The 72,089-nt window shown below is 36.7% G+C and overlaps 1 protein-coding gene, 1 long non-coding RNA gene and 1 other non-coding gene across 3 annotated transcripts; 2 read left to right on the forward strand and 1 right to left on the reverse strand.

Moving 5' to 3' along the window:
• Window positions 1-26,705: 26,705 nt before the first annotated feature.
• Window positions 26,706-30,325, forward strand: LOC127130478 (uncharacterized). The gene is made up of 6 exons (XM_051059484.1): window positions 26,706-26,841; window positions 26,962-27,051; window positions 27,629-27,835; window positions 28,017-28,297; window positions 28,607-28,850; window positions 29,439-30,325. The coding sequence occupies exons 1-6, from the start codon at window positions 26,706-26,708 to the stop codon at window positions 29,915-29,917; spliced, it is 1,437 nt and encodes a 478-aa protein (XP_050915441.1). The 3' UTR covers window positions 29,918-30,325.
• A 5,934-nt stretch (window positions 30,326-36,259) lies between these two features.
• On the reverse strand, window positions 36,260-37,515 carry LOC127126382 (uncharacterized). The gene is made up of 2 exons (XR_007804965.1): window positions 37,239-37,515; window positions 36,260-36,836 (listed from the first exon to the last, which is right to left on the reverse strand). It is a non-coding gene; the product is annotated as an uncharacterized LOC127126382 (long non-coding RNA).
• On the forward strand, window positions 37,234-37,456 carry LOC127134280 (small nucleolar RNA U3). The gene has a single exon (XR_007808031.1). It is a non-coding gene; the product is annotated as a small nucleolar RNA U3 (small nucleolar RNA).
• Window positions 37,516-72,089: the final 34,574 nt, after the last annotated feature.

The following is a 72,089-nucleotide window of genomic DNA, read 5'->3' on the forward strand; positions in this document are numbered from 1 at the left end:
AGGGGCCTCCCATGAGGAAGAGTGGAGTGGTTGTGAAGGCGTTTGATGGATCTCGCAAAACCATGATCGGCGAATTAGAACTTCCGATCAAGATTGGACCTAGTGATTTCCAAATCACTTTCCAGGTCATGGATATTCATCCATCTTACAGTTGTTTTTTTGGCAGACCATGGATTCACGAGGCAGGCGCCGTGACATCCACCCTGCACCAAAAGTTGAAGTTCATGAAGAACAAGAAGTTGGTGGTGATATGGGGAGAGAAGGCTCTCTTGGTCAGTCATTTATCTTCCTTCTCATATATTGATGTTGAGGATGAGGTTGGGACTCCATTCCAAGTCTTATCTATTGTTGAACCTTCAAGGAAAGGACTTTCTTCATTTGTCTCCTATAATGATGCGAAGTTGGCCATTGAGTATGGTGCAACTACTGGTTTGGGGAAAATGATCAAGCGGGAAGATAACAAGTCCCGAGCCGGCATAGGGTTTTCTTCTGGTGTTTCCACTGATCGTGGGTTGTTTCAGAGTGGAGGTTTCATCCACACCGTTGAAGATCAAGAAGTTGCTGCCATCGTTGAAGAGGAAGACCTTGGCAACTTTGTCATACCCAGAGGAATCTGCAATAATTGGGTCGCTGTTAATGTTCCAACAGTTATCCATAAGTCAACGTAATATGTTCATTTTGTTCAAAAACCCTTCTCCCATGCCAAAAGGAGAAGTGATGACATTGTTGGCATAATTTGATTAATACAATGATATTCATTCTATAATCACATGTTAAATGTTTGTTTTCCAAAATTATTTTTCCTTTTTTGTTTTTGCATAAAATTGGTGATCACCATAAAACCCTAAAAAGAGAATAAAATCAATCTTTTCATCTGCATAATGATTTTCCTTGTTTGAATTCTGAAATCTCTTTTATACTCAAAATCATTATGCAGGTTAATCAAACCCATTGAACATAATGATCCAACACCATCTCCCAACTTTGAGTTCCCTATATTTAAGGCAGAAGAAGATGATGTTGAAGAGATTCCTGATGAGATTACCCGTCTGCTTGAGCACGAGGAGAAGATCATTCAACCACATCTTGAGAATCTGATAACAGTCAACTTGGGGTCTGAAGACTGCATTCGTGAAGTGAAGATTTGGGCACTCCTTGAAGAGTCTGTTAAGAAGGGGTTGATTGGGTTGCTACGAGAATATGTCGACGTCTTTGCCTGGTCGTATGAAGACATGCCTAGTCTAGATACTGATGTCGTGCAACATTTTTTGCCGTTGAAGCCTGAGTGTGTACCTGTGAAGCAGAAGCTTAGAAGAACTCATCCTGAGATGGCAGTAAAGATTAAAGAAGGAGTTTAGAAGCAAATTGATGTGGGGTTTCTTGTGACTTCTACATATCCTCAATGGGTTGCTAATATTGTGCCTGTGCCTAAGAAAGATGGAAAAGCCCGAATGTGTGTGGATTACCGTGACTTGAATAAAGCAAGTCCGAAAGATGATTTTCCTCTACCACACATTGATATGTTGGTGGACAATACAGCTAAATTCAATGTCTTCTCATTTATGGACAGATTTTCCGGCTACAACCAGATTAAAATGGCACCCGAGGATATGGAGAAGACAACATTCATCACACCTTGGGGAACATTCTGTTATCGAGTGATGTCCTTTGGTTTGAAGAACGCTTGAGCCACGTATCAACGAGCTATGACTACATTGTTTCATGATATGATGCACAAGGAGATTAAGGTATATGTTGATGATATGATTGCAAAGTAGAAAACGGAAGTTGAACATGTAGAGCACTTGTTGAAGCTTTTCCAGCATTTGAGGAAGTACAAGCTCCGCTTGAATCCGAACAAGTGTACATTTGGGGTCCGTTCTGGCAAGTTATTAGGCTTTATTGTCAGCGAGAGATGTATTGAAGTTGATCCTGCCAAGGTTAAAGCAATACAAGAGATGCCTGCGCCCAAAACTGAGAAGCAAGTCCGAGGTTTTCTTGGCCGCTTGAATTACATTTCGAGATTTATATCCCACATGACTGCCACATGTGCGCTTATATTTAAGCTCCTCCGGAAAGATCAGCGTAATGATTGGACCGAGGATTGCCAAAAAGCCTTTGACAGTATTAAAGAGTATCCGTCCGAGCCTCCGATTCTGTTTCCGCCTGTTGAAGGGAGACCACTGATTATGTACTTGACCGTGCTTGATGATTCCATGGGTTGTGTACTGGGTCAGCAAGATGAATCAGGAAAGAAAGAATATGCAATATACTATGTCGCATTACGCGAAAAACCGGCGGGAAACGAAGACAACAGAGCCGCCACCGTGCGTTATTTATCCCAAAAGAGGGAAAGGAAACGCTCGAAGTAAACCTGGAAAAAGCATGGTCTCGCGACCAAAGAGAGATGGGATCGGGAGTCGGTTATGCGAAGGGAAGGTATTAGCACCCCTACGCATCCGTCGTACTCGACGGGATCCACGCACAAAAGGAAGGAATATGGTTGCTAAACGCTGCTCAAATAAACACACACTGGCTGAAAGAGACACAGGAAAACAAAAGAAACTGACTCGGCAGGATATCGCATCCTGGGCCTACGTAGTCTGTCAGGCACAGACATCAGAGTCGACGTAGTTCGGACAGGGGGAAACGTGCTCGCTAGGATGTCGCATCCTATGCATACGTATCTTCTCTGATTGGAGAAGAATCAGAGCACTCGTAGCTCGGCTAACGCACGCCAAACAAAACCACACAGGAAACCGACTGCCAATCGCTGGACTTATGTCAGACTCCACACAAACAAGCAAACATGGAGGTCGAATGCCAATCGCTGGACTTACATCAGACTCCGAACCAAACAAACACACACAAAGGAAACCGACTGCCAATCGCTGGACTTACGTCAGACTCCAACCAAAGAAGGAGAAACAACTCACACAAACAAAACAAAAAGGGCGCCCGGAGAGATCAGCTCATCTCCTGCCTACGTACCTCATCTAGTATGAGGATCAGGGCGACGTAGTTCCCCTATGCAGGGACAAAGGACTAGCCTAACCAGATAACAAAGGGAGACACAACTAGGGAGACTACGACTCGAGCCTAGATGTTATCATGCATAATCATCCCTAAGTTAAGGTTGCTATCTAACTTGCACAGGGAGCAAGCTAAACCTAAGCAGCACAACGGTCAAAGCAAACAATCACAAATAGCACACACTATATACAAACAAAGTGGGCTCACACAAGGGTTAGGCTTTAGTCAAGGGGTCATGTCAACCTCGACAAACAAGCCACTGTATCAGGGTGATGTTAGCTCTTAACCTAACATTGAGAGTTAGGGTGAAGCAGATGAAATAGGAAGTGAGGGGTGAGGGGTGTGCCTCACAGCTCTTATCCCTGGCCCGGGAGAGCTTCAGACAAATGAAGTGTGGGTTCAGAAAGCTGGAACCCTTCTACACTTATGACCGACTCAACATAGATCTTGGGGTTAATGTCCACAAGGCATCAACATGTGATGTGAGCCAAGGGACGACGCACTGAATAGCAGGAGATGGACTACACATCTATTGTGTCTGCCAATGCCTCTTCACTTAGGAGGTCTTTGATATGTACAGGGGCAAATATAAACAAGCACAAGCATTGCCTCTTAAGGAGGACTTCAGACAGGTGCCTGGCCAAGTAACAGGCCAGGTCTTCCAGACTACATGCAGTTAGAAAGTTATACCTCAGTGCTCAAGCTAGCAAGCAAAGCAAAAGCAAGTTCACAATGGAACTATAGCAACTAAGGTACCTGAAAACAATCCAACATAATCAGTACACAACTCAAACAAAAGTCAAACAGACAGTTACAAGTCAACAGACAACTGTACATAAACAGACAAACAAGCATCAATGCACAAAGGTGCAAGCCATAAAGCCTAAGCTCAAGTCTCAAAGCCTACAAAACAAACTCAAGTTTAGTCATAAACAAGCAAAAAACCAACTCCACTTGAGTGCACATCATCAAGTATAAGCAATTGTGCTCTTTGACCTGAAACCAAGCTCAAATGTGAGAAGCAAACCTCTAGGACAAGGTCTAGGGTCAAAATGAGAGAAATAATTCACAACAGAACATGAAAATTGGTAAGAATCAAGTTTAATCCAATACGAAACAAATCCAAGTGGTCTCATATTCATATCATCAACCAATTTCATTTCATAAGGCAAAGAAGGCAAAGCATGCATATTCAAAGCTCATAGAACCAAACAGAAAGATTCAATTCAAACCAACTCAAATATATTTCAATAAATCCCCAGAAAAATCATGGCTAAACAGCATTCATCAAAGGATCATCACACCAAATTTCAAGTCATTTGGACAAAGGGAGGCATGTCAATTAAAATCCATAAGGCAAAGCATGCTCAAACAAGCTCATACAAGGCACCAAATCATACATCAACTTCAAGCAAGCATAAAACAGAATCCAAACATGATATGGACATAAAACCAAAGCCATGGAAAACTTCAAGGTGTCTAGAATACATGTGCAAAATTTCAGGTCCATCCAATAAACATCAAGAATTTCACAAATCATATAAGATCATGACTCACAAAAGGTCCACAATTGGTCAAACAGAAGAGAAATTCTCAAATAAATTGGAAAAGCACTCAAAAATTCTACAAAACTTCACAAGCAATACTAACATCCAGAAGTATCATCATGCAAAAATTCAGAGCATTTGGCATTCAATAGGCATGGTAAATAAAATAAGAAAATTGGACAAGAAATGGTGTGACACAAATTGTCACACCTCCATTCAACAGAGCATATCTCATCAACCAAAAATGATAAAATCACAAAGTCTATACCAAAAAATCTCTAAAGGTGTCTATATTAAGCATGCAAATTTTCAGCTCCATTGAATTAAGCATCATCATTTCACAAGCAAAATGGTAAGCAAGGTACATGAAAGAACACATGTGAACATTCCCTAGCCAAAATAAGAAACCACACGTGCACAATTTCTGGAAAAATCACCATAAAATAGTAGACATTACAAGGAACATTGCACAAAAAATCTCATCTCAATTGGACAATTATTTTAGGAGTTATGATTTTTCATATGTGGAAAAAAAAATAAAAAAAACATGTGAAACCAAGCATGAACATGTGAAGCATATGGTGGAAAAAAACAAAAGGCCAAATGGAAAGTGCCATGGACCAGGATCGAACCATGTTGGTTTTTGAATCAGCGCGCCACACTAAACTGCGTTTCATTTAAATGAAACGCTAGCCAACCAAAACATAACACTTGGCCCAATACATGTGCAATAACAAGATTTCGCATGCAAACATGGCCTAGGCAGATCAACCACGGGTTCTGGAATTGAAATATTAGGGTTCTTCATTGTTCTTCATAAAATTTCCAGCATATGAATATTTTTCACAGAAATCAACAAACGATACATCAATAGCTTCGTCTTAGCATGCACATCAACAATCTCAAATCCATTTCACCTAATTCTTACTATTAAACATGGATCGAGCAGAATAAGATTTGAACATCAAAATTGCAATCCACATAACTTCCTCGTTTCTTGATGAAATTCAATTCTACAAAGTTCAGACTACTCTACAATCCAAGATCTACCAAACACATAGCACAATTTCATGAATCTTGATCATCGAAAACTGACCTTAATTGAAGAGCAGTAATGGAATCGTGGTTTTCTGGCTTTGGAATGTTGAAACAGATGATCCTCAAAGCTCCAGCAGATGAATGAGTGAAGAATCGAAGCTCAATGATGCTGGATGTAGCTCAAATTCGCATTTTCCATTGATGAAGCTTACTTTGACAACTCTTGAAACAACACGAAAATGGATGATTCTTGCTTCAATCTTCTTCAGCAATGCGTGTGAATGGTGAATCAATGAAGAATCAGGCAAGGTTTTTGGAGAATTTGGCTGAAAAGTTGAGAGAAAAAGTTTTGGAGATTTTTCACTTTGATCTAGATCTGAGCAAGAATGAATGTTAATTGTGTTTTCTGTTATGATTAGCAATATATATGGTTTGCTAATGAGGTTTGTTAAGCATGATTAGCCAAAACCAAAGTGATTAGGGAAAATGCAAGTGTAATGCAAAATTTGGTCAAAACACCCTCATGCATGAAATGTTTCTACATTACACGAATTGTTAATCAAACACACTCCAAATATCATGTAGACACCAAATGCCATGCTTGGAAGTGTGGGAAATGCTTGTTTTCAAAATTGATATTTTCCCTCCAATTTCCAAATTCAAATCAAGTGGAAAATCCAATTTTTTTATGATGAGATTTGATGAATGGTAATGCATGATTATGATAGAGCATGTTAAGACAAGATTGTAGCAAAAAAACCCACTCCATTTGGCCTTGTGGTGTGAAAGTTATCCAAGCTTGAAGTTCAAAATCCATTGACAATGATTTGATCATAATTTCTTAACCACACATGGGAAATTCATGTTCTTGGACTTTTTGAAAATGTGAGAGCAAGATATTCAACTTTCATGTTGGACAAAATTTCATTTGAAGCTTGCTTGGACATGTAAATTTGAGGAGAAGACCTTTCCATTTTTGGCAGTTTGAAATTACAGGTCACTTACTATTTTTGGAAACTTTCCATCTGACCTCAAATTCTTCAATTTTGATCTTTGACATGACAAATGAGACTTGTATGGACATGAATGAGGCCTCTCAAACCATCTCTCACCTTCAAATCCATGATTTCATGCACAGTTGACCATAGTTGACTTTCTAGGGTTTCAAATGAAATCCAGCTTGACTGTTGACTTCTGAGCATCTAACCTTTGGCCAAACCACTTCAAAATGATCCCTAGGTCATATGAACTTGATGAACCAACCCTAGGGCTTTGCTTCAATAGGAAATGCACTTGCTTGCTTGCTTGACTGGATCTCCTGACCAGTCTTGACTGATGACTTGCACTTGGGCAAAGGACAATGCAATGCTATGCAGTGGACTATGTAATGTTAATGACCTAATCATGGAAATGTATGTACAAAAAGGGAGGTGCAAATTTGAGGTGCTACATACTACTAAAGTAAGAAGTTTACTGATTGTGAGTCTCGGTACTCAATGCTTGAGAAGACATGATGTGCTTTGGCTTGGGCTGCTAAGGGCTTACGCCAGTATATGTTGAATCATACGACTTGGTTGATATCCAAAATGGATTCGATCAAGTATATCTTTGAGAAGCCTGCTTTAACTGGGAGGATTGCCCGTTGGCAGATGTTATTATCCGAGTATGATATTGAGTATCGAGCTCAAAAAGCTATTAAAGGTAGTATCTTGGCTGACCACTTGCCACATCAACCAATTGAAGATTACCAATCTATGCAGTACGACTTCCCTGATGAGGAGATTTTGTATTTAAAGATGAAAGATTGTGATGAGCCTACGCTCGATGAAGGGCCAGAGCCTGGTTCTCGATGCGGTATGGTGTTCGATGGCGCTGTTAATCAGTATGGAAATGGTATTTAGGAAGTGATTATTACTCCTCAAGGCACACATTTTCCTTTTACAACAAGGCTAACTTTCAAATGCACGAATAATATGGCAGAGTATGAGGCTTGTACTATGGGTTTGGAAGAATGTATTGATCTTAGGATCAAACATCTTGATGTTTATGGTGATTCGGCCCTTGTTGTTAATCAGATTAAAGGTGAATGAGAGACGAATCAACCTGGCCTCATCCCATATAGAGATTATGCAAGGAGGATTTCAACTTTCTTTACTGAGGTTGACTTCCATCATACTCCTCGAGATGAGAATCGGATGGCAGATGCTCTTGCTACGCTTGCTTCAATGATTATAGTGAAATATTGGAATGAAGTCCCCAATATTACCGTGCACGCTTGGATAGACTAGCTCATGTGTTTGCAGTTGAAGAAGTAAAAGATGATAAGCCATGGTATTTTGATATCAAGTGTCTTCTTCAGAGTCAGATTTACCCGCCTGGGGCATCGGTTAAAGACAAGAAGACTTTGAGGAGATTATCTGGCAGTTTCTACCTAAACGGTGATGTGTTTTATAAGAGGAATTTTGACATGGTTCTGCTCAGATGCGTGGATAGACACGAAGCAGACCTGTTGATGACTGAAGTCCATGAGGGTTCATTTGGTACTCATTCCAATAGACATGTCATGGCAAAGAAGATGTTGAAAGCAGGCTACTATTGGTTGACAATGGAGTTTAACTGCTGCAAATATGTGAAGAAATGCCACAAGTGTTAGATTTATGAGGATAAGATTCATGTTCCCCCAACACTTCTGAATGTTATCTCCTCACCATGGCCTTTCGCCATGTGGGGAATTGACATGATTGGCATGATTTAACCTAAGGCGTCGAACGGTCGCTGTTTTATTCTCGTAGCTATTGATTACTTCACCAAGTGGGTTGAAGCGGCATCGTATGAAAATGTGGCCAGGCAGGTGGTCGTGAAGTTTATCAAGAATCAACTCATATGTCGATATGGTGTGCCAGATAAGATCATTACTGATAATGGATCTAACTTGAACAATAAAATGATGAAAGAGATGTGTAGCGAGTTCAAGATCGCACATCATAATTCCTCTCCCTATAGACCCAAGATGAATGGGGTTGTTGAAGCTGCAAACAAGAACATCAAGAAGATTATTCAGAAGATGGTTGTTACATACAAAGATTGGCATGAGATGTTGCCATTTACTTTGCATGGTTATCGTACATCTGTCTGCACTTCAACAGGGGCAACCCATTTCTCTCTTGTATATGGCATGGAGGTTCTGCTCCCCGTGGAGGTTGAGATCCCATCAATGAGAGTAATGATGGAAGCCAAGTTGACTGAGGCTGAATGGGTTCAGAGTCGTTATGACCAACTGAATTTCATTGAAGAGAAGAGATTAATTGTCATGTGTCGTGGTCAATTGTATCAGCAAAGGGTGAATAAAGCCTTTGATAAAAAGGTCAATCCTCGTCTGTTCCGAGAAGGTGACCTTATGCTCAAGAAAGTTTTGTCTTTCGCGCCCGATTCCAGGGGCAAGTGGACTCCAAACTATGAAGGTCTGTATGTTGTCAAGAGAGCCTTTTCAGGCGGTGCTTTGTTGCTTACAACTATGGATGGTGAGGATTTCACTCATCATGTGAATTCAAATGCAGTCAAGAAATACTTCGCCTAAAAAATGAAAAAACAGAATAGCTCGCCAAGTTGAAAACCCGAAAGGGCGGCTTAGGCAAAAATGAGCGTCTCGGTGGATCGAAAACCCGAAAGGGCGATCCAGGAAAAACTTAGAGACATAAAAAAAATACATATCCCGCTAGATGGAGTACCTCCTCCCGGGGCAATCTAGGCAAAAATTAGGGATTTGGCAAGTAACTGCATCCTGACAAGACTTTGCTCTACAGCTGTCATCTGTCAAAGATTCTCGCTCAGTCGTCGTCAACCGAAGCATCAAATATAGTGAATTCAGAGTTGGTGGAGAAATGGTCATTATGTTCAATGTATCCCTTTTTCCATGTATATCACCAATTTCAAATTTGTAAAGATCCATGGAGTCTCGCCATTTGCGGACCACCATTCTATCAAATAAATTTGAGCCTTTATCCAATTCTTGGCACTCTTATTTGTTTCTGTTTAACAAATGTTTGCATGTTGTTAACTGATGAATATCATTACTTTAAACGAATAAAGTTTTTATAAACTGTTTTTTTTTAAACAAAGTGAACATTCACAATGACTAATAGGATAGATGGAATGTCCTTAGTGCTTTCCCAAGGATAGTACGATTTCCAAAAGGTAAGATTCTGGCATGTTTATATCCTCTTCATCAGCTTTCAGTTGTTTCCTCAGCAAGGAGTTATCTAGAGCAGTCGGTGAAGGGCTTGTTTCCCTTTTCATCCCCAGCATGACACGTGTTGACGAAGGATTTGTTTTCGATCCCCTCAGTCAAGGCAGTTTCCTTCGAGGGTTGCCTACAGTTCATCCCCTGCAGGTTTGCTTGACCCGAGTTTGATAATTTGTATCCCCTCCGTGTTTGAAGATTTCTTCTGAGTAGTGAGAAATGATGAGGAAGATGTGTTGTTTCCTTCCCTAACGGAGAAAATTGTTCTTTCTCCCCTTAGCAGAGTTGGTCTCTCCAGTAATTAAAAAGATTTGTTTTGATGGATGGGTATCCATTTGGCGTTGGTTCTCCAGTAGAGTTTTCTTCTACGACAGATCTTATTGATATTCGGATACCTGTTCTCGAGATCTGATGAGAAGTCCCGGGCGGTTGGCAACTGTGACTTTGCTCATCCCCAGTTGTGATCGGTGTCTTCCAGCGTTTGATGCATCCTCACCGGAACTGAATTCTCTTGTAGGCCTTGCCCTACTTTTTGAGATGTTGCGTCGGATGCCCGTTCGTGGCTCTTAAGCCTGTTTGTGTTAGATATGTCTGTCTGTCAGCATTAACCATACATAAATCATGCATATACATGCATAATCCTAGCCTCCAGATATTCATGATTGCATTCTTTGCTATATATCTTTGTTTGTTATTTTCTGCTGTTGGTGAAATGTTCTTCCCCAAACAGATGCTCGTGTCTGATCTCTCCATATAGAGTCGGCCCCGTAAGCAGAAAGTGTATATCTTTATTCTTCCTTCCCCACTGAGTTATGTCCTCGTGGATGATTATTGTTTCAGTTTATTCCCCAATTGTGTATTGGGATGGAATTACTCCCCTGAGTTATATCCTCATCGGGTCGAGTCTTGTTTAATTGTGTCTTTCTAGTTTGTTCCTAGACTGACTCCTTTCTTGTTATACCCTGCAGTTCCCTGTGGTTCAGTTGTTCAATTGCTCAGTAACCAGTAATTGGTTACCTTCTTCCCTAGCATATTTTTGTGGTTTTCTACCCAGTAACCGGTAGATGTAATCCCATCTTTGTTGGTTATCTTTACCCAGTAGCCGGTATTGATATTCCTTTTGTTTGAGTATACCACCCAGTAACTGGTGATATATCTCCTGGATGATTGCTTTTGTCAGGCAATTTATCCCTTGCGAGTCATCTTTCATTTACTCTTGTTTGGTAATGATTGTTTCTCCTTCTGATTGGTCATCATTATATACCTAGTAACCGCTATCCCGATGTCCTTTCTTTTCGGTCGATTTATCCTTCATTAACCCAGTAACCGGTTGTGGATAATCTTCCATGTGAGTATGTTATCTATGTTATGACGGTAATAGATAATATATCTCATGCGTTGTTCAGTCGAAGTCTTCTTCTTCCCTAGTTGAGTAAGATTCGTATATCTTTTGTGGAATCTAATGCCCATCCTGTAAGTCGAGTTTGCTTTTTCAGCCCTCCTTTCGGATGATGAGTGTCTTGGATATGTTCCTAATTCACGCCTAGTTGGTCGCCTATTATATGCCCAGTAACCGGTATCCCTGGTGTTCCTTCCTTCTGCTCCCTATTATGACTTTTGTCCCCTGTGGAGTCAGATTCTCCTAAGTTGAGATGCGCCTTTTGGGTCCTCTTCAAATGTTTCGGATGATTGATATCTCTCACCCTTATACCGGTCTTAGATACTCTTTATCCCTAAGCATGTTGTTCTCTCACCCAGTAACCGATGCTTTGACAATATGTTTCCCTTTGAGTTTATTACCCGGTAGCCGGTAATATCTCATAGTTTCGTCTTCAGCTGAGTCCTTTATGGACATCCCTGTCTAAGTCCGGATCTTTATCTGATATGTCCTTTATGGATAATTTTGATGTATTGGCATATTCCCCAAAACACGTATTTTTGTGTCAGCTCGAGTCTTTCCATCGATTTATTTTCGTGGAATCCCTTCGTGTCTCCTAGCAAGTTTTCCAAGTCGTGACCTGCTCACGCATTTTTTCTTGTTTCCCCATAGAGTCTCTGTTTCCCTAGTGAGTGTGTTACTCCTATGGATTTTTCAGTCTCTTCTGATTTCTTTTCCTTTGTGGAAATCATTCACCATTAAGATTTTATTTTGCATGCAAACATTTGCATCATGAGGTCTCTTAGGGACCAAAATTCATCTCTTTGTCATTATTTAAGCCCATTCTACTACGTCGAGACGAAGATTTTAACCTTCATATCTCCGGCTAGAATGACCTTAAATAGGGGCATCTATAAGACCCTAATTTTGACCCTAAGATCCTTCATGGCATCATATCATTGCTCAATGCATTGCCTCAAGGATCATAGCATGTTTGGCTCCTTAACCCTAGGATTGGGATTTGTGTGAGTGGTTTGAGACCACCAAGCATGCTTGTATTGTATATTATTGCTTTTATTATTTTGATTACTAACCAAAAGCACAAAAATATGTCACTAACTCTTTTTGTTTTGAAGCTCAAGTGCCATGTGCTCCCATGCTCCTAGGAGGCTCCTAAGCTCAATGAAGTGGCTAGATGAAGATGAGAAAAAACATGACAATGGTCCACAAAGCTCCAAATCATCATATATGTCTCCCAAGTATCTCAATTTGCCAATTTGATCAAGATAACCCAAAGGGCTTGAGGATTGTTTCCCAAGGAAACCCTAATTCAACAGTGCTTTGACTGTGCCTTGCTCATGAAGCAACCTCAACGTATGATCAAATTTAATCAATGGAAGTTCTTTCATTCATTATTTTATGCATATATGATCCTATTTGAGGATCCTCAATCATTCATTCATCAAGATTGGAAGTCTGGCCTTGAAAAGTTGACCAGTCAAGTCATCTGACTAAACTGAGAATCACTGAGATACAACTTGTGATGTGTTTGTTAAATGAAGATTAACCTAAGATAGAAAATGTTCTTAAGAACCATATGAACAACTTTTATGTTCATCAAAAATCCATTTGAAACTTGGAAGGTCATCATTCATTTCAAAACATTATAGGTCATTTTGATTGAAACCCTAATTTTGGGTCAACTTCCCAAGGACCTAACTTCCTTAATTTTTATGATTTTGAGGTGAGACAAAATGCATTGTAAATATTAAGATATCTACTTCAAATGTTATGTTGGACAAAATTTCATAGTCCTAAAATAAATACATGTGATAATACAAAACATTATAGGTCACTTTGGACCTAAGTCATTGAATTTGAAAAAGTGCCCAACTTCAAATGCCCATAAATTTTTCATGAAAAATCCAAATGATGCAAAATTTGAGTCTAAATTGATTATCTTTAAAATATTAACAACTTTGATGTTGGAGATTTTTCCATTTGAAGCTTACATCATGGAAACAGAGGGGCTTGAAGAGGCTTGCTTTTGGTGAAAATTTTCAAAGGGGAACTTAAACATGTTTTGTGCCCAAACTTTCACAGCCAGTTTTCACTAATTTCCAAATGCCAACTGAATTTTTGCCCAACATGACTTTTGTTCCTTATTTCAAGGGCTTTCCAACCATTACTCACATTACTTTTTTGGACTTTCCATGTGTGAGTTTCGAAGAGCTTTCTATTTATGTTCATTTTTGCATTTCATGTTGAAACTTCATGTGCAAGCTAATTCCACTCAATTACGCGTCTAATTCATTTCCAGTTAATCTCAGCATGGTGTATCACCCATCATTGGGCCTTACATGCGCCTGTACAGGCCCATGCAAGGAGAATTCAAATCCCATGCACACGAGGGAACCATGCTCTACAACCCTCTTCAGTTATAAATAGAGATGCATTCTCATTCATTTCACAACCAAGTGGAGACCTGAAGTGCTGCAGAATTGAAATCTCAACCCTCACTAAAGGAATTTTCAGTTTTCTTTCTCTTTTTCAAGCTTGAAATTCAACATCATTAGTTGATTTTCAAAGCTCAATTCCTTAACCTATCATCTCCATCACACTTCCAGAGCAAAAGCAGATCAAGATCTTGAAGAATTCATGGCATTTGAAGCTTCATTTCAGAGGTAGAACCTCAAACTTTTTTGATCTAGATCTTACAATTCAATGTGATTTTCTTTGGTTTATGAGGTTTTCTGAAGTCCTCTCACTTGAGGCAGGCCAATGGTGGTCTTAATTGTTCAAATCGTGCCATTCTAGTTGACATACCATGATCTTCCATCTCACAATTCTCTCTAAATAGGAAGAGTGAGAATGATCCATGGTTACAGTGGTGATGTACATCACCTGAGCTTCATTTTGACGTCTTTACATTTCATTTTCATTACAAACTTTTTCCCTGCGCGTGGTGGCCGGAACTTGTTGGATCGCCGGAGAAGATGGTGGTTTCCACCACCATCCCCACGTGTTTGCTGTACAACCATTGGATCGTGTCTAAATGTTATAATCTTTACCATCCAATGTGATTACTTGTTTTAATGTCATGTGCTACGCGCTTGACTTGAGTTCACCATGCATCCGCGCCTCTGAGTCTTTGATCTCTTGCCACGTCAATAAATGAATTGATTTGATGGTTTCGTATTTTCCTATTATTCTTATTTTCTTTTAATTTCTGTTAATTCCTTTTATTTTCAAAAATTCATAAATATTTTATTTGAAGTCACAAAAATATGAGACCAATGCCAAAAAAATTCTTGAAAAATCTAGTTTCATATTTTGATTTTTAGTTATTTTTGTGACTTCATTTAATATTTTTTGTGAATTATTTGGTTTTTAATAGTTTTAATTCATTTTTAATTACTTTCTGATATTTGAAAAATCCAAAAATATTTTCCTAACACCTATGGATAATGATAAGTCAATGAAAAATAGTCTCATCAATTTCTTATTTGATTTGAGATTTATTTGAGATTTTAATTCATATTGTGTTATTTTTAATTGTTTTTAAATAGTTTTTGATTTCCAAAATTGTTGAGAAAATTTGTCAAAGTTTGTTTGACCATGTTAGACCTATGAGAATTTAATTGGACTTGTTGAAGTTGATTTGAATTAAATTTGAGGTTTAACCATATTTTGATTATTTTATTTTTGCATTTTATTTTAATTCAAAAAATACCAAAAAAAATATGGTTGACTTGTTGACTTGTGATCTTCATTTCTTTTCTGTTTGGCATTAATTGATGATGATTTGGTTCATATTTGATCAATTGAGTTTGATGCTTGAATTCTCTTTTCATCCATTTCATCTTCATCCCTTTATTTTCATAATTTGACCAATGAATTAATGTCTTATGGTTGGTCTTGACAAATGAGAGGCTTAACCTTCTTTGATCTAAACCAAACTCAACTTGATCCAAGATCAAGTGAGTTGTTTTGTGTCCAAGATAGGTTGCTTCTTGGTCAAGCAAAAAATCTAAAGTCCATACAAGGCCCTTCCCCTTTTGTTTTGGCATGGCAAGTTTGTGGAGCTTGGCTTACTAGTCATGATCTATAACTTGTGTTTATTTGCCTATAGTTTTATTGACCGACCTCAAATAGGTGTGACTACTACATTAGTGCACTTATGATTGCTTAACATAGCGCTAAATTGTCTTATGACAAACTAACATAACCATACTAATTACTAACTTTAATTTGAGCATTTAATTTCTTGCAATTTACTTTTAATGCCATTTATTTCTTGCTCATTTATTCATATTGCTTTTCATTTTGCTCACTTGAGCACATATTTTATGTTTATGTCATTTTTCTTTTGCTCATTTGAGCCCATTATTGTATATAAATATATTGTTATCTTGTGTTTGCTTTGTCTTTGTTTTGTGTGAACCAAATGCAAAAAGGAGAAAGGACTTAGAACTAGGACATACCCATGCTTAAAGGAGTTCAAGAGCAACTAGGCATCATGCCTTTAGAATGCTAAACTTGTTGAAGAGCAACTAGGCCTCATGCCTTTAGAATGCTAAATTTCAAAGTTGATCTTAAAGGACTTCTCATCTAAACTTATTCTTTGTCCATTCCCCTTATTGTGTTTTGAACTTTTTGATGTTTGCTCTTGTGTGATAGGGATTCCATCTTGAGATAGTAAAGAGGACCATTGTCATGAGTAGCCAAGATAAGAGAGACAAGTTAAATGGAGATCATAGGAGCTTGAATCTAAATTGTTTGATTGCTTGATTGTGTGCTAAGTCCGAAGGAAAGGAGCATCTTGAATCATCTCTATGATTTCAAGAAAAGGAACTCCAAGGGTTTTATCTTTCTCCTCTTATCTTTGTTTGCTTTAGGAATAGCCCTTCTCTTCTTCTCCTCACTCTAACCCAAGCTAAAATCTTTTCTTGCAAACTTTGACTTTGTTTCAAACTAGAAACCTAGGCCTTATGCCTTTGACTTTTCAAACTCTTTTATAAATACTTATTGTGAATAAATCTTAATCTACTTTGACTTCATTTTGTAAATAAAATCTAATTTGTAAATATAACTCACTTCAAGTTGTTTTTGTGGTTCCAATGGCCACCTTTGTTAAACCTTTTCATAAACATTAGTCATAGGTTTGAGTTATTATAGTGGTTGATGTAAATCTCACTTCATCCTTAGTGATAGGATTATAAGTCTTCCATACTTATTATAGGGTTAACCCCTCACTAGTATGTTGAAGCCTTCCTCACATGGTGGATTGTTGGTTTAGGTTGAGTTTTCTCCCTTTGATAACAAAAGACCTTCAAGATTTTGATCAAATCATTTCACCAATCTTTGTGATTTTTACCCTGAACTATGAGGCTTTGATCCTCCTTTGTATTGGTACGCAGGCAATGGGTTCATCCATTCAAACAACAAACTTGTAAATATAATCTATTCTTTTCTCATCCCTCCAATCTTTTGCACATATTTTCACAAATACTAACCTACAACACATATTTGCAAAAGGGTTCCCTTAGAGTACTAAGGATGTTTTGGGTGCGTAAAACCTTCCCATTTCATAACCAACCCCCTTACCCAGATCTCTGACATTTTTATTAGTTTTTGATTTGATAAAACTTCTTACCTTGGCTTTTGTTCGCTTTTTAGCCTTTCCTTTGGACAAATAAAAGTGCGGTGGAGACTCGAATTATATGTTTACTTTTGGTTTAGTCAATAAACCTAAAGGTAACGAAAACCCCGCTACAGAGCCTTGTACCTTTCAATTGACCCATTTGAATTATACTTCACAATAAACACCCATTTGTATCCAACCATCTTACAGTGATGTAACACTCCAAGTTTTGTTTTTTTCAAGAGCTTCCATCTCCTCAAGTACAACTTCCCTCCACTTTGGAATTTCTAGAGCAACCTGTACATTTTTGGGAATTTCTACACTAGACAATTTTGAGGTGAAGACAAACATAAATGAAGATAAATTTGAATATGATATAGAGTTGGACATGGGATGTTTAATGCAAGATTTGACAGGTTTTCTAATGGCAACAGAATCATCTACATCAGGATACAAAATATGACTCTCAGAAATAGAGACAAACTTACCTTTACTTTTGTTAGGAAGTTGATCATTCCCCGGTTCAGATTCCTGGCAGTGTTGAGATGTGGATTGGTCATTTCCTTTATGGTGTTTTTTCACAAAAACCTTTCCTTTCCAAGTCTTATTTCCTAATTCAAATTTGTTTTCTTGAAGTGACTCATTATTTTATGGCATTTCAATTAGATCATCATTATCATCGTTTTCAGGATTCTAATTGTTTTCTACAAGAGAAAATGTAGGCTCAAATTCACAAGGTTCCTTACTCATGATAGGAGTAGGATCATATAGAGAATCATGGCCAATTTTTGTTGGTGCAGGTGTAAAAGTCTCAGAGTTTTATGATATTGGAAAAGATAAGTTATTTAAAAAATTCATGTCCTCAATTTGAAATGAGTCTTCGTTTATCTCCCCCCCTTGAAGATGAATGTCATCAAAAAAAGGTTTATTTTCAAAGAATAACTTCCATAGTGACAAACATTTTCTTATTTTTTGGATCAAAACATTTATATCCTTTTTGGGTTAGGGAGTACACATTTTATAGCATGTGGTTCAAGTTTTCCAACATTTTTATGTTCATGAACAAAGGTTGTGCAACCAAATATCTTTAAAGTCAAATTAGTTAAAACATGAGTACAAGGAAAACATTCTTTGAAGACTGTCGCACCTTGAAAAATGGGGATACGACCTTAAGCGAAGCGCAATCGCACGCTCGCAATGATGGACTGAACAGAGTCGCCACCGAACTTTATTTATTCCTAAAAAGGAAAGGGGAAATATCGATAAAACCCAAGACAAAACAACAATGATTATGGTCATCACAACCAATATCAGGGTTCGGGAGTCGGTTACGCAAAGGGAAGGTATTAGCACCCATCACGTCCGTTGTATTCAACGGGAACCGTTTAGTTAGTTTCGTTTTGAATGTTAGCTTATGTTAGTCTTCTCAAGTTATAATGAGGGAGAGAAAGAATAGAAGAGGGAAGAAATGTTTTTGGATTTTTTAACCAAGAACTAAACCTAAGTTTTTTATTAGTGGGCCTGACAAGATTTACAAATCCTGCTCCTACGTATCTCAAAAGAGAAATCAAGGCTTACGTAGTTCTGGGTAGAAAATGTTTGTTTGTTGGTCGATTTTAGCGAAAGTTATACTATATTAAACGACGAAAACATTGTTTTACCCAAAATAGATGAGGAGTGGACGCATACCACACATCGAACGGATTTATAAATCTACATTCGGAAAAGCGTCACTTATCTCGACTCAACAATCGTGGCCGAAACATTGTTTTGCATCGCCTTAAGACAATATATCTTTCATTTATGAAAAGGGTTCTTTGATTAGTCGTACGGCGGCGAAAAAGAGTTTGATTGGTTGGATGTATTTTGAGTAATGGCAAGAACTTGGGTGAGCGAGATATCCATCTCGAATCCTAGTCTCAGGAGTGCACGGTATACACCATGGTCCATTTCCATCTTTATTGGCAAAAGTGTTTAATAAAGATTAAGTATTTTTAGGTTTGATTGAGAAAGGGTTTGAAGAAACCGCATTGACAATTTTAGTCGATGGCGAGAGCTAAGATAGGCAAGGCATCCACCTTGAATCTTAATCTCAGGAGTGCACGGTATACACCATGTTCCACTTCCATCTTTATTGAAAAAGTGTTAAGGTAGGAATTAAGTATTTTTGAAAGACGAATATTTGATGAGTGAGGCATAAGCCCTAAGATCAAAAATTCAGGGGTCCACTAGAATGCTAGATTCCAATGGTCCTTTTTCATTTGAATTATTTAAGAAAATTATTTGGACAACGAACACTTGATGAGAATCAACTATTCAAAGGGTTACACCAGAATGCTTGATCCCAACGGTCCTTTTCTTTGTCCAAGTTAATTATTGAGTGTTTTAAGAACGCAAGAAAAGAACGAACGGTTGATTCAAAACGTGAGACTCGGGACGGATTATTCGAGGGTTCCCACTGGAATGCAAGATTCGAATGGTCCTCTTCTTTCGTTGTTTTTTTTTTAAATAAAATTGTCATAGGGATAAAATTAATTTTACCATTTTATATGTATATCGAATTAATTATATATATATATATATATATATATATATAATCGAGTTCATTTTATATTTATAATTGAGTTAATTTTATATTTATAATCGAGTTCATTTTATATTTATAATCGAGTTCATTTTATATTTATAATCGAGTTCATTTTATATTTATAATCGAGTTAATTTTATATTTATAATCGAGTTCATTTTATGTTTATAATCGAGTTCCTACGAGAATGATAGATTCTAATGGGAGGAAATTGACTTAAATGTCGAAACTATGGAAAGTTAGTGGAATTTAAAATCGGAAGTTTAGTGAATTGAATATAATTATTTATGTGGGTAAAGGTATGAACCTAGATGTTAATAACCTAATTAAATTTATTAACGCATGGAAATCAATTAACCTTACCAAATCCCATATCAAATAAAAGTCAACAGTTAAAAAATCTAAAAAAACTAACATTTAAAATCTAACAACTAATTAACAATTAAATTAAATTAATCAAATAGAAATATAAAAGTAAAATAAATAGTGGAAGTTATAAAAAATCTAAATGAAATAGCAAGCGTAAAAATATGAAAGATATGTTACTCCTAAGTATCGAACCCCTCCCACTAAAGAAAATGAAACCGCTTTCTCTCCACTAGGCCACTTATGGTTATTTATTACTTTAATAACAACCTGAATATATAAACCAGAATAGATTCAAATTAAAAATAAAAATAAAACTAAAATAAGATAGTCTGTTGGACTACCAATTAACGATGGAGGAATCCAAAAAATAAACCCTAGTCGCCTGGATGTTGGGTTTCCAAAGGATTATGGATTGGGAACCCTAAACAACATTAACAAACACTAATTAATAAAATGTGCAAGGGAATACTAAATGTGTTAAGTTCTTAAAGTGGCTTAAATACTTGTTTTTAAAAAAATAAATAAACGAGTACTGGGAATGCGAGAGAAATGCATAGTGAAACCCAGAAACTCATCCTCTACCTCACGAAGAGTCTCTCGCTCCCTCACTCTCACTCGTCACCTCTCAAACGCTCTCACTATCAAAACCCTCTCTCTCAATCGCTCACCTCTCTTTCTCAACCGCCATCTCTCTATCTCTCGCGCTCATTCCATCTCTCAATCTCGACCTCATCCACAAACTTTCACTCTACATGCCAAAAAAACAAATGCTTTAAAGAGATTCAAGCAGTAAAGCTCACCTTTGGCGGTGGTCCGGCGGTAATGATGATGCTTGAAACTTCCCCCCGTCGACGCTCAACTCTTCTAGCTCTAGGGTTTTTCGCCTTTTTAGGATTAGGGTTTTCTGCTGTTTTCGAATTAGGGTTTCGTGGTGGTCGCCCCTTCATCACAGCACCCGTTTCGCTCCTATTTATCCCCACAACTTAGGGTTTCAGATTGGTATACGAAGATCAAAAAAGGGTTTCTGTGAAATCCCTTTAGGGTTGTCAGATTTTGGTCGCCCTATTTGATGCTTGGATTCGGAGAAGGTAACACAAAACTAACTTTCTTCTTTGAATTTTGTCTCAACTCTCTTTTGGGATATTTTTTGAAATCTTACCGCTGCCAATTACTTTGTTTACTGCAGTGAAAACTTAGTGAAAGCATGAGTAACTTCGGTTTGTACACGGCCTTGGTGGAATGGGTATTTTCTAGCCTATTGGTTTTGCTGCAACATGTGATGGTGAGCTCTTGGTTATTGCTGTAAGTTTACATGGTTCTATAGGCAATGCTTCACACTGTGATTAATTGGCACAACCCTGACCATGATATGTGAATGTGCTTTGCTTCTAACTGCTCAATTGGACTTTGTATTACCACGTTGTTTGTTGTCTTAATTGGTTCGTGTGGCCTGAATTAACTGCAGGATTTTGCTCATTGCAGGTCTGGTTTGGGCATTGTGATCGGGTTTGTGTTATGTTGAGCTAGTGCAGGATGTGGGTTAGCTCGGTTGCATGGACCTGTTGCTCGAAGCTCATGTTGGTTTGATGGTTTAGGTGATGGTTTTCCTAATTACTCGTAGCAGGTTTGTATTATGTGTGTTGCTGCCTGTTTGGTTTTAATGGTGTCTAGTTAAGTTGGAAGTAACTGAAGTGTTATGGACTGTTGTAGGTTGTTGCTTTTTGGATGCCGGTTCCGTTGCGGCTTTCGATACATTGTTGTGGAAATTGGAGAAACCAAAACTAGTTTAAGAGGTTAAGGTGAGTTTTTTTCTGAATCCTGTTATGTTCTTTTCAATTTTAGTTATGGCTTTTGTAACCGAAATATGGACTGCTGTGATGTGCTGGAAAACAAAACAGGGTTGTAATAAAATGGCTATTTTTGTATGTATTATGCAGGTTCATTTTGGATGTTTGGATTGTGTATTGGAGACAGAAGGTGGATTCTGCGTTTGCTTTGAAGTGTCGCAGAAGCCTGTTAGTTATTTTGTGAACTTGTTCAGTTGTATTGCATGATTTGCTGCTAGTGCAAGTTGATTTATGCAGGTTGTTGGAAAACGGTCATGTATTGCTTGATGTTTTTCCATGAACTGTTTCATTTCCTTGGTTAGAATGCATTGGTTCTGTCTTGTTTTCATAACTGAGTTTGTCACATATGTTGCATAACATGTAACACGATTACTTGTAAATGGTATGTCACAAGATCATGTTGGATGAATGGTTCGATGAACACTTATGCTAGAGCAGTAATAGGTTTCTAAGTTCATTGTGAATTAACTTGTTTGAACATGTGACTTACTTCTGCTTGAACCTCATGGTAATATGCTAATGCGTGGTCGTGACTTGGTTGGTTTTGTAGGTTTGGCGGACATGACCTTGAACATGGGCAATGTTGCCCGCAAATGAAGAAACGCGGTAAAAGCAAACCAACATGACTCTTGGATGATGAACCAAGGAAAGTTGGATGGGATTTATGCGAAACATGGTTATATATTGGTCGTGATTTTGGATGAAATTTGGGAATTGGTTAAAAATGTGTTGAAGTTAGTTGTAGGTTGAAGGTTCTGTTAGGAGGAGGAAAATCACTTGGTGGTTTTTGTAAAATGGTTAGATTAGTTGTGAGGAGTTTGAAATGAAGGTTTACTGTTATGAATTATTGTGTTTACAACGATTCTTTTTCTGTTTGGAAATATGCAGGGCTTGCTTGGAATCTTGGATGATAAAATGCAATGGAGCTGTTTCGGACTTTGTCGTATTGGCTCATGTTGTGTAATAGTAGAAGTGTATGAGATTATTGAATTTGAAGTGTGATGAAACGGTTGTAATGGTTAAGTAGTTTATGAGATGTACGTGGTAATGTTACCTTGTAACCTCGGATTAGAAATTGTAGTGGTTGTATAGTGGTATTGGTTTAGAAATAAACATGTAATTAGGTTTTGGATACTGATTGTGTAATAGGATTGTATATAGATGGAATTAGAAACGATTGTAATTTTGAACATATTTGCTTCAGGAATGAATAGAAAGTTTGAAGGTTATTGATATATTGAATGAAAGTTTGATGGTTTGAATGTGATGAATGATATAATTTGAAATTATTATGGAAAGTTTATTTATGAATGTTTGAATATTAAGATTTAGAATTTGAATGAAATTGAAATTGAATAGTTATGGAAAATTTCTATTGAGATTTGCATTATGATTGGAATTACTGGTTTGAACCAAAATTGGGAACTAACTGTGATTGAAAAATTATTGGACATTATTGTTAAATATGAATTTAAACATGAATGTGGATTGATGAAAAGTTAAGATTTTAAATGTCATACATTGACTTAAAGTCTAGAAATGGTGTAGTGGATTTTGATGGATATGGTTGTTAAAAGGGTTAATGGATAAACGGATATTTGGTTATAAAAATGGATATGGATTTTAGAAATAATCCAAGACTACTCTAAATGTCAATTTAAAATCAAAAACCAATAAAACTAATAAAAATCAAATTAATCTATAATTTGTTAAAATCAATTTGATATCAATTCTAACATTTATTGAAAATTAAAATCAATTAGAGTTTGAATCATTAGTAAAAAAAACAATTAAGATTAAATTGAAATTTGAAATTAGACTTAATTTGAAATTAAAATCAAATTGAAAATTAAAAAGTCAAATAACTTAAATTAGACTCCATTTGGTAATTAAAAGCACCATGATCGAAAAGGCCTATATAATGACCAATGTTTATCAAAATCGAGACAATATGGATTTGGGAATGGACGGTTGACTTTGGTCAACTAATTGACCAGAAAGTCAACGATTGACCTCAGACGAGAATTAGGGTTTATATTAAAATGAATGCATGATGCATAGTGGATGAATGCAGATGGATCTAAAATCGGGGTATGACAAAGACATTAATTGGAGTTTGAAAATTGAGAATTTTAGAGGGTATTCTGTTAATTAAATACGCAGTTGTTAAAACAACTTCGCCCCACAAATAATTTGGTATTTTATTCGAAAAAAGTAGAGCTCTAGCAACCTCTAGTAAATGTATATTTTTCATTTCGACCACTCTATTTTGTTGAGGAGTATTAGCACATAAAATTAGATGTGCAATCCCATTTTTTAGAAAAAAATCATCCAGGATAGTGTTAAAATATTCTTTGCCATTATCATTTCTAAAGACTTGGATATTTGTTTGAAATTGGTTCCACACCATTGAAAAAAAATCTTTACAGCCTGACAAACATCTGATATTCCCTTTAACAAGTACACCCAACATACTCTTATATGATCATCTATAAAGGTTATAAACCATTTTTTGAGAGAGAGCGTACTTGTACGGTTAGGGTCCCAAATATCAATGTGAATAATAGAAAAAGGTTTTGATGGTTTATAAGGCTGTATTGAAAATTGGGAACGATGATGCTTTGCAAACTCACATGTTTCACATTTAAACGAAGAAAAATTCTTATTGTAAAATATCTTAGAAAAAAAGTGTTTTAAGTAACAAAAATTAGGATAATCTAATCTTAAATGTCATACCATAATGTTGTCATCTTTATTATTCAAAACAGAAAAAGACTCAAAGCAAGAATTTATTATTTTTGAAGGTAGTTATGATGCAGATCCAATGTCAAGATAGTAGAGTCCTCCATTCTCCTTAGCATTGCCAATCATCTTCCCCGAGTTCAAATCCTGAAAGATACAGTGAGATCGGAAAAAATTAGTTTGACAATTTATATCTTGGGCTAATTTACTGACGAACATTAAATTACAAGATAAATTTGGAACATGAAGGACATTTTTAAGAGTTAACATTGGAGACAACACAACTGACCCTTTACCTGCAATGGCTGAAAAAGAGCCATCTGCGATTTTTATTTTTTGATTACCTGCACATAGACTATATGAAGAGAACAAAGTAGATTCACCTGTCATGTTATCGGAGGCACTTGAATCTACTATCCAAGTATGACTGAGACTGACACTAAGAAATGCAGAATTACCTTTTGTTGCTATATAGCAAGAAGGGGTTGGAGACTCGAGGAGTTTGTATAGTTTATCTAGTTGCACCGTAGTGAGTGGAGACTGAGACTGAGGGGGTTGCTGCTCTTGATCAGAAATACTAGCATGAAATGCACAACCACTTTTCTTCTTCCAATTAGGAGGTTTGCCTTTGAGCTTCCAACAAGTTTCACGTGTATGTCATTCGTGCTTGCAGTGATCACACCAAAGAACTTTGTCTGACCTTCTTCCCTCGTCAAGGTTCCTAGTAGCCAGAGCTGAGTCTTAAGATTTAGAGCTTCGTGGTGTCTTGCCCATCATAATTCCTTGTCGTGCCTCCTCCCTTCTTATTTTTGCAAAAGTTTCACGAAGAGTTGGAAATAGTATTTTTTCTAAAACTCTACCTCTTACCTCATCAAGGTCTTTATTGAGCCCAACAAGAAACATGAATACACGATCATTTTCTTGCCTCTTGAGAAACAAAAAACTGTCTTTTGTACACCTCCAATTGTCATCATAACAAAGATCTAACTCTTGCCACAGTGTCAACAACTCATTGTAATAAGCAGTTACATTCATGTCACCTTGTTTCGCATGCAATAACTTTGATTTTAAACCAAAAATTTGAGAGGAGTTTTGAATATCAGAGTATGTTTCCTTAACAGCTTCCCACACATCCTTTGCAGAAGGTAAAAACATGTAAGACTTACCTATTCCAGTTTCCATAGAGCTTACCAGCCACACAATAATCAAGGAGTTTTTCGACTTCCATTGATTGTAATGTGGGTCTCCTGTTGTCGGTTCACCTACTGCTTCTATTAAGAAACCAAGTTTCCCTTTGTTATCCAATACCAACTGTTGTCAGTTCATTCATTATAGTTATTCTCATTCATTTTAGGGATATTGATCTTGAGGGAGTATGAAGAACCCTCTTGATCATTACCGCTTATGTTGGAATAACTGTCACAAAAAACAATGTTGTTCTTGTTTCCATTGTTGTCGTCCTTACTGCCGTTGTTTATGAACATCAGCGGTTCCTCTCGTACGTCATTATTGCCGTCATTACTGCCATTGTGTATGACCACCGATGGTTCCTCTCGTACACCGTTTCCGCGACCAACGACTGACTCAGGTCACAGTTGTTCTCCATGGTTGGATCCGATGTAGACTTGTGATGGGGAATGGTACTTGTTGTTGTTATTCGCCATAAGAGGCTAAACGTGTATGTGAATCGGATAAGGTAAGAAGGTTGGTTGAACAAAAATAGATTGATGAAAGTTTTCCAGTAACCTCTAATCCAATGCTATTGATACCTTATTAGAAAAAATAAATAAAAACATTAATATTTTATTCCTTAGCTATAAACGTAAAGATATAATTATTACGATTTGAAAAATAAAAAAACAATAAAAATAATATTAAAGACAATAATAAAATCAAAAATAATATATTTTCTAACCTACTCCCCCATATATTGAATTGAAAGAGAGACCGAAAGCTTCGATCATATCCAAAGCCCAACTCGAAATTACAAAAAGGAGTGCCATTCTTAGAGAAAAAAAGAAAGCCCGGGCGAAAAGAAGAAAAGAAAAGAATCATTCATGCACTTGCAGTCAAAGGAAAACTTCACAAAATCAGGTTTTAAATTCTGCCGATGTTAACTTAGTAGGGAGTGAGATGGATAGGGTCAATTGGAGAATACTTTTTGGGGATGCTAAAGAAATAGCAAAAAATGTGTGGGATCTATGCAAAATTTTGGCTTAATTCGTAAAGGGGAGGAAGGGGAAATTGTTCAAGAATGGAGCTTGGAGTGAATAGGGGGAAATGGAACAATTTAGACGTGTAGGGTTTGCAGTGGTTAGGGGAGCCTTAGCTAGAATCGTGATTATGAAGCTGATCAGTTACAATATTAGAGGTTTAGGAGGGCTGGCTAAGAAGAAGGAAATGTTAAATTTAATTCGTAAACAGAAACCTAATCTCATTTGTATCCAAGAAACAAAGATGGAGTTTATTAATAGAGCTTTGTGTTACTTGATGTGGGGTTCTAACGACTTCGATTTCGCTTTCAAACTATCATAAGGTAGATCTGGAGGGCTATTGGTTATTTGGGATAGTAATACTTTTTCAATTCGGAGAAAGCAGTTGATGGAACACGTCTTATGGCTGGAAGGTGAGTGGGGGGAGGACAAAACAAAAGTCAACCTTGTTAATGTTTACGCTCCCTGTGACGGCAGAAGAAAAGCAACCATGTGGAGGGAATTAACGTTTAGAATGAAAGGGGAGAAAGGTGAAAGTGTTTGCTTAATGGGGTACTTCAATGCTATAAGAGATAAGTCATAAAGAAAAGGGGGTAGTGAATCGGATAGAAGGGGCGAGATAGAAGAATTTTATGAGTTCATAGTAGAGGCAGAGCTGGTAGATCTTCCATTACACGGCAGAAGGTTCACGTGGTCGAGAACTGGGGGTTCAGTGATGAGCAGATTGATAGATTCCTTTTCTCCGACAAGTGGATGACAACATGGCCACATTGTATCCAGTGGTGTCTAGATAAGGAATTATCTGATCACCGTCCCATTATGCTTTGCGACTCAGTTCAAGATTGGGGACCAAAATCTTTTCGCATGCTGAAATGTTGGAAGGATGTGCAAGGTTACCATAATTATGTTTGTCTGTGAATGGAAGAAGTATAACGGAGGCGAAGGAGATTAAAAATGTGATCTTTGAGCACTTTAAACATCATTATTCAGCTTGTGGAGTAAAAGTGTTTCTGGAGAATATAAAATTTAAAATTATTGGCGCAGAGCATAATGAAGAACTGGTGCGAGAATCTACTGAATCAGAAGTTCGAAGAGCTGTATGGGAGTGTGATAGCGACAAAAGTCTAGGTCCGGAAGGAGTGAAGTTTTGCTTTGTGAAAGAATTTTGGGACGAAATGAAACAGGACTTCATTGAGGGTTATGGCAGAATTTCATGAAAATGAAAGAATAGTAAAGGGTGCCAACAGTTCCTTAGTAGTGTTGATTCCTAAGAAGAGAAATCCGGTGCAAATCTCGGATTACAGGCCAATCTCGCTGATAGGGTGCATTTATAAGGTGATTTCTGAAGTTCTTACTAACAGAATTAAAAAATTCATAGGTATGGTGATATCGGAGCCTCAGTCTGCCTTCATATCTGATAGACAGATTCTGGACGGGATTTTAATCGCAAATGAAATTGTGGATGAAGCTAGGAGCAGGAAAAAAGAAGTGATAATGTTTAAAGTAGATTTTGAGAAAGCCTACGACTCGGTGGACTGGAACTTCCTCGACTTTGTGATGTTAAAGATGGGATTTCACGATAAATGGAGAAGGTGGATTATAGAATGCCTCAAAACTTCTTATGTATCAGTGCTTGTTAATGGCAGCCCGACCAAGGAAGTGAGAATGGAGCGAGGTTTACGACAAGGAGACCCTATTTCACCATTTTTATTTCTCATTGTTGCTGAAGGTTTTAATATGCTAATGAAAAAAGCGGTGGATAACGGTAAATTCAATGGGTACAAATTCGAGAACGGTTAAGATCAGTTTTCTCACCTGCAATCTGCGGATGACACGCTAATAATAGGGGCAAAAAATTGGTCTAATATCCGATTGATAAAGGCAAACGTACTGCTTTTCGAAGTTATGTCAGGACTTAAGGTGAATTTTAACAAGAGCCTTGTGGGGGTAAATATTCAACAAAGGTAGATTGAAGTAGCAGCAAACTTATTGAATTGCAAGACGGGCTCAACTCCTTTCAAATACCTTGGACTCCCAATCGGAGTCAATTCTAAGAGATTAGTAACATGGAATCCTGTGATAGAAGCTGTTAAATTAAGATTTTCAAGATGGAGGAATCAACATCTATCAAGTGGTGGTCGAGTGGTGATCCTTAAATCTGTCCTTTATGCTCTTCCGGCTTACTTTCTCTTGTTCTTCAAAGCTCCGACAGGTGTTATCTCTAAGCTTGACTCGATTTTTCAAACATTTTTTGTGGGGTGGGAGTGAGAATGAGAGGAAAACTAACTAGGTTCAATGGGAGAAAGTGTGTAGGCCTATAGATGAAGGGGGGTTGGGGGTTAGAAATTTGAAAATTTTCAAGATGGTTCTTTTAGGTAAATGGAAGTGGAAAATTAAAACGGAAAGGAGTGGTTTGTGGTATAATGCTTTGATCAACAAATATGGTAGACTAAAGGACCTTATTGGAATTGATAGTAGAAGAGGCTTAAAGTGGTGGAATGACGTTCTAGGAATAGACTTAGGAGAGTGGGAAAATGCTAGTTTTTATTCTGTTAATGATATAGGGATTTGCTGTCTACTGTTACCGACAATACTAATCCCTTACGGTCTAAGGCTTGGCACAAATCGATCCCGTTGAAGATGGCTTGCCTTGTTTGGAGGCTATTCCAGAATAGGATTTCTACTAAGGATAACCTGTTCGGTAGGGGTATAATTGGGTGTGGTGCCCTCAATTGTGTCGGAGAATGCGGAAGTGTAGAAACAGCCTCTCATCTGTTTTTTGAGTGTACGTTTTTTGCAGGTTTGTGGCATAACGTTTGCAAATGGCTTAGGATCAACACGACCCTGCACAGAGAAAGATTGGCTCACTTATCTCAATTTGAAGGGTTGGCTGGAGGTGGAAGGGCTTCGTTTTCAAACTTAGGCGTGATTTGGTTCGCATGTGTGTGGAGTATATGGAAAGCCAGGAACGACAAGCTGTTTGGTAACAAGGAGGTGGTTGTCCACAAATCTAATCAACTTGAAGCTAAATTTAGCTCAATGTCATGTAGATCCAAGGGCCTGCATAGGCATTACAAAATCATAATTTCAGCTTTTTGTGTTAGTCGCTTTGTGCTTTCTGCTCAGGTGGGTGTCGTCGCTCGGGTGTTTGTTGTAGTCGCTGCAGTGTTGTCCTCGAGCTATTTCTGCTGGTTCTGGTGTTGTTTCTGTTGTATGTTCATGTTATGTTTCAGTCCCGACGCGTGTCAGATTCGTTGCGTTGGCGTGTATTTCGGTTAGGCTGGTCTGGTTAGAGTGTGCTTTGTTCGGGAATTGTTTCTGCTCCTTTTTTTGGTGGTGTGCTTCAACCTCAGTCGGCTTAATATTGTTCTGTTGGAGCTGTGTGGTGTGGTCGGCTTGTAATTGGCTTAGTCTTTTTCTGTTGGAGCTGTGGTGCTTAGCAGTGCAGTGTGGTTTCAAATTTTCAGGTTTGGTGGCTGTCAAGTTGTGCATTTTAGCTTTGGTCTTCTCATGCTATTTTTGGTGGTGTGGAGTATCTTGGATTTGGGGAGTTTATTGTTTTGGCCTAGTTTAGGAGTGTCTCTTTATTTTCACTTGTTCTGGTTTTTCTTTGCTACTCTGTAGTTCTGCTTGTATTTACTTTTGTGTGGATTTTCCTTAATAAAAAATTTCTTTTCAAAAAAAACATATTAACACTCATATTTAATTTAAATATTTTGTTTACAACATCAATTTTTTTGCCCGTGGACCCCATATTGCAGCAAAGTAATAAACATTAAAACAAATAAGGCATAAGACATTTTAAATACCCTGAGACCAAAATAGCAGCAAAATTATAGACCAAATACAACATTAAAACCACAACATCTCACAAAAATAAGTCTATATTCACCACAAAATTGACACCTTATTCTTAAATGTATAAATTCTCTGATCGAGTGTGTTATAATCAATTACTAAATTTATAATTAATTGCTTTTGCATTTTATTACTTATTTTAAAAGATAGAGACATTGGATACATAAATATTACTTTTAATTTATATTTGAATATAATTGTACCGTATAAAATAATTTAAACTCGTGTAGAGTATGATAAATTTTTTCACAAAAACTTAAAAATAATAATTAAAGAATAATTTTACCATTAACTAATGATCATCATTTTTAAAAACCCATTCAAGATCTGGGTTGTTCTAGAAACCTGTCAATACATTCGGTTTAATAATCAAACATTCCAATTTGATCAATCCTCAACAAAAACCTTCAAAACCAAACACGATTTCAGAATTTTCAATCACACTTTCTCTCTCCAATTTGTAGACATGACTTTGAATCCTCAACGCTTTTCAAACAGAATGTCAATTCCTTTCGTCAGCGAGATGTTTGTATTGGCAAGAGATGGCGTCGAATATTAGGTCAACAATATTCATGGCGCTGGGTATTGTTTCAGTTTTTCTAATTTTCCCTTTATGATTCAATTTTAGAAATTAGGTTAATTTCCCCTTTTTACTTGATTTTTTTTACTTGATTTGTGAATATATTTTTGTTGAGAATCGACATTACGTGAAAGTTTTGTATTTTAGCAACTTCAATAGGTATATTTTTGTTGAAAATCCACCACAACCTATGAAAAATTTCAATCAATCTTGATGAACAAGATTGTTATCAACCACACAATGACAATGAAAAGAACGATTGAGAAATAAAGAAAAGAACGTTGGAGAAAAAGAATATTTTCTATAGAGTTTCTCTCTGCCCACAACCTGTGAAAAACTTCTTTATTCACATTGCAACTACAAAATTCTGTGAATACAATGTTATGAGTTCTTTATTCTCTTTTTTTCCCCAAGAATAAGAGTTACTCCCTCTATTTATAGATTTAGGTTAGCTTGCTCCCTAAGCCAAAGCCCAAAACTATAAAAGGCAAAAACAGTTAACACTACTAAAAAAATAGGCCTAAGTCGAAATCATGTCTGAAACAACATGCTTCGATACTTTGACACACTAATACAACTCAACACATTAGGTGATTCGACACTTCCTTGTTCTGTTGATCAACCTGCTTCGACACAAGGAATTACAATTCAACACACCACCTAATTCATTGTGTCTAAGCTATCTACATTCATCATAACTCTTAGTCTTCTGAGCACTTCGACCTGTACTCCCTTCGTTATGATGTTTGCAATCTAATTCTTAGTTATGCAGTGTTCCACATTCATCTTCCCATCTGCTACATACTCTCAAAGATAATGGAACCTTATTTCGATGTGCTTGCTTCGACCATGTTCTATCGGATTCTTCGCCCGATTAATAGCTGGCATGTTGTCGATCTTCATGGTAATTACTCCATAACTCTTCGTTGTTATCTCTTCGACCAAATTCACTATCCACGTTGTTTGACATGCATAAAGGGAAGCAACCATGTATTCTGCTTCGCACGATGATAATGCCACTACTGGCTCCTTTCTCAAACTTCAAGCAACTGATGCACCACCTAGCATAAACACATAACCAGTTATGAATTTTCGATCCCCAACATCACTACACCAACTTGAGTTGGTGTATCCCACTAGTTTGCATTCTTTTCCTTCATCAGTTGCAGGAAACAAAATGCCATAGTCGAGTGTTCCTTTCAGATACCTTAGTATCCTCTTCGCCGCTGCTAGATGTGATACCTTTGGCTTATGCATGAATCTACTCGTCATACCTACACTATATGCTAAGTCAGGCCTTGTGTGACAAATGTACCAAAGTGACCCAATAAGTCTTCTATATTGGGTTGGATCGACATCATCTGAATCTGAATCTTTCGACAGTTGTAATTTGGGCTCATTTGAAGTCGAAGTTGGGTTGCAATCTTGCATCTCAAATCTCTTAAGTATTTTGTCTGCATACCTTCTTTGATGCATCATCAAACCTCCACCACTCTTGTAGAATTCGATGCCAAGGAAATATGAAATGTCACCCAAATCTGACATTTCGAATTCCTTGTTGAGATCACCTTTGAAGTCTTCGATCTCCTTCTTGCAGCTACCTGTTATCAACAAGTCATCGACATAGAGACATAGTATAAGCAATTCACTCTTGCTTCTTCTTACATATACTCTATGTTCAGTTGTGTACTTCACAAATTCCTTCTCCCTTAGAAAGCCATCTATCTTCTTGTTCCAAGCTCTTGGAGCTTGTTTAAATCCGTACAGGGCTTTATGCAGCCTGTACACCTTTCTTTCTTCGCCTTGTTTCATAAACCCAGTTGGTTGTGCAACATATGTGATACTCTATGTTCAATTGTGCACTCCACAAATTTCTTAAGTGATGCAAAACTAGAATTAGATGGTTAATTAGACAAGTCACATCTCAATAATTATAAAATGAATTTGGATTAAAATAATCATATTTCAAGTCATGATTTTCAGAAGTCAAATCAAAACATTTAAACTATGTTGTTTGAATCGGCCTATAAGATGACTCGAATCATCTTGTTGGAAAAGTTAATTAAAATCATTTAAGTAAACTCAGCCTCTAGATGTCTTTTAGAGGATGTGATTTGGATTAGATTTAAGGTGATTTAAATCATCTAGTTGAATTTGATTTTGAAACATTAAGGCGATTTAAATCAAAATGTAGGTATGATTATTTGATTCATTTTGTTGTAAACGTTCATTCAAATAATCACTTATGTGATTCAAATTATGCACCCTTTTAAAAAAATTAATGCATCAAAACTTTAACCACTTTTTCAGAGGTTTAACATTCATTTTTTCTAAATTACTTTCTCCCATGAAAGTTGAAAACTCTTCTTGATTCAAAATATTAAGGGATTATTGCGGAGGGACTTAAATAGATTTATTTGAAGATGAATGTTTCAATAATATAAATTACGGACTTCTCAATCTTATTTTAAGATGAAAGGGAAAATATAATCTTTTTATCTTGATTGAAATTTCTCGATTTTTTGAATATCTGTTCATGTTGTGAGAGTCAATTTAATAAATGTTTTGAAAGTTCAAGGTGAATGCTTAGAGATTGGATTTAGACAAGGTGAAAATCAAAGATTAAATTTGGAAGGATTTCAAAATTTGGGGTTTTCAAGATTTTTTTACTATTGATGGTTAAAATATCAATAATCGTTTTATTTTCATTATACTAGTTCCTCACGTTAGAGGACTCAATATATCAAATAAAATAAACATATAAAAATTGTTTTATTTTTCACTATACTAGTTTGTCACGTTAGAGGACTCAAACTTGAAAATAGCGCTATAATAGACACAAAATTGTTTTATTTTTGGTATGCTACTTAGCCACGAGGACTCAAACTACTATCAAATAAAATAGAGATATAATAAACATACAGAATCTTTGTCGGAGGTCTCGCCTCAACTTCTCAACATTTTCATTGCATTGCATCTCTAAACATTTATCAATGTTTGAGGGACTAAGGATTGATATACCTCTCCTTTAACCACAACAACTTTATAAGTTTAAAACTTAAAAAATTGTGAATCATCATATTATAATCCAAATCGATTAAATACAAACAGTTTTGGCTCCTTCGCATTTATAACTTTGAAGTTTAAAGAACTAAAAATCATCATATTATAATCCAAATCCATTAAATATAGATAATTTTGCCTCATTTGCCCTTGCCCCCATCTCGTAAATGAGACAGAGAATACTAAAAAGAAGTTGGACGAGGTCGAACACATGTCATAATCAAATACTCTATAAGTCTCATTGATTTTCTAATAATGTTTCCAATATTGAAGGGATAGGTCATCCATCAAGAGAAATGAGTGAGAGTAGGGGAAACCAAAAAGAAGATAAATCTATGTCTAAGTTCAAGCCTAAAGGGTTCAATAAGTCAAGGTACCAATGTTTCATTTGTCATAAAATCGACCATGTTTTCAAAGAAATGATCACTATGAGACTTCAAATAAAAAAAGAAGGCGAGATCATTCAACTTAGTAATAATAAGACTTGAAAGACTTATAACGTTGATGTAGTTCAGTCCAAGATAGATGTTTGACAACTAAAACTTTATATTCCCAAGTTTAAGTTGGTAGATGTGTGGATCCGGTAAAAAAAATTCTATATTTGAAAAGATAGACTTTTAACCTTCCAAAATAGACCCTTACCTATCTACTATTTTTTCTTCCAGGATTAAATTTGTAAATAGAGTAGTGTTAGTTGCACTCTGCGGATAGGTGTTTGAAAATCACACTCTCACCCCATGTTTGCATTAGGAAAGAATCCTACAATACATCAACTTGAATTATGGTGAAGCCTACAATGGGCTTTAACCTTCCAAAACCCTCAATCCAAAATATACCCTAAACTATCTATGATTATTTTCTATACTCAATTTATTAGTACATTATAAACATGACGTGCCTTATCAATAAAAGAAGGCAATGTTACTTCATATGCAGCTTAGTGCTTAACAATCATAATACATCAACCTGAACTATGGTGTAGCCAATATCAAAGTTGTCTCTAGATGATTGTGTAGGTTGGAATGTTTGTATTCTAAACTTCTTTTAACAACCTCAATGGGATCCACTACTTTCTGGCGGAACACAACATTATTTTGGTGTTCCTCACAGCTGCCATACCCTGACTACAGTATCTTCACATTCCATCAATTTAAAAATCCAGATTAGCTTATTCATTTGACAATGCATGAACGAATAATCCAACAGTGGCCTTAGCAAACATAATACACAAGCACATGTATTAAAGGTTATTTTAACTCTATTTCTTGTTTTTAACAGAAACCTTTCACCAAGGAAATAGTACAAAACAAAAAGTATCAGTTTCTTCATGAAATTATAAAACAAGTAATTGTCCACAACAGGATTTAGTGCCGGTTGGTTGAATTAGAATCATGAACTCAGAAAAAAAATGATCACACCTTAGTTCCAAATAGTATAATTTGACATAAAAAATTGATAGTTATGAATCATGATGCTACCTAACTACTATTCCTGAATAAATATAGTAGAATTAGAAACTAACAGCTGGGGTAAAAAGAAGATATAACTATTGTTGTTTACCAAGGATGCCTTTTAGAGACTAACCAAACTCCATGGTGTATGTTACATGTCCTCTAAGCTATCTCCTCTGAACTGCCTCGGTCCTCACCAAAACTGTTAATGTGACTCCCGGTACTATCCTTCCAAATCATGTTGTCATGATGTGCTGGTGTGTGGAAACTAACAAGTACTCCTCACGAGTCGCCTAGGTAAGGCACGTGGACAAAACGGATCTTGTAGGGAACCAAGAGCCATTATGAGAGTGGCCATGGTAGCCATGTGGCTGGGACATATGGAAAGTGTGGCCACCGCAGGAGCTTAATTGGTTGATTCTACCCAAGTAAAGTAATGCTCAACATCACATGGCATCAACTGGTTTATCAACAATATAGTTTTGCAACGTATTAGTATCCTAGAGGCTTAGTAAGCAAGTGACTTCAGTATGGCCCATAGTCTTTCATGCAATGCAAGGAATCTAAAAGACAAACAAACATGTTCGCCATCTCTATCTCGCCGATGACTTAGTATACATTCAAACTGCCAAGTTAACTACATGTGGTAGGTAATAGGCAAATAGCTCATGGACAAAAACAACATTCTTTTATAACAAATATATGGGAGTACTAAAAGCAATGGCCACTGAGATGACAATGACAGTCTGAAGCGAGCAATTCACAAAGGAATACCAACTTTTGATAAACAAATCAGTGTGGTGGTATTTGATGCACAACGCATAAATGGGTGGTTAAAATACACAAAACTGATTTTTTCTCTCACTATGCTAATTACTCACATTTTCACTGCCTCTCCAAACATTTTGCAATGCTAAGCGAAAGACCCTTCTGGTGGTGCCTCACGTCCGTCATTGTAGAAGGAAGGGAAAACATAACGACCGCATTGAATTTGAGATTGGAGGATTGTAAGTAGCCCATCCAAGCACCACCATGAAGAAGAGTATTTGGGAGAGAGTGCGCAGTCGGTGCAATAACTTGTCTTCTCTAAATTTTCCAGTGCTTGAAAACAGTTAAGCAGCTTCCTTCCTTAAAAGGCTGCTGTGTACCAGTGGTGGTGATGGGTGAATTTGTTGTGAGTTTCCTCTCCTCTAAAACAGAAGAAACTTTCACTACGGAAAATCACTCACTCGCATAAAGAAAGAACCTGCATAAAGAAAGAGCAAATGTTTATCTATGTTTGTTTAGAATGACAGAATTGGTTGAACTTTGAACTACATGATATATAAATCAAGAGTTATACAGAAAATGAAGGATATTGGAATTGCAGAGATTAAAGCATGAATAACTTGAATAACTATTCCAACCGTTCTCCTATGGATGTATGTTGTTAAGAAATGAGAGGGGTTACAATTTGACAGAAAGGGGTTATTGAGTATAAAAGGAACTTGCGGTAAGTAATACATACTTAGTTATAAAGCTTGAATCCAAATCTGAAAGCAAAACTCACATTATAAAAGAAAAAAAATGAAGACTTTAGTCCCACACCGCTAAAGCTCATAGAAAATCTACTGTTTATATAAGCGAGAAGAAGAGCACAAGTCACGACCTTACTTGAACAGGATCTGTTCTATAGGCTCGTACTACTGTGTCCTTGATTTCTAAGGAGACAGGAACATAAATCTGGTGGATGAAGCATTACCGTGCGATCAGAGCGTGATTAACGGCCTTGATGATCCTCAGTTTGAGTTATCATTCTAAGCTGTGGGTGATCGTTCTCGGAAGTGTTCGCACTCTCGGGGTGGTCGCTCGGTGTTCTGACAGATTCAAAATATTTTTTGCCTCGCGTTTGGTTTAGAATGGTAAAGCACCTTGAGTTGCCACGTAATGGAATTGTGACACGTTTTTTAACTATATGGGACTTTCTCATCATCTTTCTATATATATTTCAAATAAAATTGATTATTTGACCGATCAAAAATAATTATTATTTGATTTTTTTAACTTTTTGTTCAAACTTATTCTTCCATACATTTGAAAAACTTTCATATTAGTATTATAGTAAATAATTGTTTTATTTTAGTGGATTTTTTTAAAAATTAAATATGTTTAAATAATAACGCCATCGAGTATCTTTCTAACTATCATTTTTTTATATTTTTATATTTGTTTCGAATAGAATCTAAGAGTCAAAAGAATATCTAAAAATTAAATTTTAACTATTCTATAAATATTTTATTTTGCACCAATATAGATATCATTGTTAACACTCTCGGGATGGTCGCGGTGTTATGATAGAGATTAAAACATACTCACTTTTAACTGCTCATCCATTCATCCGTACAGACAAATTCACTTGCCTGTCACCTTGGGATAATGACGGTGCACACCTGCTTCTTCGTGATCCCAAGAGAAAATGCGTATAACACCATCTTAGGACGATCGTTCCTAACAGCGCTAGACGCAGTCGCGTCTCCAGTGCATTTTAAGTTAAAATACCACGACAAATTCGATAGATCCGTCGTGATCAAAAAGAAATACCTCAGACCAACCCTGGATGTCAATTTTGAAACCAACCAATTGGTTAATAACCCTTTGAGAATCGTGAAGGTAGGAGTCAACCTGCCTGCAGTAATCAGAGAAGGCCTAATGAATTGTTTAAGATCCAAAGTCGACCTTTTCGATGTTTCTCCCCACGAGATGCCCCAAATAGATTCCAACTTGGCATGTAACCAGCTGAACATGGATCCCGATAACTGATACATATCACAGAGACGACGGAGCGGTTATCCGAGAAGGCAGAGGCAACTGTGAAGATGATACAAGGGTTACAAGACTCTAATTTCATCTCCAAACTCAAGTATACTAAGTGGCTGTCGGATACAAACTTATGCCCTTCATGGACGCATACTCTGGTTATAACTAGATACCGATGTATGAGCCGAACAGAGGAAAAACTTCCTTTATGATCAAACAAGAAAACTACCAATATTGTGTCATGTCATTCGGCCTGAAGAATGTTGGGGTCACGCATCAAAGAATGATGAACACAACCTTTAAATATTAGATAGGCGAAACACTAGAAGTGTATATGGACGACATGATTGTCAAGTCAAGTCACGAAGAATTTCATGACCAACATCTCATCGACGTCTTCCGAACAATCCGATAGTATAATATGAGGCTAAATCCTAAAAGAGGCACATTTCGGGTGAGAGTCAGGAAGTTCATGAGCTTCTAGATATAGACAGGGTGTATAAGCAAACCCAGACAAGTGTGAAGCAATGATGTGGATGAACGTAGCTACGTTAAATAAAAAAGTGATGAAGTTGAGTAATATGCTAACAAATATGTACAAATTCATTTCAAAGTTGGCAAAACATGCCCTCCCATTCTATAAACTGTTGAAGAAAGAGGCCCAATTTGAATGGACGCCAAAATGTCAACAAGCATTCACTTCCTTGAAAGTAGCTTTATTCACCCCCACCAGTCTTAACTAGGCCATTTCCAGGAGAATCCTTGTTTCTCTACTTAGTTGTCTCCGAAGAAGTGGTGAGTACCATTCGAAGAAGCGGTTAGTACCATCCTCTTGCACCTACACTTATTCATTTTTGTTTGTTGATTGAGCTCGATTTAATTGTTTCATTATCATGAATCCTTATTCGATAAAATGTACCCCCATTCCCATGACATGTAACAATTTTACCACCTTTATTTTTTTGTTTGCTTGCTTGCTTAGCTAGTTCTATACAAGAATAAAATCAATCCTTTCTTAAAAAAGATCAAAAATAAAAACTCGATCCAACATCGGGTATTTTCTCAATAACCAAATCAATTCATTTCAAACTTAATCCCTTTCTTTCTATTCCACCTTTCTGTAAACCATTTCATTCAAATTCTTTCTCAATCGATCATCAAATGTTTGATCGAACGTCAAGCCATTTTCACAATAAAAATCAAAACACTTAACAACTATTCAACACTTTTTCAATAAGAGAGATGAAAGGAACGTGGTGTAGTTAACGAGCTCCTGAGAGTTAGATTCGAGATGTAGTTCTCATCAATCCAAACTCTCATCATCCTCAAATCAATCCCACAACGCTTAATAAACCTCGACTAGCTTTGAGTGTGCTTTCTCAAGCAAACTTCAAAACCACATAAAAATATCAAAAACCTTTTAAAAATAAGATGAAAAAGGAGCGGGATGTAGTCCACGAATTCCTGAGAGTTAGGAACCAAGATGTAGTTCTCGTCACTCCGAACTCTCTCATCATCCAAAAATACTTCAAACCAATTTTCTCGCAGCCACGCGATTGATCCTTAAACCCTTTTCTCAAACAAAAGGTATTTTATTTCAAGACGATGCAAAATAATATTTCATCCACTTGAACATGTGAGTAAGCTTACGACGTTGCCCACGAATGTTGATTTATAAATCCATTCACTTGTGATGCAAATGTCCCCTTCTCCACTTGTTGGATTTTTGCTTGGTTTCTTTGATTTGTTTTCATGGTTAAGCATCAGACTTTGATATATGGATTCGACACTTCGTATATCGTTATTCCACCGATTATTTTATCAATATATTGATGGTATTTCTCTATGTTTTGACTCGTTGCGTACAATATTTTCATTGTTGTCAATATGCACAAACTGACTTTGAGCACATTACCTAGGGTTTTGCTTGCACCTCTCAATTTCATTTTTCCTTGCACGTTCTTGCATTATGTGACTTTGATTCACATCCTGATTTCAATCCGTGCATGCTTCGATTTTATTTCTTTCGATTTAATTTTTGAATGTGTTGTAAATATAACTTGTTTGTTGTTATTTTCTTCACATGGCTTACACTTGGACCTTATTACAATGAGACCATCCTCTTGCACCTACACTTATTCATTTTTGTTTTTTGATTGAGCTTGATTTAATTGTTTCATTATCATGAATCCTCATTCGATAAAATGTACCCCCATTCCCATGACATGTAACAATTTTACCGCCTTTATTTCTTTGTTTGCTTGCTTGTTTAGCTAGTTCTAACACAAGAATAAAATCAACCATTTCTTAAAAAATATCAAAAATAAAAACTCGATCCAACGTCGATATTTTCTCAATAACCAAATAAATCCATTTCAAACTCAATCCCTTTCTTTCTATTCCACCTTCTTGCAAACCATTTCATTCAAATTCTTTCTCAATCGATCATCAAATGTTTGATCCAACGTCAAGCCATTTTCACAATAAAAATCAAAACACTTAACAACTATTCAACACTTTTTCAATAAGCGAGATGAAAGGAACATGGTGTAGTTAACGAGCTTCTGAGAGTTAGATCTGAGATGTAGTTCTCGTCAATCCAAACTCTCATCATCCTCAAATCAATCCCACAACGCTTAATAAACCTCGACTAACTTTAAGTGTGCTTTCTCAAGCAAACTTCAAAAGCACATAAAAATATCAAAAACCTTTTAAAAATAAGATGAAAAAGGAGCGGTGTGTAATCCACGAATTCCTGAGCGTTAGTAACCAAGATGTAGTTCTCGTCACTCTGGACTCTCTCATCATCCAAAAATACTTCAACCAATCGAAGTCTTTTCTCCCCGCCACGTGATTGATCCTTAAACCCTTTTCTCAAATAAAAGGTATTTTATTTCAAGACGATGCAAAACAATAATTCATCCACTTGAACGTGTGAGTAAGCTTGCGACGTTACCCACGAATATTGATTTATAAATCCATTCACTTGTGATACAAATGTACCCTTCTCCGCTTGTTTTGGGTAGTACAACAATGTTTTCGTCGATTGACACAAAGTAGATTTCGTTAAAATCGACCAACAAAGAAACATTTTCTACCTAGAACTACGTAAGCCTTGAGTTCTCCATTGTACCTGGAGATACGTAGGAGTAGGATTTGTAAATCTTGTCGGGCTCATTAATAAAAAAATTAGGTTTAGTCCTCTTTGTTGCAAAATCCAAAAATATTTTCTCTTTTCTTATGATCCTATTATTTCTTTAACTTTTAATAACTTGATAAGCCTAACATTTCTAAGCTAACACTAACACACACAACTAACCTAATGGTTCCCATTGAGTACATTGGACATGAGGGGTGTTAATACATTCCCCTAACGTAATCTACTCCCGAATCCTGATTTGGTTGCGACGACCAATATCGTTTTCGTTCTTTCTTGGGTTTTATAGATATTTATCCTTTCCTTTTTAGGAATAAATAAAGTTCAATGGCGACTATGTTAAATCCATCATACGAGTGTGCGATTGCGCTTCGCTAGTTCGTGTTCTCATTTTTTTAGGAACGACAGATGGCGAATCTGCTGGGGAAAGGTTCCCTAAGTGAGTCAAGCCCAGTTAGGTCGTTCGTGTGACTTTGTTTGTTTACTTGTGTATCTTTTCTTTATTTATTACTTATGTTATCTTTATTGTCATATTGATATATCTGCTATGTTGGTTCCATTATGTCGTTGGTACTTGGATACTCTGATTACAGACCTTGTGGGAAAGACTATGTACCCGAGTCTAGAGTGAAAACATAAGATAGGACGAGGTTGAGTAGTGTGGGTCCCGAGATGTAGTTCTCGTAAGGGTCGACACGAGAACCTCACTTAGAGAAGATTCTTTGAAAATGTTGTCGCCTGGCATGTAGTTACCGTTAGCTTCGATATTTTTGTGAGGATCCATGACTTTAAGGACCTTTGTAGAACATTGAACCCTTTGGCCAACTAAGATGATGGTCGTGTAGTTCGGGTCCCCGAGATGTAGTTCTCGTACGGGTCGGTGAAGACCTCGCTCAGAAGAGATTCTCTTGATGGAGTTGACACCCGACATGCAGTTGTTATAAGCGGTAAACATTCTAGAAAATTCATGACTCTGAGAACCATGTCTAAAACCAAAGTCGATGGCCGTGTAGTGCGCCCCCCCGAGACGTAGTTCTCGCCAGGGTCAATACGAAGACCTCATACATAATAAATTCCCTTGATGGAGTTGACGATCGACATGTAGTTGCCTTAAGTGGCAAACATTCTTGTGGATTTATAACTTTAGGGTTTCCATTTACAAACCTTAGATCATACCTAGTGAGAACCTTGTTTTGGACAGTAATCAGATTCATCTGTTACCTCAAACCTTTGAACCCATGTGCCAAAAATAAATAAATAAATACATGGCATCACATTGCATTCATTCACAAACCATTGCATTTGTATTCATCAACATACATTGTGTGTAAAAGAAACCCATATGTCCTTTGTCTATAACCCGCAACTGATTTCCTGACACCCATATCGGACTAGAAGCAGTTCTTGGAAGATCATGGACCCTGGACAACAAAACCAATTTACATTGAGAGAAGATGTTGATTTGATGAAAAACCAGTTGGACCAACTCGTAAAGGCTATGATATCTTTGGAAAATAGAGAGGACAACATTCAACAGGCTGACATAATTGAGAATTGTTAGACGGTGTGGCTAGTGATCGAGAGGGGGGTGAATAGATCACCTCTTTTAATATAAACGGATTTAAAATTTTATCAGAGCTATTGATACTTAGCGGAAAATTTCAGTCCCGAATCGACTTCCGTCTATTCTGAACCGCTGCTAGAAAACCGGACACGCGAATTTATTGCTGGATTTTGAATTAGAATGACAAAAAATATTAACACTAGAATCTTATCAAATTGAATGCACTTATCACTGAATCCTATTTCCAATGAATAAAATTCAGCTAACAGTTTTGTCAAACAGTTGGTGTGTATGTGATCAATAATGAACAACAGTGGACTTTAGTTAAAGAAGTTTTCTTGCCACTATTGTATCGCAAAAAGTGCAGCCACAACACACTATCTGAAATTGCGAAACTGTTAAAAACGTAAAGAGAGATAAGGAAAGAATACGATATGCAGAGATTTGGTAAGGAAGTTCCCCACGTCGTCCTCGTGTGTGGGTACGTCTCCCTCTCAATTTCAAATGAAATTGAGAACTGTAATTATCAATAATGCCGAATTCGTTGATACAAGGTTTCAATACACAGACAGAATTCTAAATCCCAAGATCTTCTTCTTGTATAAAACCTTCACTTGGTCTGAGCTCGATCAAGAATTTCTTGCAAGAAATTGCAAACAATTCACCGGTTCCACGACCTGTTTGTGAAATCCCCCGATTTCCAAACGCAACGCTGCGGCTGAATCTGTTCTGCAAACGTGACTAACAAACCCGCAAGAACACTCCAGTTCTTGAAGGACAAACCAGTAGGTTTTTCCTCGAAACCCCCTTCAATCTTCAACTCAGCTAGATCCTCGATCGTTCCACTGAAAACCTCAGCTAGATCCTTGATCGTACCACTGAACGTAATCTCGTTGATCCTTTAATCCAAAGAACAAGAATGATTATGTGTTGATGTTCTTGAAGAAAAGAGATTGAGAAGATGGAGAAGATGAAGTCTCTTTCAGGTTTCTAATTGCTCAAACAATTGCTGCTACACACTCCTTTGATTGGTGTCTCAACTGTTTTTCCCTCTTAGAATTCGTTTTTTTTTCACTGCTGTCACAACATTTCTTTTATATGCAAAACAGAAACTGTTAGAACATAAAACAGACTTATGTATTGATACATGAGGTTATGCATCGATACATACTGTAAGATTAATGAGTTTTTGGGGAAATTAAGTAAGCATGGATCGATGCATAATTCGTATGTATTGATACACAGGACTTTTCAACTAACATGGATCGATGCATAATTCGTATGTATTGATACATAGGACATTTCAACTAACATGGATCGATGCAAGGCTCGTATGGATCGATCCATAGAGCATTTTGCATGTCCATGTATCGATACATGACTCGTATGGATCGATACATACTGAAATTGGTGTGGCTAGTGATAGCAAGCCTTACTTTAGCATCCAAAATTGGTGCGGAAAGCATTAAGTTAAAGAAATAATCTCATCTAGTGGTGTCACATATCAAAGGAGACGTTCATACGAAATAACTAGCGCTATAACGCTACGTCCGGTTGGATAGAGAGAACCTAACAAGGTTCAAGATGTCTGAGATAGAGCATATCCAAAGAGAAGAGAACAACAAAGCATATGTCTTATCCAAAGTAGCTAATGTTTGGTCATCAGGTGTAAACCATTTGTTTATCCAAGAGACCTTGAAGAATCCCAACATATAAGCCATAGAGATCACGACAGTAGTATAAATGACAATGGAACATCTTGGATGAAACCTATAGTGATATGCATAAAGAAATTGAGACCTCCCTCCAACATTCACAGAACGAGTTAACTCTTCACCATCCATAGTTGTAATAATCAAAGCACCGCTTGAAAAGGATCTCTTCACAACATATGGGCCTTCATAATTAGGAGTCCACTTGCCCCTAGCATTAGGTTTGAAAGATATAATATATTTTAGCACAAGGTCACCTTCTCTAAACACACGACACCTGACATTCTTATCAAATGCCTTCTTCATTCTCTGCTGGTATAACTGACCATGGCACATGGCAATCAACCTCTTCTCTTCAATCAAATTCAGTTGCCATATCTGGTCTGACACCATTCAGCTTTTGTCAACTTGGCTTCCATCAAGACACACAATGATGGGATCTCAACCTCCACGGGGAGCATAACCTCCATACCATAAACAAGAGAGAAAGGGGTTGCCCCTGTTGAAGTGCGGACGGATGTACGGTACCCATGCAAAGCAAATGGAAGCATTTCATGCCAATCTTTATAGGTCATAACCATCTTTTGAATGATCTTCTTGATGTTCTTATTTGCAACTTCAACAGCCTCATTCATCTTAGGTTTGTAGGGAGAAGACTTATGGTGTGCAATCTTGAAGTCTTTACAAAGAGCTTCCATCATGTTGTCATTCAAGTAAGATCCATTGTCGGTAATGATCTTCCTTGGCACACCATAACGACATATAATCTGATTCTTGATAAACCTCACAATAACTTACTTGGTTACATTTGCATACGATTCCGCTTCAACCCATTTTATGAAGTAATCAATAGCCACCAAAATGAAACGATGTCCGTTTGAAGCTTTGAGCTCAATCATGTCAATCATATCAATTCCCCACATGGAGAAGGTCCATGGAGAGGAAATGACGTTCAATAGTGTCGGAGGGACTTGAATCTTGCCTGCATAGATATGACACTTGTGGAATTTCTTCACAAACTTGCAACAGTCAAATTACATTGTCAGCCAATGGTAACCTGCTCTCAACATCTTCTTAGCCATAGCATGTCCATTGGAATGAGTACCAAAGGAACCTTCCTGGACTTCAGTCATCAACATGTCTGCTTTGTGTCTATCCACGCATCTGAGCAAAACCATATCGAAGTTTCTCTTATAGAGCACATCATCATTCAGGTAGAAGTTACCAGCTAATCTTCTCAAAGTCTTCTTATCTTTCAAAGATGCCCAGACGGGTAAATCTGACTCTGGAGGAAACATTTAATATCAAAATACCATGGCTTTTCATCTTTGACCTCTTCAATAGCAAATACATGAGTTGGCCTATCAAGACGCATCACGGTTAAATTGGGAACTTCATTCCAAAAATTCACCATAATCATTGAAGCCAATGTTGCAAGAGCATCTGCCATCCGGTTTTCATCTCGCGGGATATGAAGAAATTCCCCCTTTGTAAAGAAAGTTGAAATCCTTCTTGCGTAGTCAGAAGGGACATGGGGAGGAAATGACGTTCAACAGTGTCAAAGGAACATGAATCTTATCTGCATATATTTGACACTTGTGGCATTTCTTCATAAACTTGCAACAATCAGATTCCATTGCCAGCCAATAGTAACCTGCTCACAACATCTTCTTCACCATTGCATGTTCGTTGGAATGAGTACCAAAGGAACCTTCACGAACTTCAGTCATCAACAGGTCTGCTTCGTGTCTATCGACGCATCTGAGCAGAACCATATCGAAATTTCTCTTATACAACACATCACCATTCAGGTAGAAGTTGTCGGCTAATCTTCTCAAAGTCTTCTTATCTTTCAAAGATGCCCTAGGCGGGTAAATCTGACTTTGGAGGAAACATTTGATGTCGTAATACCATGGCTTTTCATCTTTGACCTCTTCAACAACGAACACATGAGCTAGCCTATCAAGACGCATCACAGTCAAATTAGGAACCTCATTCCAATATTTCACTACGATCATTGATGCCAACGTTGCAAGAGCATCTGCCATCCGATTTTCATCTCGAGGGATATGATGAAACTCAACTTTTGTAAATAAAGTTGAAATCCTCCTTGCATAATCTCTATATGGTATCAAACTGGGTTGATTCGTCTCCCGTTCACCTTTGATCTGATTCACAACCAAAGTTGAATCTCCATAGAAGTCCAGATACTTGATTTTGAGATCAATGGCCTCTTCAAGCCCCATAATGCAAGCTTCGTACTCAACCATGTTGTTTGTACACTTGAAATTCAATCTAGTTGTAAACGGAAAATGAGTGCCTTGAGGAGTAATAATCACTGCCATAGTGCAATTACCATACTGATTAACAACTCCATCAAATACCATGCCCCAACGGGAACCAGGTTCTGGCCTTTCTTCCAGCAATGGTTCATCACAATCTTTCATCTTCAGGTACAAGATTTGTTCATCAGGAAAATCATATTGCACTGACTGGTAATCTTCAATCGGTTGGTGAGCCAAGTGGTCATCCAAGACATTACCTTTAATTGCTTTTTGAGATCGGTATTCAATATCATACTCAGATAACAACATCTACCAACGGGCAATCCTTCCAGTTAAAACAGGTTTCTCAAAAATATACTTGATTGGATCCATTTTAGATATCAACCAAGTAGTATGATTCAACATATATTGGCGTAGACGCTTAGCAGCCCAAGCTAATGCACAACAAGTCTTTTCCAGCATAGAATACCGAGTCTCATAGTCGATGAATTTATTACTGAGGTAGTAAATAGCATATTCTTTCTTTCTAGATTCATCTTGTTGACCGAGAACATAGCCCATACTCTCATCAAACACAGTCAAATACATGATCAATGGTTTTCCTTCAACAGGCGGAGACATAATCGGAGGTTCAAGCAAATACTCTTTGATACTATCAAAAGCTTTATAGAAATCTTCGGTCCAATCACAAGACTGATCTTTCTGAAGAAGCTTGAAAATAGGCGCGCATGTGGCAATCATATGCGATATAAATCTTGAGATATAGTTCAAGCAGCCGAGAAAACCTCTGACTTGCTTCTCAGTTTTGGGTGCAGGCATTTCTGGTATTGCTTTGACCTTGGCAGGATCAACTTCAATACCCTTCTCACTGACAATAAAGCCCAATAACTTACCAGAACGAACACCAAATATACACTTATTAGGATTCAAACGGAGTTTATATTTCCTCAAACGCTGGAATAACTTTAATAAAAGCTCAACATGTTCTTCTTCATCACTTGATTTGGCAATCATATCATCGACATAAACTTCAATCTCTTTATGCATCATATCATGAAAAAGAGTGGTCATAGCTCTCTGGTATGTTGCACCAACATTCTTTAAACCGGAGGGCATCATTCTATAACAGAATATTTCCCAGGGTGTAATGAATGTGGTCTTCTCCATATCTTCAGATGCCATCTTGATCTGATTATAACCGGAAAATCCGTTCATAAATGAAAAGACTTTGAATTTAGCTCTATTATCTACCAACATGTCATTGTGTGGCAGAGGAAAATCATCTTTCGAACTAGCTTTGTTCAAATCTTTATAATCAACACACATGCAGACTTTTCGATCCTTCTTCGGAACATGCACAATATTGGCCACCCACTGTGGATATTCGGAGGTTATAAGAAAACCAACATCGATCTGCTTCTGCACTTCCTCTTTGATCTTCACTGCCATATCAGGATGAGTCCTCCTCAACCTTTTCTTGACCGGCGGGCATTCTGGCTTCAACGATAACCTACGCTCCACAATCTCATAATCCAAACCAGGCATATCTTGATAGGACCAAGAAAACACATCAGAATACTCTCGAAGAAGATCAATCAACCCATTCTTAGCCTCTATACACAATTGAGACCCAATCTTGACTTCCTTCACATCGTCTTCGGAACCCAAGTTGACTAGTTCAATCTGCTCTTCGAACGACTGAATGACTTTTTCCTCATGCTCAAGTAAACGAGATAATCCATCAGATACTTCTTCATCGTCAGTTTCTTCCGCAGCCTCAAACACAGGGAAATCAAAGTTTGGAGAGGGAGTAGGATCATTGTATTCAATGGGTTTGAGAACCAACCTGCATAATGATTTGATATTTTGATTTTAGAGAACTAAATTGTGACCAAATATTATGCGGATGGAAGATTATTATTATTTTTTTTTTTATGATTACCATTTTCAGAAAAGCAAAAAGTAAAAATAAAATATCATAGATGTGGATGAATAAAATTGTATTTCATTGATGATAATTGAAATGCCCAACAATGTTCACTTCTCCCTTAGGCATAGGAGAAGGATTTTTCTCTAAAATGAAAAAAGCAAATTACTTAGTTCGACGAATAACAGTAGGAACATCAACAACAACCCAATTGTTGCAAGTCTGGCCATGCGTCACAAAGTCGGCGCAAGTTTCATCTTCATCATCACCATCCTCGATCACAGCAGCTGAGTGTTGATCATTACCATGAATGAACCCTCAACTGCGGAAACTCAGTTGCACATCTTCATCTTTGACATTGAACGACCCTGGTTGAAATCCCAATCCGGCCTTGTTCTTGTTTTCAGCAATTTCTATCACATGACCCCACTGATTAGTGTTGTTAGCCTCAATAGCTTTTTGAGCATCCTTCAAAGAAGACATGGGTGCCCCGGTTTTCTTCACTTCGGCAATAGATAAGGGTTGGAACAACGTTCCAACCTCCTCCTCAGCTTCAACATAAGAAAAGGATGACATATGGCTCACTAAAAGCGCCTTCTCTCCACCAACAATGACAAGCTTGTCGTTCTTCATAAATTTAAGCTTTTGGTGTAGAGTAGATGTCACAGCTCCTGCCTCATAAATCCATTGCCTTCCCAATAAACAACTATAGGCCAGGTGAATATCCATCACTTGAAAAGTAATCTGAAAATCACTCGGACCTATCTTGACTGGAAGATCCACTTCACCAATGACGGTTTTACGAGAACCATCAAACGCTTTGACAATCATGCCATTGTATCTCATAGGGGCACCTTGATAAGAAAGTTAGGACATAGTTGATTTTGGGAGCACGTTCAAAGATGACCCAATTTCCACCAACACATTGGACAAATCGTCTTCCTTGCAGTTCATCGAAATATGGAGTGCAAGATTGTGATTTCTGCCTTCCTCGGGAAACTCTTCATCATAAAAACTCAAATTATTGCAGGAAGTAGTGTTAGCAACAATGTGGTCAAACTGAACCACAGTTACATCATGTTCAACGTAGGCTTGCTCAAGCACTTTCTGCAACGCCTCTCTATGTGCCTTAGAATTCATCAATAGAGACGGCACCGAAATCTTTGATGGGGTTTGGAGAAACTACTCCACCATATTAAATTCACTTCTTTTAATCAAATGCAATACCTCACCATCATCATTAGCCTTCAGTTTGCTGGATTCACCAGACTGACACACTGGAACACTAACTGGATCCAACACTGGTATATCTGCCTTCTTATTGGTTACAACATCCTATACTTCCTTTGGAAAGACCGGACCGAAAACACGACCACTACGGGTCACCTTTACAATATCAGCTATATTTACCACATAACCTGCTACTGGTAAATGAATTTTTTGACCATTCTCCACCATTGTGGCATTATACTGATAAGGCGCAGCTTTATCAAATGCATACGGGACATGGCCCGCTAACCGTATCACTAACGGCGATATCGATCTATTAACATTGTCGTTGTTGTTGCTATCAAACTGGATTACTACCCGCTCAGGGGTCTTGAACACAGGAACAATCAGATTCACATAATTTATATCCCTTGATTTTTGAATCTGGATTACATTCTCATCCATCAACTTCTGGATATCCCTCTTGACAATAATACACCCACGGGGGGTTCACACTACAGATTCCACAACCATCATGGTCATGCTCACAGTCACTGATCAGACACAAAGTCCTATGAATTTCCATCAACGACCTACAGATACGTCGCACATCGAATACTCGGAAATTCCCTGGACAACCGTCCACCATGTTGATTGAAGCATTACCATGAGCACCCAACAAATTAGCTTTCACATTAGGTACCCGGTCCTCAAAGGACACCATCCCACTATTCACAAGCTTTTGTACCCCATACTTCAACAGATAGTATTTCTCGATGTTGTGGCCAGGGGTTTCTTGGTGAAAGGCACATCGAAGTTTAGGTTTGAACCACCATGGAAGTGGCTCAGGAATTTGCGGAGGATTTCTGGGTTGAATAAGGTTCTTGAGAACCAAAGATGGATACAATTATGCATATGTCATAGGAATAGGGTCAAAGGAGACCTTTTTCCTCTCAAATCTTTGTTGTTGATTATTCTTGTTGTTGTAGTTGGTTCTTTGTTGTGGCTGTTGTTGACGTTTGTCATACCCTAAATTTTGCTCCGCCTAAAGGCATTCATTTACATTTCAAGCATTTGTATTTATCAATTTACATCCACTCATTGATATAAATTATTCCATTTTTTTCATTTCATTTTAATGACATTTATTTAATTTTTATTAGAATTTTTTCTATTTTACCAATTCACATAAAAAATAGGATCTTCATTCATAAACATTCATATTCATAATAAGATATTCATTTACCATGTCATTCATACATTTGTTTTTCCATAAGTTTTCTATCATTACATTGAGTGCTTATAGGTTTAGAGATTTTTGTCATGGAAGATTTAGCTTTAATTATTTAGAGTTATATCTTTTCATTCAAAAAAAATATGTTCTTTTTGGTTGCCTTGGTATTATTTTTAAATTTCTAACTAGAAAGTTTTATGTTATATTTAAATAAGTATTGACAAATTAATTTTTGTTTCACAAATTAAGATATGAATTTTAAAAAAAATGATAATGATATTTTTTTTGTTCTACAATTTATTTTTATAATTTATTTTACATTTTGTTTTATAATTTGTTTCACAATTTTTAACTTGGTTTTACAATTTATTCATTTCATTTAAATTTATTTGAATATTTTGTAACATTTATAATTAGATTATTAATTTTTTTTTATTTTATTTAAAAAAAATTCAAAAATAGTTTTTATGTTACTTTTTATCTACATCATAAGGAAAAAACAAAACAATTAAAAAAAAGAGAAATATTTAGTTACAATTAAAAAAATACATATTTACAAGAAAATATTTTTGTCTTGTTGCTACAGAAATTACAACATACAGTTAACACATTTTAGTTACTTAGCCTTTGAACAGAAAAGTCAAATACATAAAACAAGTGCAAACTAAGCCATATTTTGAGACCAATTATGAACTATGCCATATTTTGAGACCAATTGTGAACTACTTATTGAGTTAGAAAATCAAGTTTTGAGCTTGCATTTTTCAAGCCAGTTTCCATGTTTTTTCAAGTCATATATTTAAACTATTTTTCAAGCCATTTTGAATCTTGTTTTCTAATTAGGTTTGTAAGCCATCTTTTTTTTACAGTAGAAACAAACAAGCAAATACAAGTTCCATTTCAATTTTAAACTCAAATTCACATTTCAATTACACTTTCAAGAACAAAATGTCGAGTTGATCTCAACCTCTCCATATCAAACCATGTTCATTGTTCACCTCCAAGCAAACTTTTCATCATTTGAAAGACCTAACAAAACAGAGAGATTTTAGTCAAAACAATGCTCAAAATAGTATAAAAAACTAAAGCAATTTCCAAAAGAATGAAAGTAGAGTAATTGTTATGCAGTAAAGGAACCAACAAAGTACTAATGGAAAGTAGACAATACATATTTTCAATTTGCAACTCCTGTGATAATTTTCATTTCATAATTACAACAATACAGAGTTTCACAAAAGAGGGCAAAAACAGATTGTGCAGAGATTGATCCCTCTGCGCTATGCCATTTTCGTTAATACCAATAGTTTTAAACCCTAATTCTCCCCATATAAAATCATCATCAAGCAACATCAAGATAGAGAAAAAAACCTAACAGCCTCAAAAACAACTCAGAGACCCAAAAATCCCATCTTATTCACAGTTGAGAACATCACAACAAAAATTTTAGCAGAAAAATACAAACCACAAACACAAAGAACCAGAAAGAGACGGAGTGAGTTCTACTGAGAAAATTCATAGAATAAAATCGAGTACCTGAGTCGTGCCTTCCCAGGAGCTACGTATCTGGGTAGAATTTCTTTCATCCTTGCATTATCGAACGTTATCTTCATTTTGTTTATGTTGGTTTTTTTGAATATGTTGTTCATTACACCATCAACCGTCGTGGATTCGTTTTGGCCGTCGTCACATTCGTGAGGCCGAATTCGTAGTTGCAAGAAGGAGTCGGACTCGTACTTGCAAGGAGCCGGCCGGAAACGCGAGAGGCAACCAGAATCGTGAGAGGCGACCGCAATCTCGATTGTCCGACCGAATTCATGAATATTGAGCGGTTGAAATCAGAGTAAGGAAACGAACAAAATCATTGAGTTGAGAACGGTTTAGCCGAATTTGAAGTTGTAAGGAGGAAGGAGATTTTTTTTTCGTTTGGTTTCTTTTCGTTTTCGTTCCAGATTTGGTTGTTGAGCGACCATTAGTTATTTAGGGTTTTTTCTTCTTGTTGATATTAGTAACAACTGAGTTGGGTCGGGTCCGACCCGCCCTAGACCCAACACTCAAACGTCTTTAAGAGGCCCATTCAGCCACTCCTTGGCCCATTCTGTTCTTTTATTTTTTATTTTTAAAAATCAGGTAAATTAATACTTGTCTTGGTGGGTGCGTTAAACTTCCAGCCAACCGCTCCTGGCCTGGTGGTTGAGACTTCTCCTGTCTCCCACCAGGTCGTTAGTTTGATTGTTGCCTTGATCACTTTCTCTTTTCCTCATCTAATTTTATTTTCTTGTAGAGTCATTTTTCTTTATTTTTTCTTTTGTGATTATTTAATTTTGGTTAGTCATTTTTGTATCTCCATTAAATTCAAATTATTCCAAAACTCTATTTTTTTTCTATTTTTGTTTTTTCTTATGTGTCAAAAAAAGAGGAGAAACTTATTTATTTGTTCATTTATTTATTTATTTATTTATTTATAATCGACTTATCTTGGGTCCTTTTATATCAAGTCTTTGTGAGGGTATCCATTCAACTTCCTTTAATTTCAAACTTTCATACTCCGATCATTTTAATCTCAAAACTACATACTAACCTTCTCTTTTAAATCTTTTCTCAATAAAATCTGAAGTAAAAAGATTACCTGGATGAAATATCCAGTCGTAATCCCGAATATTAGACCTAAGTTGTAAGATCTTGCAAGCCCTATGTATTCGTCTTCTCTTCAAAACACTCCAATATTCAAATCATTTTCATAAGTGAATCTGAAGAAAAAGATTACCTGGATGAAATATCCCGTCGTGATCCCGAATATTAGGCCCAAGTTGTAAGAGCTTGCAAGCCGTAAGTATTCGTCTTCTCTTCAAAACACTTGTAAATATTCAGAATTCTTTTCTCAATAAAATTGAAAGAAAAAGATTACCTGGGTGAAAGGTCCAGACATAGTCCCGAGTATTAGACCCAAGTTGTAAGAGCTTGCAAGTCATAAATACTCATCTTTCGAGCCCAAAAATACATTCAACCAATCAAACTCTTTTTTTCTCCGTCGTGCGATTAATATTCAAAACCTTTTCAAAAATGAAAGATATCTTGTCTTAAGATGATGCAAGGCAATGTTTCATCCATAATTGTTGAGCTAAGATAAGTGACGTTCTTCCGAATGTTGATTTGTAAATTCATTCGATGTGTTGTATACGTCCACTCCTCACCTGTTTTGGGTAAAACAATATTTCTCGTCGATTAATACAAGATAGATTTTGCTAAAATCGACCAACAAACAAACATTTTCTACCCAGAACTACGTAAGCCTTGACTTCTCTATTGCACCCGGAGATACGTAGGAGCATGATTTGTAAATCTTGTCAGGTCCATTAATAAAAAGTTTAGGTTTAGTCCCCTTCTTTGCAAAATAAAAAAACATTCTTCTCTCTTCTGTTCTTTCATTCCCACCTAATAACTTGAGAAGCCTAACATTCCCAGCTAAAACTGACGCACACAATTAACCTAATGGGTCCCGTTGAGTATAACGGACGTGAGGGGTGCTAACATCTTCCCCTTACGTAATTGACTCCCAAACCCTGATATTGGTTGCGAAGACCATAATCATTGTCATTTTTTCTTGGGTTTTATTGATATTTTCCCTTTCCTTTTTTGAAATAAATAAAGTTCGGTGGAGACTCTGTTCAGTCCATCATTACGAGCGTGCGATTGCGCTTCGCTTAAGTCGTGTTCTCATTTTTCGAGGTGCGACAGATGGCGACTCTGCTGGGGATAACACTTTCCTAAGTGAGTCAACCCTAGTTAGGTTGTTTGTGTGCCTTTGTTTGTTTACTTATGTGGCTTTTCTTTATTGCTTTTGCTATCTTTATTATCATATTGATATAATTTGTTGAATTGGTTCCATTATGCTTTGGTACTTGGATACTCTAATTGCAAACCTTGTGGGAAAGAATTTTTACCCGAGTCTCGAGTAAAATCATAAGATAAGATGAGGTTGAGTAGTGTGGGTCCGCTAGATGAATTTCTCGTTAGGCCAGTGCAAGAACCTTACTTAGAGTAGATCCTTGGGAGGATGTTGTCGCTCGGCAAGTAAGTTATTGTAAGCTTCGATATTTTCATTAGGATCCATGACTCTAAGGACCATTTATAGAGCCTTAATACTTTTTCCAATTAGGAAAGATGGTTGCGTAGTGTGGTCCGCGAGATGAAATTCTCGTTAGATCGATGCGAGAACCTCACTTGGAGTAGATTCTTTGAATGGAGTTGATGCCCGACAAGTAAGTTGCCACAGGCAGCAAACAGTCTAATGGATCCATGACTCTGGGAACCTTTGTAACCCTAGATCATACTCGGTGAGAACCTATTCTTGGAAAGCAATCAGATTCATCAGTACCTCAGACTTTTGAACCCGTGAATTGAGGAAAATAAATATGCATGGCTTGCATTGCATTCATTCACATTCCATTGCATCTACATCTCATCATAATGCATGTCATTTTCCAAACAAAATACAAAAAAAAACCCATTCATCCTTTGTCCATGTCTCAAGAGATGATGGACGAGCTAAGGAAAAGTCAAGAAGCATTGAAGGAGGAAGTCAATCTTTTGAAGAGCCAAATGGGATGGGTTATGGAAACCCTGTAAGCCTATTTGAGAAAAGAGGGTCATCCCATACCCATTGCTGCAACGGAGGGAGCTACTGCTCCACATCCATCTGGTGTTACCCCAAGTCAAAGGAAATTCTATGTGGTAACTCCTCATCTACCAGCATATGGTCCTCCCTCAGGCTTTCGTCATCAACATCCTCTGGCTATTCCTCCTCAAAATCACTGAAGTCAGGTTCAGAATAAAAATCAGAATCAGAACAAGGGGAACAAATATCACAACGATCCAATTCTGATGCCATATAATAAGCTCTACCCGTAGCTGATCCAGAATGATTTGGTGACCCCTAGAGCTCTCATGCCTACGTCACCATACCTTCCATGGTACAATCCAAATGCAACATGTGAATTCCATAAAGGGGCAGTAGGACATGACCTAGATTCTTGCTTAGCGCTGGAAGCCTTGGTATGAGAACTGATTAACAAAAAGAGCTTAGTATTTGAAGAAGATCACCCGAAGGTCAAGTGCGGATACCATACTGGAACAATGGGGAACTCCATCGAGGAATGCAAGAGTTTTAAGCTCAAGCTGCAAAGATTGATTGACATAAGGTCACCAACACTCAAGGAACAAGGCTCGGGTACACATATCTTGATTTTTGGGCTAGGTAATGAGAAAGGCAAAAGACCTCTGAAACCCCTCAAGGTATTGTATCACAAGGAAGAGGTCAGGGATGTGGCTAACGATATATCATTGTTTCCCAGTAAGAGCATTGAGATATCGCATTGGATTTCCAATGTCACGACCCATGCCAACGAAAGCAAAGGAGAAATGAGTAGTGGATCCAAGAGGGTTGCGTCCAACAATGAGATTGAAGGAAAATAATTTTAAGATCTTCATGCCAATATCAAAAAGCTTGTTGATCCTAACATTCATGTGGCTGAAAATGCGCAGTTAGTAGTGCCCAAAGTGTCATGCCAGCAACCATTACCTCCCGGTCCTCAGTATCAGCAACCGTGGCGAAGTCCTCCGAATCAGCCAACTTAGGTTCCGTGTCAGCATTAACGCATATTCATAGGGCTCAATATCTGAATAATCAACATCAATGTCAGAGTCAACATAGACCTCCAAACTGGCAAGAAAGAGAGACTCTCCAAATTGACCCGATCCCGATGACGCATAGGCAATTGTGGTCTCAGTTGGTCCAAAGCTCATCGGTAGCTCCTAGAGGGACCAGGTCCATGAAGTTTTCATTCCCTCATTGGTACAACCCGAATGTCCAATGTGAGTTTCATGATAGAGTAGCGGGGCACTCAATCGAAGAGTAAGGTCTTCCAAGAAGAAATGTAATGTATGATTAACAAAGGGCACCTGACTTTCGATGGCCATAATGTGGTGAATGGTCCATTACCCTCATGAGTTTGGAGACTTCAAAAAATAATTCCCAAAGCCAGCAAATCATGACAAAGAAGCTCATCCTTAACACTGGCAATTATTTGGCCGTTTTAGCATTTCATTTGTATTTCTTTGCATGTAAACGTTGTTCACTTTTAAGCTTTGTTTCTTTTAATGGTAATATTAATGAAGTGATCATGCACTTTGAATCAATCCATTTGTATTCACTCTTAATTTTTCCCCTTCATTTATGAAAAAAACAAAAAAATACTTCTCTCATTCACTTTTGTTTATCAAATTGTTGTGTTAACAAAGATTGGAAGGAGGAGGATGAAAACGAAACACCTAAAATTTGTGTGGTATGATTTTGAAGAAAACCTTGTCAATGATGTAAGGCATTGTTTCAAATCCCCAAACACTGAAGAGATAATGAGTTAATCCATAGTCAACCACTTTGAGCCTAGAAGTTGGTATTTCTTTCGGATCTAAAAACCCTTAATCTTAACCTGGGGTAGGGTAGTTGTGTTCAGATAGTTTTACCATGCATTCGATCTTTCAAAAGAATATGTCCATATGTACACCCTCCAAATAGGTTCAACCATATGTTATCCTTCGCGCACTTGTTGAAGTGTCGAAGAAGCTAAGAAAAGATAAAATTGGTATTGGTTGATCCTCATCCACCAATAATGTGGCAGTCAACACCTTTCAAAAAAAAAAGGAAAAAAAGCCCGCTAAGTCAAACACCGCAAAAAAACCAAGGCATCCCGATGGACCGAAATCTTCAAAGAAGCGGTCTAGGAAATATTAAGGATAAAAATCAATCAAAAGAGGTCACAAAATCCTAAACAAAACCAAAATAAGGGGACAACCATTTCAAGAAAATCTCATCTTGAATCCTCATTTTTACCTTCACACCTTCGAAGTCGAATGCATGTATTAAATTAATTGGACGTAAGAACTGGAGATCATCAAGAAGAAGGGGTGGGTAAAAATTAAATTTTGAGCCTTATATCCTTTTGTTTCAAAAAAACTGTGAACCAGACCACGTTACAACCCTTAAAAGACCTAATTGAGGCATGGTCTATTATGAAAGCATATTACAACAAGGTTGTGTTAACCTGTCTCTAAACGATCTTAATTAATCATTTGATTGCACCATCTTGCACAATGTGAATGACTAGATCATCATTGTGTTCTTATCAGTGACATGTTCGCTGTATTTCACCTGTTCATATCAATAAATTTTGATTTCAAATTTTTGCATAAGAACTGCATTAGAATTACCATTTTTTGAATGAACAATCTTATTTGCAAGTCAGCACTTAACATCAAAGAAATTACAATAATATACAGTTGAGGAACTTGATAAAGTGAAAGAAGTCCAGTCAGGAGAAAATCACTTTGAGTATCATTCAATCTGAGCCAATGACCCCAAGGTTCGGTTAGCCAAGAGTAATTTGCTTCAAGACTCAGACTGTGGCAAGCCACCTCAAAAGCTCATTGAGTCCAACTAGACAAGGACAATCAATCAGAAGTTTACCATTCCAGGTTTTGGTTAGTCAGGGTCAGATCACCGCGGTATTCAAACATTGGGGCAAGCCATCTTGAGATCGTCTCATGCCAAACTGTCTCAAACTCATTTTCGAGGTGAACATTTTCAAAGACCCAACAGACTGGGGCAAGATGAGCCATAGAGGGGAAGAACCTCTTTATTCATGCTTTTAAATTGCTTAAATAAATTCTACCATACGTCAATAACTATTGAGTTTAAGGTGAGTGGCCGAAAAATTATGCTAGCACAATTCATTAATCGTTCGAAAGGATCCATTTGGCTAAGTTGTGGTTGTCAAGCTTGATAGAATTCTCCTTTGACAACATATATCACAAAATATTTGGTTGAGCTCGGTGTTGAGGAATCATGACTTCCATAAAAAGCCTTTACAAACTCCCAGTCCACTCAAGTGTCAGCATTTTCATATCATGATCATTCATATATCATGCATAAAAACAAATTCAAATCATGCATAGCCGAAATATACTTCACGCTCATTTTGCATTGACCCAGGTCTTGTTGTTGATCCTATATCATTTGACCTCTAATTCCAGTTTTCCTTTGGTGCCCTTAAACCATCATTCGGTTTTCACAGTCATTTTCAAGTCCAACTCAGTTGGCACCAATAAAAAAAACTTGTCCATGAGGTTCATTTCCTTTTGGGATTATCCAATGAATTTATGAATTACTCCTTTACTTTTTATGTATTTCCATAACTTATCTGATGTATTTCCAGATGTTTCCTCATCCATCTGATGTATTCTCAAATATGTCTGTCTTGTATTCTAATGTATTTCCAGAATTTCCTCGATGTATTAACGGATGTGTCTATATTCTGATGTATTTCCAGAATATCACTTTTAATTCTGATGTATTTCTAGAATTCGTTTCTTTTACTCTCTGATGAATTCCCAGACATGTCATTTTTGTTCTGACACACTTCCAAAACCCATATGTCATTCCCTAGCATTATTTCAAGGCTCATTGGTGTCTCCTAAAATTCAGTTGTTACTAGGAATTATTCCAGGATCAGTGGTTACTAGAACTCATTTTAAACCCAATTGTCGTTGCCATCATTGTGATTCTGTTTATAAATACAATCATAATTGGTTATGAAGTTTGGTTGTCGCCAACATCATTTCAAGTCCAGTTGTTACTGGCAAACTCCGTTGTAGCTGGTAATTATTTTACTAATGACTTATACCAAGTCCAATTATTGTTGGCAAAATCCGTTAAAAGCTGGTTGTAATCTATTGCTTACGATCAAAGTCCGAGTGTTGTTGGCAAAATCCTTTAAAAGTTTGTTGTAATCCATTGCTTACGGTTAAAGTCCAATTGTTGCTGGCAAAATATGTTAAAAGCTAGTTATAATCCATTACTTACGGTTAAAGTCCAATTATTGTTGGCAAAATCTGTTAAAAACTGGTTGTAATCCATTGCTTACGGTCAAAGTCCAATTGTTGTTGGAAAAATCCATTAAAAGCTGGTTGTAATCCATTGCTTACGGTCAAAGTCCAATTGTTATTGGCACATATCCGTTAAAATTTGGTTATAATCCATTGCTTACGGTCAAAGTCCAATTGTTGTTGGCATGTACAGAGAGTTTGATTACTCTGTCTTTCCTGATGGTTTCGTGAAATTCATGTATGACTCGTCATCTTGAGGAATTCCCAAAAGCTTGGAGGTTTTTCGTGTTAGAAAACTCCAATGATGTTGGTTTTGTTTGATTTCTTTGTAAAGAATCATCTTAGCCTTTTACGTGGATGATCTACTTATAAGAAGACTCTCGTTTATCTTTGTTTTGCATAAATTCTCTGTTAGGAATCTCCAAAATCTTTGATCGGATGGATTTCTTGTGAGAAATCTCCAGAACTATCAGATGTATTCTAAAGTGTCAGGTCATGTATGAACCTATTGATGAAACTTGATATATATGTTTTTCAGTATTTTCAGGTCATGTATGAACCTATTGTTGAAGTTTTCTTTGGGTTTTCTAGTTTGTCAGGTCACGTCTGAACCTGTTAATAAAATTCTTTGGCTTTCTCCAGAATTGTCAAGTCATGAATGAACCAATGGGTGAAACTTTCTTTGAATGTCCTAATGTTGAGGTCATGTATGAACCTATTGATTAAACTTTCCTTGATTTTCTAGCATTGTCAGGTCATGTCTGAACCTGTTGTTGAAACGCTTTGAATTTTCCAAGGTTGTCAGGTTATGTATGAGCCTATTGATAGAACTTCCTTTTATTGTTTTCCAGTATTGTCAGGTCATGTTTGAACATGTTGATAGAGCCTTTGATATCCCCTAGAATTGGTAGGTCATGTTTGAACCTATTAATGAAACTATTTAAATATTCCAATGGTCAGGTCATGTATGAACCTATTGATGAAATTCTTTGATTTTTTTCCAGTGTTGTCAGGTCATGTATGAATCGGTTGACTAAACTTTCCTTGATATTCAGGTTGTCATCATATCATGTATGAAGTTGTTGTTCAAACCTTCTCTGTATATTCCCTAATGTTGTCAGGTCATGTATGGGCTTGTTAATTGAACACTCTTTGAATATTAAAGTGTTTTCATGTCATGTTTGAACTTGTTGTTGAAAATTCTTTGAATATTCTGGTGTCTTTCAGGTCATGTATGAACCTGTTGTTAAAATCTCTTTGCATATTCCCCAGTTGTCTTTCCTCTAGCAGGATTGTTATCCCTAACACGTTTTCACCTTCATTTTTGTTTCCAGTGGACCACCGTTCATCTGTCATTCTTCATTTATCATAAAAATCATGCTAGGGTTCATCATATCCCCAACAAACCAAAAAGAGATCCTTCAGCTCATAACATGATACATCATTCACATCTAGGGGCAAAATTTCAGGTCTTCTGTATTTAAATACCCTTCACCTTGAATTCATGAGGACTGTCGTTACTCATGATATCAAGTGAACATATTTAAATATGGGCAACTATCATACCCTAAATTTTGCCTCGCCTAAAGGCATTCATTTACATTTCAAGCATTTATCTTTATCAATTTGCATCCACTCATTGACATAAATTATTCCATTTTTTATTTCATTTTAATGGCATTTATTTAATTTTCATTAGAATTTTTTCTATTTTACCAACTCACATAAAAAATAGGATCTTCATTCATAAGCATTCATATTCATAATAAGATCTTCATTTACCATGTCATTCATACATTTGTTTTTTCATAAGTTTCTATCATTACATTGAGTGCTTATAGGTTTAGAGATTTTTATCATGGAAGATTTAACTTTAATTATTTAGAGTTATATCTTTTCATTCTAAAAAATTAGGTTCTTTTTGGTTTGCCTTGGTATTATTTTTAAATTTCTAACAAGAAAGTTTTATGTTATGTTTAAATAAGTATTGACAAATTAATTTTTGTTTCACAAATTAAGATATGAATTTTTAAAAAAATGATAATGATATTTTTTTTTGTTCTACAATTTGTTTTTACAATTTATTTTACATTTTGTTTTATAATTTGTTTCACAATTTTAACTTGGTTTTACAATTTATTCATTTCATTTGAATTTATTTGAATATTTTGTAACATTTATAATTAGATTATTTTTATTTTTATTTTATTTAAAAAAAATTAAAAAATAGTTTTTATGTTACTTTTTATCTACATCATAAGGAAAAAAATCAAACAATTAAAAAAAAGAAAAATATTTAGTTACAATTAAAAAAATACATATTTATAGGAAAATATTTTTGTCTTGTTGCTATAGAAATTACAGCATACAATTAACACATTTTAGTTACTTAGCCTTTGAACAGAAAAGTAAAATACATAAAACAAGTGCAAACTAAGTCATATTTTGAGACCAATTATGAACTATGCCATATTTTGAGACCAATTGTGAACTGTTTATTGAGTTAGAAAATCAAGTTTTGAGCTTGCACTTTTCAAGCCAATTTCCATGTTTTTTCAAGCCATGTATTTAAACTATTTTTCAAGCCATTTTGAATCTTGTTTTCTAATTAGGTTTGTAAGCCATCCTTTTTTTGTACAGTAGAAACAAACAAGCAAATACAAGTTCCATTTCAATTTTAAACTCAAATTCACATTTCAATTACACTTTCAAGAACAAAATGTCGAGTTGATCTCAACCTCTCCATATCAAACCATGTTCATTGTTCACCTCCAAGCAAACTTTTCATCAATTGAAAGACCTAACAAAACAGAGAGATTTTAGTCAAAACAATGCACAATATAGTACAAAAAATGCAGTGAAGGAACCAACAAAGTACTAAAAAAATGGAAAGTAGACAACACATATGTTCAATTTGCAGCTCCTGTGATAATTTTCCTTTCATAAAATTACAACAATACAGAGTTTCACAAAAGAGGGCAAAAACAAATTGTGCATATATTGATCCCTCTTCTCTATGCCATTTTCATTAATACCAATAGTTTTAAACCCTAATTCTCCCAATATAAAATCATCAACAAGCAACATCAAGATAGAGAAAAAAACCTAGCAACCTCAAAAACTCAGAGACCCAAAAATCCCATCTCCTTCACAGTTGAGAACATCACAACAAAAATTTTAGCAGAAAAATATAAAACACAAATACAAAGAACCAGAAAGAGACAGAGTGAGTGCTACTGAGAAAATTCATAGAATAAAATCGAGTACCTGAGTCGTGTCTTCCTAGGAGCTACGTATCTGGGTAGAATTTCTTTCATCCTTGCATTATCGAACGTTATCTTCATTTTGTTTATGTTGGTTTTTTTGAATATGTTGTTCGTTACGCCATCTGCCGTCGTGGATTCGTTTTGGCCGCCTTCACATTTGTAAATTCGGATTCGTAGTTGCAAGAAGGAGCCAGACTCGTAGCTGCAAGGAGCCGGCCGGAATCGTGAGAGGCGATCAAAATCGCGGTTGTTCGGCCGGATTCGTGAATATTGAGCGGTTGAAATCACGGTAAGGAAACGGCAAAAATCGTTGAGTTGAGAATCGTTGAGCCGAATTTGAAATTGCAAGGAGGAATGAGATTTTTTTTTTCGTTTGGTTTCTTTTGGTTTTCGTTCCAGATTTGGTTGTTGAGCGGCCATTAGTTATTGAGGGTATTTTATTCTTGTTGATGTTAGTAACAACTGAGTTGGGTCGGGTCCGACCCACCCTGGACCCAACACTCCAACGTTTTTAAGAGGCTCATTCAGCCACTCCTTGGCCCATTCTGTTCTTTTATTTTTTATTTTTAAAAATCAGGTAAATTAATACTTGTCTTGGTGGACGTGTTAAACTTCCAGCCAACCGCTCCTGGCCTGGTGGTTGAGACTTCTCCTGTCTCCCACCAGGTCCTTAGTTTGATTCTTGCCTTTATCACTTTCTCTTTTCCTCATCTAATTTTATTTTCTTGTAGAGTCATTTTTCTTTATTTTTTCTTTTGTGATTATTTAATTTAGGTTAGTCATTTTGTATCTCCATTGAATTCAAATTATTCCAAAACTCTATTTTTTCTTATTTTTTCTATTTTTGTTTTTTCTTATATGTCAAAAAAAGAGGAGAAACTTATTTATTTGTTCATATATTTATTTATTTATTTATAATCGACTTATCTTGGGTCCTTTTATGTCAAGTCTTTGTGAGGGTATCCATTCACCTTCCTTTGATTTCAAACTTTCATAGTCCTATCATTTTAATCTCAAACCTTCATATTAACCTTCTCTTTTAAATCTTTTCTCAATAAAATCTGAAGAAAAAAGATTACCTAGATGAAATATCCAGTCGTAATCCCGAATATTAGGCCCAAGTTGTAAGATCTTGCAAGCCCTATGTATTCGTCTTCTATTCAAAACGCTCAAATATTCAAATCATTTTCATAAGTGAATTTGAAGAAAAAGATTACCTGGATGAAATATCCAGTCGTGATCCCGAATATTAGGCCTAAGTTGTAAGAGCCTGCAAGCCATAAGTATTCGTCTTCTCTTCAAAACACTTGTAAATATTCAAAACTCTTTTCTCAATAAAATTGAAAGAAAAAGATTTTTTGGGTGAAAGGTCTAGACGTAGTCTCGAGTACTAGACCCAAGTTGTAAGAGCTTGCAAGTCATAAATACTCGTCTTTCGAGCCCAAAAATACATTCAACCAATCAAACTCTTTTTTTCGCCATCGTGCGATTAATCTTCAAAACCTTTTCAAAAACGAAAGATATCTTGTCTTAAGATGATGCAAGGCAATGCTTTATCCATAATTGTTGAGCTTAGATATTGACATTTTTCCGAATGTTGATTTGTAAATCCATTTGATGTGTTGTATACGTCAATTCCTCATCTGTTTTGGGTAAAACAATGTTTCTCGTCGATTAATATAAGATAGCTTTTGCTAAAATCAACCAACAAACAAACATTTTCTACCAAGAACTACGTAAGCCTTGAGTTCTCTATTGCACTTGGAGATACGTAGGAGCAGGATTTGTAAATCTTGTCAGGCCCATTAATAAAAAAATTAGGTTTAGTCCCCTTCATTGCAAAATTTAAAAACATTCTTCCCTCTTTTGTTCTTTCATTCCATCCTAATAACTCGAGAAGCCTAACATTCCCTGCTAAAACTGACGCGCACAATTAACCTAATGGTTCCCGCTGAGTACAACGGACGTGAGGGGTGCTAATACCTTCCCCTTGCGTAATTGACTCCCGAACCCTGATATGGGTTCCGACGACCATAATCATTGTCGTTCTTTCTTGGGTTTTATCGATATTTTCCCTTTCCTTTTTAGGAATAAATAAAGTTTGGTGGCGACTTTGTTCAGTCCATCATTCCAAATGTGTGATTGTGCTTCGCTTAAGTCGTGTTCTCATTTTTAGAGGTGCGATAACGTTGTTGTTGCTGAATCGGAACAGATTGATTATCGGAATTGTTGGAAAATACAGGAGTCACTGATGAAACTTGATGTTGATGCTGACGAGGTTGAGAACTCTTTCGGACATGAGGCTTCATCTGCCTCCCTACTGACACTAAATTAGTTTTCCCCTCCTTTCTCTTGGAGATACTACCACCATACTTTTTACTGGATGACGCTTCTTCCTTCGACAAACGTCCTTCACGAACTCCCTCTTCTAACCTCATCCCCATGTTTACCATTTCGGTAAAGTCATTGGGGGCACTGGCAATCATGCGTTCATAGTAAAACGAACTCAAAGTCTTCAAGAAAATATTCGTCATTTCTTTCTCTTCCAAGGGCAGACTAATCTGGGCAGCGAGTTCCCTCCACCTCTGAGCATATTCTTTGAACGTCTCTTTATCCTTCTGAGACATAGACCTCAGCTGGTCTCTATCAGGCGCCATATCAATGTTGTACCTGTACTACTTAACAAAAGCTTCACCCAAATCATTGAAAGTACGAACACTTGCATTGTCTAACCCTATATATCATCTTAGAGCAACACCAGTCAAATTGTCTTGGAAGTAATGAATCAACAACTGATCATTATTAGATTAATTTGACATCTTTCTGGCGTACATCACAAGGTGACTTAGTGGACAAGTATTTCCCTTATACTTTTCAAAGTCAAGGACTTTGAACTTCATCTGGATTTTTACATTCGGCACTAGGCAGAGCTCAGGAGCACTCTTCCCAAACAGGTCTTTTTCCCTCAGAGTCTTCAATTCTTTGCGCAGCTCAAGGAACTGATCCTTCATCTCGTCCATCTTATCATATACGTCTAGGCCCTCAGATGGCTCAGAATGGTAGATGGTGTCCTTAACACGAGTCAAAATATGAACAACTGGAGGCGGCACAAACATGGTCGGGCTAGATGCCGGCATAGAAATAAAGATGGGTGCAAACCCTTCAGGAATAAAGTTTGGTGGCATTCCCCACGGGAATCCAGCAGGCATGGAAGGACCGGATTCACTGACAGCAACGTGAACAGTCGAGGTAGCAACCTCAGAAATAACAGTCCTCTGGGGAGGAGTTGCAAGAGTTTGTGAAGATTGGTTCTGCGTGACAAGAACAAACTCCATCATATAAGTTAATCGTGCAATCTCATCCTTCAACTCTCTGCTCTCTTGTTCCATGATCTTGGGTTGATTAGCGCGAATGTTGTATCGGTGAGTCAGCTTGGCTGAAGCACAGAAGAATAACCGATAAGACATCTGGCAGAAGAAAACCCTATAATACCCCAAAATTTACCCTTCATTTTTTCTTGGAAGCATGGGATTATGTTTCATATTGCATTAACATCATACTAGGTCATACTCATTGCATACTGCATTAGTGACATGGAAAATCAGGGTTTGATTGATCACTCCTTAACAGAAGGAGCCCACACAAAGCAAGATTGAGAATTGAACTTCATTCTCCAAATATACAAGTCTCAAGGGGTTCCATATGTCTTATTATGGTCCTCAGTTCATCAGTGGAATATTCAAAGCTCTCAGAGTGTGCATCTGGATTTAATCAGGAATCAGGGTTTCATGGCTATCTGCAACAGGCAAGGTTTGGTTGGAAGTGAAGGATCTCATTCATGTCATGATTATAGAGGCATCTTGGCCTAATAAGATCCACAATTATCTCAGAAAGATCCATTGGCAATCAGTGCAATCAGTTCCTGACCATTTTGCCCTAAAACTAGGGTTTGGTATAAAATCAGTTTATTTATGATTCCTTGGGTGAAACTCTTTTCCATGGCCCTCCATATGTCCACAAGGGTCTACATACAAAAAATCAGCTCTTTATTTGAGCCAGAGGTGCTTCAATTGATCAATGGAATCGAGAATTAGACAGTTTGGGAAAAGTCAACTGTGGGGCTAGAAAAGTCAACTCCTGACATTTTGAAAGTGGAATCTCAAAATTCATGCCTAAGGGAGCCTACATGTGAAATTTGATCAAGGTTGGATCATGGATTCATCATTTAATCAGGAGTTGGAAAAGTTACTAAATTTGGAAATAGTTGACTTTCCATTTAGGGCAAGTTTTTATGGTTGTTGCACCCACTTTAAGCCCATTTTCCATCAAGATGTAAGCTCCATTTGAAAATTTCTCCAACATTAAAGTTGTTCCTCTTGTTCTAAGCTTTCTAGAGATATAAAGTTTGCTCCATTTGGATCAAAATGGAGAAAGTTATGCTTGGTCAAAGTGAGACATTATTCTAGGACACTTAGAAAATTTTCTAAGTCCAAAATCTGCAAGATTTGTCAAGACTTATGGGCCAGATTTCTTTCATTTCAAGGAATCTTTTGAAAATAATTTCTTCATGACAATTGTACCTTGCCATGTCCTCTTTCATACCTTTTTGGAATCATCCCATTTGGATCATTGGTTTGGGAGATGCACTCATCTAAAGTTGGCATCAGGGACTGCATTTTTTGGCAGCATTTAGGCCAAACTGGCCCAACCACTTTGCAGTTATGGAACCTAAACTTTAAGGCCATTTTTCACCTCTTTCCGCTCATCATTTCAACTTGTGTTCAACATGAAAGATGTTAAGCTCCATGCACTCTTCCTACTATTTGCATTGCCTTGCCATTTGGTTACATACTCATCAAGATACAAGGTCTCAAAGTCACCCTGTTGGACTTATTTCCATGCCATGCTGCACAAACCAACCAACACACTCTTTACCTCATTTGGACATTTGCTTTTGTTTCACTCACTTAAGTTTTTCCACAATTAGAGTTTCCTTTCACACCTCACTTTTTTCACTTTTTGCTCATGAATCCAAACCAAATATTTCAGCCCATTTAGACACATTAAACCCTACATATTTAAAGCACATAAACCCTAATATGAAAGGGAGGCTGCTATATTTAGAGCTAGGCAAGGCAAGAGGAAGAAGACCAAGTTTCATTCCTTTTCCATTTTCACAAGTTTCTTGAAGTTTCAAAGCACCTCATTTCCTTCCATCCTCTCCAATACCAAGAGGCAGTGGACCTTACATCCACTAGGTAAGCTTTTCAATCCATTTCCATGGCTATGGCTTTGCTTATTCCATGCTTATCCTTATGCTTACTTTGTTCATTACTTTTTTTCATGCCATTACCATGCCATACCATGCTTGTTTCATGTAGTTTCCTATGTTAACAATATGCTATGCATGCTTATGAACCCTTCAACATGAGACATTGCCATTAAGCTTGAGTTTGTGTTGTGAAATTTTTGTGGAATCCGTGTGCATGACCACCTTGTTGTTCACTTTTCTTCATGCTAAGGCCATTATTTTCATCAAAATAAAACACCATGATGATCTACTCGTTCCATACTAGAATTTTGTTTTTTACTTCATGACATTTGGTGAACCATAGCATGAGCAATGTTGGTTAGAAAATGAACAAAATTTCCTGTTGTGTGCCGCGTCCCAAGCTGCATGGCGCTAGGGTTCATGCAACATGAAAGAGACGACCACGTGTCGCTCCCAAGGCCCTTAGATCGCGCGCGTCCCTACTTATCTTGTCCATCCATTCCCAGTTTTGTCATCTTGTGACTTAAATGATTATTGACCGGTTGACATGCAAGTGACATACATTTTAAAATAAAACGTTACTTATTATTTAATGTCACATGCTGATTATTCATTATTGGACCGGGCCTAGCGCGCTACCACTATCCACACCTCCCTGCGTTTCAGGCCCATCACCATTCATTAATTTATTTTCATTCTCATTTTTAATTCTTACTTTATTTTTCTGTTTTGTTTTTTAATTAATAAAAATATTTTACTTGTTCATAAAAATACCAAAAAATATTTTTCATATTTCTTAATGTTTTATTTAATTTATTTAATTTTTATTTTCATATTTTATTTAATGTTAATATTTTATTTTAATTATTTTTTTCAAATAGTCCATTTTAACACACTTATTTTTATTAATTTTATTTTCATGACTTTAAATTATTTTTAGGTTCTGATTTTTGGGATGAGGGTTGACCAATGTCTCATGGTCAACCTGACCTTTTCTTGGAATTTTATTTCCCATTTTCAATTTATTTTGGATTTATTTTTGACCTAGTTTGCTTGGTTTACTTTTCATTTGACTTCTGTTTTATTTCAATTAATTTATACACTAATTCTCATTATTTTTAAAATATTTTTGGGGGATGATGATGTCCTCACCCCACCTAACTTAGTTTAATTTTTCATAATTTTATTGATTAATTTACTATTTGTTTGACATTTTTTTAAGTTGACTTGACTTTATAGTTGACTTTTCTATGATTGATGTTTGACTTAAGGGATTGCTTAGGGAAATTGAAGAGATCTTTTGATCCTCCCTTGTTCATCTCATATGCCATGTATTAGAGGCCTTTCATCTTGATTTTATTTGATCCTTGCATCATTTCCCGATTAAATTATTCAGTGATCCTTTGTGTGCATAGTTTCATCTGTCTGATTCATCTGATATTTTTTATACTTATTTCTTTCATCCATGCTTCTATTGTTTGATTGTTTAACATGTTTATACTTCCCATACATTGTTTAATGCTCCTTCATGTCATTCTTTGATTATTTGATTTGATTATATACTTGTTTATTCATCTAATATGATTGATTAACTGTTGCCTACTTGTATGGTGTATGAGGCATATATTATTATTGTTTGACTGCCATGAACAACCCCCATTCATAACGAATGTACCCCTCTCCCATGAATTGTATAATCTTTATTCTTTCATTCTTTATTTATCTGTTAATACAAGAATTAAAACGAATATTCGATAATCATTTCAAAACAAGATCAAAACCTCGATCCAACGTCGAGTAATCATTTTCAAAACTTAACAGAACCAACACGTATTCATCTTTCCTTTTTTAAGTCGATTGCCTCAGGCATCGCCATTTCTCTTGTAAGTCGATTGCTTCATGCATCGCCATCTACCTGTAAGTCGATTGCTTCGTGCATCGCCATCTACCCTTATCCCTGGTTCCTTTCCTTGCTCCATCCGTCGATTCTTGTTCCACTTAGGTAGCACCCATTAGGTAGAACCCTTTGTATGATAACATAGGTAGGATTCCCCTTATTCTTTGTATGATAACATAGGTAGAATTCCCTCATTCTTTGTATGATAATGTCATACGGTGAACTGACTTGGTGTGTTTTGCTTTTTATCGCAATGTCGCGGATAGCAAGAGTCGCCACCGACTTTTCTTTTATCCAATAAGGAAAGGTGGAAAAGAATAGGAAAGACCTCAATAGATTTTGGGTTCGGGAGATACATTATACAAAGGGAAGGTATTAGCACCCTTTGTATCCATGGTTATCCATGGGCTCTTAATTGCTGGATCACTTATATTTTTGTCTGAAAAGTGTTCGTGAATTGTTTAAAAAATGTTTCGAAAAGAGAGTTTAACTTTGTAATGATTCTCGTATGAATGTATACAAAGTGGTTATCTCGTTTAGTTTTGAAAGTTGTTTGAAAAAAATATAACTCGGTAATGATTCTAGTATGAATGTATACCAAGTGGTGATTTTCCAAAAGAGGTTTTGAAAGGTGTGAGGTGTTGAAAATATTTTAGGTTATGATCCAGTAATTGAGAGTTATACCTTCCTAAGGTCGTTATGAACGTTTCCTATCCTTATGAGGGTAAAACTGTCCTTACTATTGAGAAGTAAGTAATTTTATCCTTTGGATGTAAAAGGGTCATCGTAGGGTCATCGATAGGTCATTGAAGGCAACAGTTGTAAGGATACCTTAGCATTCGAAGGGACGATCATCATTTAACCGTAGGCTACACCGAAGGGTCATCGAGGGACAAAATCATATATTCGAAGGCAACATCCGAGGGACTATGATTTATTTTAAAGGGACATGATGATTTAATCGAAGGGTCTTTGCTAAGGGTATCCCCACATTCGCGGGACATGACCGTAATACCGTAATATCGTAAGGCAATAAAGAGAGGTCCAAGATCACATATTTAGAGGCCGTATTTTACAATCGATTAGGTAATTAGGATGAATCTCCACATTACAATTAATACATTAAAATTAATACATTAAAATTAATACATTAAAATTAATACAGTAAAATTAATTAGGTAATTTAGGGTGAAACTCCACAAGGGTATCCCACCCCTAAGGTGGAATGCCTAGCCGGCCA

This window comes from Lathyrus oleraceus, chromosome 3 (assembly GCF_024323335.1).
Source record: "Lathyrus oleraceus cultivar Zhongwan6 chromosome 3, CAAS_Psat_ZW6_1.0, whole genome shotgun sequence".
Taxonomy (NCBI): domain Eukaryota; kingdom Viridiplantae; phylum Streptophyta; class Magnoliopsida; order Fabales; family Fabaceae; genus Lathyrus; species Lathyrus oleraceus.

What these genes read in the sequence shown, in the direction of transcription:
- LOC127130478 (XM_051059484.1), top strand. Translation starts at nt 26,706, where the DNA reads ATGGAACAATTTAGACGTGTAGGGTTTGCAGTGGTTAGGGGAGCCTTA. An exon ending in GGAAATGTTAAATTTAATTC is followed by an intron (nt 26,842 to 26,961) that starts GTAAACAGAAAC and finishes AACTATCATAAG; the next exon opens with GTAGATCTGGAGGGCTATTG. An exon ending in ATGGCAGCCCGACCAAGGAA is followed by an intron (nt 28,298 to 28,606) that starts GTGAGAATGGAG and finishes CAACAAAGGTAG; the next exon opens with ATTGAAGTAGCAGCAAACTT.